The sequence below is a fragment of the Festucalex cinctus genome, chromosome 5, assembly GCF_051991245.1.
Source record: "Festucalex cinctus isolate MCC-2025b chromosome 5, RoL_Fcin_1.0, whole genome shotgun sequence".
NCBI classification, from domain to species: Eukaryota; Metazoa; Chordata; class Actinopteri; order Syngnathiformes; family Syngnathidae; genus Festucalex; species Festucalex cinctus.
Genome location: NC_135415.1, coordinates 2,515,225 through 2,572,296, shown reverse-complemented (window position 1 = coordinate 2,572,296; position 57,072 = coordinate 2,515,225). Strand labels below are relative to the sequence as shown.

Sequence of the window (57,072 nt, the reverse complement as noted above, 5' to 3'; positions counted from 1 at the left end):
ACCCTAACGTGCAAGTACCCCAACGTGCAAGGACCCCAACGTGGCCCGGGCTGCGAGGGTCCTTTATAGCTGCTCGCAGCTCTAGTTAGGGCCCGAGCAGCGACTGCTGCGAGGTCCCTATTGTTTTTCGTTCGAATTATTATTATTAGGGCCCGAGCAGCGACCGCTGCGAGGTCCCTATTGTTTTTGTAAAAATTATTATTATTATTATTAGGGCCCGAGCAGCGACCGCTGCGAGGTCCCTATTGTTTTTGTAAAAATTATTATTATTATTATTATTATTATTATTATTATTAGGGCCCGAGCAGCGACCGCTGCGAGGTCCCTATTGTTCCTGAAGGAATTCTTATTATTATTATTATTATTCTTTTTCTTTGTTATTATTCTTTTCCGCAAACAACCACATTTTTGAGGCACTAAACATGAACGAAAACTCACCAAACTTTACACGGAGATCGGGCCTGGCGAAAAATTTGATATTTTAAAGTCGCCATACGTGATAACAGAAAAATGGCTCTGTAGCGCCACCTACTTAGGTTTAACGGATCCCTGTCCCGCTACGATTGTCCTATGGCTACGAAAATTGTGTGGCACCTGTAGCACATCCAGATGAACAAAAACCTCTTTGATATGTGTACCCTAAAATAGACAGGAAGTGAGGTATGAGTATTTGAATGTCCAATTTTGGCCCATTTTTGCACATTTACAGGGGTCATACTTTTGCCCGCTTCTCCTACACGGTTAACCCGATTGACTTCAAACTTGGGCTGTACCTTCTCAAGACCTGGGACAACATCATGGTAAAAAATCTAAAGTTTTTGACATACTATATGACGGTGGCGGGGCATCAAATTTACAGTTTCAAAATTCTTACTTAACAAAGCATTGCCGTGGTACGTTTAATTGAGAGCCACGAAAATTGGTACACATATGTAACAGACTATGATCTACAAAAAACTCTTTTTGAACCATATGCTAAACCTAACAGGAAGTCCGCCAGAGGCGAGGCATCAAATTTTGTGTTTCAAAATTCTTATTTAATGAAGCATTCCCCGCTGTACATTTCACCTAGAGTTACCAACATTTGAAGACATATGTAACAGCCCTCAAGGTTCAAAAAACTCTTTTTGAACCATATGCTAAACCGAACAGGAAGTCCGCCAGTTTGATTTACTTTGGAACGTGTTGCCATTTTTTGGGCCATTTCATAGGGGTCTTATTTTAACGAACTCCTCCTACAGAGTTTATCCGATCATCTCCAAACTTGGTGTGATTCATCTTAAAATGTTGAAGATGAAAAGTTATTGAAAGCTTTTTATTTCGTCGCACGCTGTTGCCGTGGCATGCACAGTTTGCAAAGGAAAAAATTCCCTCTTAATGAAGCATTCAAAGTTGTACGAAGCAGCGAGAGCTACGAAAATTTGGAGACAAATTTAACAGCCCACAATGTACAAAAAAGTCTCTTGGTGCCATGTGCTAAACCCAACAGGAAGTCCCGTAAGGGCCGGTCATCACATTTTGAGGTAAAAAAACTCCTATTTAACGAAGCATTCCCGGTTGTACGTTTCACCTAGCGCTATGATAATTTAGAGGCATACATAAGAGCCCACGATGTACAAAATAGTCTCTTGGAACCATCTTCCAAAACAAACAGGAAGTCCGCCATTTTGATTTACGTTGGGATTTGTAGCCATTTTTTGTGGCCTTTTTTAGGGGTCATATTTTAACGAACTCCTCCTACAAAATTTATCCGACTGTCTTCAAACTTGGTGTGCTTCATCTTAAGATGTTTAAGATACAAAGTTATCGAAAGTTATTTATTTTGTCCCACGCCGTTTCATGGCGATGCATTGTTTGCCAAGTAAAATGCTGCTTTTTTTTTTTTTGGTCTAAACATGTGCAAAAACTCATGAAACTTTACACACACATCAGGCTTGTCATAAGCATGAATATTTTAGAGATTTCTTATTAAATTTGCAATAAATGCTTCAATAGCGCCCTCTAGACATTTTTATGAAGTCTTTCCGATTATATGATTCAGCTAGATGTGTGAATATTGGCAGGCATGCCTAATATATTCAAAAAGTATTCTATATAGCCATGTGCCAATCCATTTTGATTTTATTTTGTTAATTGTGCATCATTTTTGGCCTTTCCATGAAACTTTACAAACACAAAGCATGGCAAAAACGTTTAAAATTTAGATGGTTTCCTATTTGACAGTACCCCAACATGCCAGTACCCCGACGTGCAAATACCCCAACGTGGCCCGGGTTGCGAGGGCCCTTTATAGCTGCTCGCAGCTCTAGTTATTATTCTTCTTCTTCTTCTTCTTCTTTATTCTCCGCAAACGATCGCGATTTTGGGTACCTAAACATTCACGAAAACTCACCGAACTTTGCACACTCCTCAGGCCCGGCGAAAAATTTGATATTATTGAGTCGTCATAACAATGCGACTCGATAGCGCCCCCTAGCGTAGAAAAATAAAAACCAAGCCCGGCACGTTTGAGCTAGAGCAACAATAATTGGCAGGCACGTGTAGCACCCCGAGACGCACAAAAAAGTCTATTGGGACCATGTAGCTAAAATGTACAGGAAGTGAGCTATGAATTTTTTAATGTCCAATTTTGGCCTATTTTGGCACATTCACTGTGGTCATGCTTTTTCCCCCTTTGCAAACATTTTTCATCCAATTGACTTCAAACTTGGCATTTATCATCTCAAGACCTGAGAGAACAACTGGGCAAAACATCTTGCCTTTTTGAAATACTATATGACGGGGGCGGGGCATCAAATATTGCCTTTAAAATTTCATTTGTCCAAAAAGAGCAAATGCTTAATAACTCCCATGTTTAAGCTCCAAAAAATCTCAAACTTCTCAGGCAACGTAATAGTCACGGCCTGAGAACATCTATATGATAAAATTCAGTTATACATATAGCGCCACCTAGTGGTTACAATAAATGTCATACTTTACGTTTTTAGCTACTGTGCTGAGCTTGTTGAAGGGATCCATTTGAAAATTGGTCAGAAAAGCCTTAAGATGTTGATCATGCCCCACACCGAATATTGTAACTTTTCGCCAAAGGGCGTGGCCGCTACGGTGACGCAAAGTCTGAAGATTTTTCGTGACAATAAAAGCTGCATTAACTTGACCGAGATGATCCTATCTTCTCAAAATTTCACACATTTGATGAGAGTCCAGCCCTAAAGACATCTACTGACTTATATTTCATCTAACTGATAGCGCCACCTAGTGGCAATTTTTTTTTTAACGAATTTTCTTCTACGTTTTTCTCCAAACACGTTAACTGGACCTACCTCATAATTGCTCAGATGAGGGTTTCGGCCTTCATGATGTCACAACACGAAGTTTGTGAGTTTTCGCGAATTGCTGTAGGCGTGGCTAAGCGCTGTTCGCCAAGAAAACAACGCCAGTTTTGAGGGTCTAAACATGCACAGAAACTCCTGAAACTTGGCACACACATCTGGCCTGGTAAAATGAGCAATATTTTATTGTTGATTGTGCTATTTTTACAAAAATGACTCAATAGCGCCCCCTCGAGATTTTTAACGAAGCAGCCCCGGTTGTACGTTTAAGCAAGAACACCGAATATTTTTAGGTGTATGAAGGAGCCCAAGACCTACAAAAAAGTCTCTTGTACCCATATGCTAAAATGAACAGGAAGTGAGCTACGAATTTTTGATTGTCCCATTTTTGACGATTTTTGCACATTCACAGGGGGCAGACTTTTGCCCACTTCTCCTACACGTTTCATCCGACTGAGTTAAGACTTGGCCTGGACCATGTCAAGACCTGAGCCAACGACAGGGGGAAAAATTTTGACTTTTCGAAATACTATATGATGAGGGCGGGGCATCGAAATTTGTGTTTCGCAATGTAAAAGGATATGCTTGATAACTCCCCGGGACATGCTCCATAAAATCCCAAACTTGACATGTATGTTTATCGTCAAGGCCTGAAGTTATCTCTATGACAACATTCAGTTATATATGCAGCGCCACCTAGCCCTTGAGGCATGAAAAAAAAATACCCCACATACGGTATTTTGTACAAAAAATGTACACTCATTCTAAGTGTGATAACTAAGTCATTTATGAATATTCTTTTAGTTTCCACCACTCAAATTGTTCACTGGCTTCACACCGATCCAAACGTATGTACGTTTCCATTTTGTTTTATTCATTTTTGATTGCCCCTTTAGACAATAAAAGTAACATTGTGCAATGAGTACAACGAGCGATGATGTGTATATACACTTTTACAAAAAAATACCAATCAGGGCAACTCATTGCCTAAAAATAAAAAAGGACGCTGATTTTTGCAGGTCTTAACAATCACCAAAACCAGTTGAGCTTGACACACACACTGGCAAAAAAATATTCTACATGTAAACGTTTATTATGCCATTTTCAAAGACATTTTGCTTCCAATATGCCAGTACCCCAATGTGCCAGTACCCCAACGTGCAAGTACCCCAACGTGCAAGGACCCCAACGTGGCCCGGGCTGCGAGGGCCCTTTATAGCTGCTCGCAGCTCTAGTTAGGGCCCGAGCAGCGACCGCTGCGAGGTCCCTATTGTTTTTGTAAAAATTATTATTATTTATTAGGGCCCGAGCAGCGACCGCTGCGAGGTCCCTATTGTTTTTCGTTCGAATTATTATTATTATTATTATTATTATTATTATTCTTTTTCTCCGTAAACAATCGCATTTTTGAGTACCTAAACATTCACGAAAACTCACCAAACTTTGCACACTCCTCAGGCCCGGCGAAAAATTTGATATTATGAAGTCGTCATAACAACGCGACTCTATAGCGCCCCCTAGCGTAGAAAAATAAAAACCAAGCCTAGCACGTTTGAGCTAGAGCAACGAAAATTGGCAGGCACGTGTAGCACCCCGAGACGCACAAAAAAGTCTATTGGGACCATGTAGCTAAAATGTACAGGAAATGAGCTATGAATTTTTTTATGTCCAATTTTGGCCTATTTTGGCACATTCACTGTTGTCATGCTTTTTCCCCCTCTGCAAACATTTTTCATCCAATTCACATTAAACTTGGCATTTATCATCTCAAGACCTGAGAGAACAACTGGGCAAAAAGTCTTGCCTTTTCGAAATACTATATGATGGGGGCGGGGCATCAAATATTGTCTTTAAAATTTCATTTGTCCAGAAAGAGCAAATGCTTAATAACTCCCATGTTCAAGCTCCAAAAAATCTCAAACTTCTCAGGCAACGTAATAGTCACGGCCTGAAAACATCTATATGATAAAATTCAGTTATACATATAGCGCCACCTAGTGGTGACAATAAATGTCATACTTTACGTTTTTAGCTACTGCGCTGAGCTCGTTGAAGGGATCCAGTTGAAAGTTGGTCAGAAAAGCCTTAAGATGTTGATCATGCCCAACACCGAATATTGTAACTTTTCGCCAAAGGGTGTGGCCGCTACGGTGCCGCAAAGTCTGAAGATTTTTCGTGACAATAAAAGCTGCATGAACTTGACCGAGATGATCCTATCTTCTCAAAATTTCACACATTTGATGAGAGTCCAGCCCTAAAGACATCTTCGAACTTATATTTCATCTTACTGATAGCGCCACCTAGTGGCAATTTTTTTTCTTACGAATTTTCTTGTAAATTTTTTCTCCAAACACGTTAACTGGACCAACCTCATATTTTCTCAGATGAGGGTTTCGGCCTTCATGATGTCACAACACGAAGTTTGTGAGTTTTCGCGAATCGCTGTGGGCGTGGCTAAGCACTGTTCGCCAAGAAAACAACGCCAGTTTTGAGGGTCTAAACATGCGCAGAAACTCATGAAACTTGGCACACACATCTGGCCTGGTAAAATGAACAATATTTTATTTTTGATTGTGCTATTTTTACAAAAATGACTCAATAGCGCCCCCTAGAATTTTTTAACGAAGCAGCCCCGATTGTACGTTTAAGCAAGATCTACGAAAATTTTTACGTGTATGAGGGAGCCAAAGACCTACAAAAAAGTATCTTGGACCCATATGCTAAAATGAACAGGAAGTGAGCTACGAATTTTTGAATGTCCCATTTTTTACGATTTTTGCACATTTTCAGAGGGCATACTTTTGCCCACTTCTCCTACACGTTTTATCCGACTGACTTATGACTTGACCTGGACGATGCCAAGACCTGAGCCAACAACAGACGGAAAAATCTTTACTTTTGGAAATACTATATGATGAGGGCGGGGCATCAAAATTTGTGTTTCGCACTGAAAAAGGATATGCTTAATAACTCCCCGATACATGCTCCAAAAAATCCCAAACTTGACATGTATGTTTATCGTCAAGGCCTGAAGGTATCTCTATGACAACATGCAGTTATATATGCAGCGCCACCTAGCCCTTGAGGCATGAAAAAAAAATACCCCACTTACGGTATTTTGTACAAAAAATGTAAACTCATTCTAAGTTTGATAACTAAGTCATTTAGGAATATTCTTTTACCTTCCACCACTCAAAATATTCACTGGCATCAGACCTAACCAAACATACATATTTTTGTTATTTAGTTTTATGTATTTTTGATAGCCTCTATGGACATTAAAAGCAATATCGTGAATGAAGGCTATGCTTAATAACTCCCAGGTACATGCTCCAAAAAATCCCATATTTGAAATGTATATTTAGAGTCAAGGCCTGAAGGTATCTCTATGACAAAATTCAGTTATAAATACAGCGCCACCTAGTCCTTGAGGCATAAAAAAAATGCCTCACTTACGGTATTTTTGCAAAAATTGTAAACTCATTGTAAGTGTGATAACTAAGTCATTTATGAATATTCTTTTACTTTCCACCACTCAATATGTTCACTGGTATCAGACCGATCCAAACATACGTATTTTTTATTTAGTTTTATTTTATTTTTTTATCGCCTCTATGGACAATAAAAGCAACATTGTGCAATGAGTACGAGCGATGATGTGTGTATATATACTTTTACGAAAAATACCAATCAGAGCAACTCATTGCCTAAAAATAAAAAAAAGACGCTGATTTTTGCAGATCTTAACAATCACCAAAACCCATTGAGCTTGATACACTCATCACACCTGGCAAAAAAAAAAAAAAAGTCCACATGTTTATCATGCCATTTTCAAAGAAATTCTGCTTCCAATGTGCCAATACCCCAATGTGCAAGTTCCCCAACGTGCAAGTACCCCAACGTGGCCCGGGCTGCGAGGGCCCTTTATAGCTGCTCGCAGCTCTAGTTAGGGCCCGAGCAGCGACCGCTGCGAGGTCCCTATTGTTTTTGTAAAAATTATTAGGGCCCGAGCAGCGACCGCTGCGAGGTCCCTATTGTTCCTGAAGGAATTCTTATTAGGGCCCGAGCAGCGGCGGCGGCGGTGCCGCTGCGAGGCCCTATTGTTTTTGTAGGAATTCTTCTTATTATTATTCTTATTATTATTATTCTTATTATTATTCTTCTCCGCAAACAATCGCATTTTTGAGACGCTAAACGTGAACGAAAACTCACCAAACTTTACACGCACATCAGGCCTGGCGAAAAATTTGATATTTTAAAGTCGCCATACATGATAACAGAAAAATGGCTCCATAGCGCCACCTACATAGGTTAAACGGATCCCTGTCCCGCTACGATTGTCCTATGGCGACGAAAATTGTGTGGCACCCGTAGCACATCCAGATGAACAAAAACCTCTTTGATGTGTGTACCCTAAAATAGACAGAAAGTGAGGTATGATCATCTGACTGTCCAATTTTGGCCCAGTTTTGCACATTTACAGGGGTCATACTTTTGCCCGCTTCTCCTACACGGTTAACCCGATTAACTTCAAACTTGGGATGGACCATCTCAACACATGGGACAACATCATTGTAAAAAATCTAAAGTTTTTGATATACTATATGACGTCGGCGACGCATCAAATTTAGAGTTTAAAAATTCTTACTTCATGAAGCATTGCCGGTTGTACGTTTAATCTAGAGCTACGAAAATTTGTACACATATGTAACAGGCTATGACCTACAAAAAACTCTTTTTGAACCATATGCTAAACCTCACAGGAAGTCCGCCATTTTGATTTATTTTGGAACGTGTTGCCATTTTTTTGGCCATTTCATTGGGGTCTTATTTTAACGAACTCCTCCTACAGTGTTTATCCGATCATCTTCAAACTTGGTGTGATTCATCTTAAGATGTTGAAGATGAAAAGTTATTGAAAGCTTTGTATTTCGTCGCACGCTGTTGTCATGGCATGCACTGTTTGCAAAGGAAAAAAAATATCCTTAAAGAAGCATTGCCAGTTGTACGAAGCAGCTAGAGCTACGAAAATTTGTAGACATATGTAACAGCCCAAGATGTACAAAAAAGTCTCTTGGTGCCCTGTGCTAAACCCAACAGGAAGTCCCCCAGGGGCCGGGCATCACATTTTAAGCTAAAAAACTCCTCTTTAACAAAGCATACCCTGCTGTACGTTTCACCTAGAGTTACCAAAATTTGTAGAGGTATATAACAGCCCTCGAGGTACAAAAAACTCTTTTTGAACCATATGCTAAACCTAACAGGATGTCCGCCATTTTTATTTACTTTGGAATGTGTTGCCATTTTTTGGGCCATTTCATAGGGGTCATATTTTAACGAACTCCTCCTACAGAGTTTATCCGATCATCTTCAAACTTGGTGTGACTCATCTTAAGATGTTGAGGATGAAAAGTTATTGAAAGCTCTTTATTTCGTCGCACGCTGTTGTCGTGGCATGCACTTTTTGCAAAGGAAAAAAATCCCTCTTAATGAAGCATTCCCAGTTGTACGAAGTAGCTAGAGCTACAAAAAATTGTAGACATATGTAACAGCCCACAGTGTACAAAAAAGTCTCTTGGTGCCATGTGCTAAACCCAACAGGAAGTCCCCCAGGGGCCGGGCATCACATTTTGAGCTAGAAAACTCCTCTTTAACGAAGCATTCCCGGTTGTACGTTTCACCTAGCGCGATGATAATTTGCAGGCATACATAAGAGCCCACGATGTACAAAAAAGTCTCTTGGAACCATGTGATAAACCAAACAGGAAGTCTGCCATTTTGATTTACGATGGGATTTGTTGCCATTTTTTGTGGCCTTTTTCAGTTGTCATATTTTAACGAACTCCTCGTACAAAGTTCATCCGACCGTCTTCAAACTTGGTGTGTTTCATCTTAAGATGTTTAAGATGCAAAGTTATCAAAAGTTTTTTATTTTGTCGCACGCTGCTGCTATAGCGATGCAGTTTGCCAAGTGAAGTGCTGCTTTGTTTTTTTATCTATACATGTGTGAAAACTTATGAAACTTTGCAAACACATCAGACTTGTCATGAACATGAATTTTTAGAGATTTATTGTGCAATTTGCAATAAATAGCGCCCTCTAGACATTTTTATGAAGTATTTCCGATTGTATGATTCTGCTAGATTTGTGAAAATTAGGACAGACCCCTATCAGCCTAATACCTACAAAAAAGTATTATGTAGCCATTTGCCAAACCAAAGAGGAAGTCCGCTATTTTGATTTTATTTTGGGAATTATACATCATTTTTGGCCTCTTTCATTAAACTTTGCACAGACAAGGCATGGAAAAAACTAACATTTTAAATGGTCCTTGTTCCATGTAACAGTACCCCAACGTGCCAGTACCCTGACGTGCAAGTAACCCAACGTTGTGCTCAATAGCGCCCTCTATGCATTTTTATGGAGCATTTCCAATTGTATGATTCAAGCGATACACAACTAAAGATGACTTGACCTAGATTTGTGAAAACTGGGAGGCATACCTATTAGCTTAAGACCTACAAAAAGTATTCTGTAGCCGTATGCTAAACCTAAAAGGAAGTCCGCCATTTTGAATTTATTTTGGGAATTGCACACCATCTTTGGCCTTTTGCACTCACAAAGCTTGTCAAAAACATTTTAGATGGTCCTTGTCCGATTTGACAGTACCCCAACGTGCCAGTACCCCGACGTGCAAGTACCCCAACGTGGCCCAGGTTGCGAGGGCCCTTTATAGCTGCTCGCAGCTCTAGTTATTATTCTTCTTCTTCTTTTTCTTTGTTATTATTCTTTTCCGCAAACAACCACATTTTTGAGGCACTAAACATGAACGAAAACTCACCAAACTTTACACGGAGATCGGGCCTGGCGAAAAATTTGATATTTTAAAGTCGCCATACGTGATAACAGAAAAATGGCTCTGTAGCGCCACCTACATAGGTTTAACGGATCCCTGTCCCGCTACGATTGTCCTATGGCTACGAAAATTGTGTGGCACCTGTAGCACATCCAGATGAACAAAAACCTCTTTGATATGTGTACCCTAAAATAGACAGGAAGTGAGGTATGAGTATTTGAATGTCCAATTTTGGCCCATTTTTGCACATTTACAGGGGTCATACTTTTGCCCGCTTCTCCTACACGGTTAACCCGATTGACTTCAAACTTGGGCTGTACCATCTCAAGACCTGGGACAACATCATGGTAAAAAATCTAAAGTTTTTGACATACTATATGACGGTGGCGGGGCATCAAATTTACAGTTTCAAAATTCTTACTTAACAAAGCATTGCCGTGGTACGTTTAATTGAGAGCCACGAAAATTGGTACACATATGTAACAGACTATGATCTACAAAAAACTCTTTTTGAACCATATGCTAAACCTAACAGGAAGTCCGCCAGAGGCGAGGCATCAAATTTTGTGTTTCAAAATTCTTATTTAATGAAGCATTCCCGGCTGTACATTTCACCTAGAGTTACCAACATTTGAAGACATAGGTAACAGCCCTCAAGGTACAAAAAACTCTTTTTGAACCATATGCTAAACCGAACAGGAAGTCCGCCATTTTGATTTACTTTGGAACGTGTTGCCATTTTTTGGGCCATTTCATAGGGGTCTTATTTTAACGAACTCCTCCTACAGAGTTTATCCGATCATCTCCAAACTTGGTGTGATTCATCTTAAAATGTTGAAGATGAAAAGTTATTGAAAGCTTTTTATTTCGTCGCACGCTGTTGCCGTGGCATGCACAGTTTGCAAAGGAAAAAATTCCCTCTTAATGAAGCATTCACAGTTGTACGAAGCAGCGAGAGCTACGAAAATTTGGAGACAAATTTAACAGCCCACAATGTACAAAAAAGTCTCTTGGTGCCATGTGCTAAACCCAACAGGAAGTCCCGTAAGGGCCGGTCATCACATTTTGAGGTAAAAAACTCCTCTTTAACGAAGCATTCCCGGTTGTACGTTTCACCTAGCGCTATGATAATTTAGAGGCATACATAAGAGCCCACGATGTACAAAATAGTCTCTTGGAACCATCTTCCAAAACAAACAGGAAGTCCGCCATTTTGATTTACGTTGGGATTTGTAGCCATTTTTTGTGGCCTTTTTTAGGGGTCATATTTTAACGAACTCCTCCTACAAAATTTATCCGACTGTCTTCAAACTTGGTGTGCTTCATCTTAAGATGTTTAAGATACAAAGTTATCGAAAGTTATTTATTTTGTCCCACGCCGTTTCATGGCGATGCATTGTTTGCCAAGTAAAATGCTGCTTTTTTTTTTTTTTTGGTCTAAACATGTGCAAAAACTCATGAAACTTTACACACACATCAGGCTTGTCATAAGCATGAATATTTTAGAGATTTCTTATTAAATTTGCAATAAATGCTTCAATAGCGCCCTCTAGACATTTTTATGAAGTCTTTCCGATTATATGATTCAGCTAGATGTGTGAATATTGGCAGGCATGCCTAATATATTCAAAAAGTATTCTATATAGCCAATGTGCCAATCCATTTTGATTTTATTTTGTTAATTGTGCATCATTTTTGGCCTTTCCATGAAACTTTACAAACACAAAGCATGGCAAAAACGTTTAAAATTTAGATGGTTTCCTATTTGACAGTACCCCAACATGCCAGTACCCCGACGTGCAAATACCCCAACGTGGCCCGGGTTGCGAGGGCCCTTTATAGCTGCTCGCAGCTCTAGTTATTATTATTCTTCTTCTTCTTCTTCTTTATTCTCCGCAAACAATCGCGATTTTGGGTACCTAAACATTCACGAAAACTCACCAAACTTTGCACACTCCTCAGGCCCGGCGAAAAATTTGATATTATTAAGTCGTCATAACAATGCGACTCGATAGCGCCCCCTAGCGTAGAAAAATAAAAACCAAGCCCGGCACGTTTGAGCTAGAGCAACAAAAATTGGCAGGCACGTGTAGCACCCCGAGACGCACAAAAAAGTCTATTGGGACCATGTAGCTAAAATGTACAGGAAGTGAGCTATGAATTTTTTTATGTCCAATTTTGGCCTATTTTGGCACATTCACTGTGGTCATGCTTTTTCCCCCTTTGCAAACATTTTTCATCCAATTGACTTCAAACTTGGCATTTATCATCTCAAGACCTGAGAGAACAACTGGGCAAAACATCTTGCCTTTTTGAAATACTATATGACGGGGGCGGGGCATCAAATATTGCCTTTAAAATTTCATTTGTCCAGAAAGAGCAAATGCTTAATAACTCCCATGTTCAAGCTCCAAAAAATCTCAAACTTCTCAGGCAACGTAATAGTCACGGCCTGAAAACATCTATATGATAAAATTCAGTTATACATATAGCGCCACCTAGTGGTTACAATAAATGTCATACTTTACGTTTTTAGCTACTGTGCTGAGCTTGTTGAAGGGATCCATTTGAAAATTGGTCAGAAAAGCCTTAAGATGTTGATCATGCCCCACACCGAATATTGTAACTTTTCGCAAAAGGGCGTGGCCGCTACGGTGACGCAAAGTCTGAAGATTTTTCGTGAAAATAAAAGCTGCATTAACTTGACCGAGATGATCCTATCTTCTCAAAATTTCACACATTTGATGAGAGTCCAGCCCTAAAGACATCTACTGACTTATATTTCATCTAACTGATAGCGCCACCTAGTGGCAATTTTTTTTCTTACGAATTTTCTTCTACGTTTTTCTCCAAACACGTTAACTGGACCTACCTCATATTTGCTCAGATGAGGGTTTCGGCCTTCATGATGTCACAACACGAAGTTTGTGAGTTTTCGCGAATTGCTGTGGGTGTGGCTAAGCGCTGTTCGCCAAGAAAATAACGCCAGTTTTGAGGGTCTAAACATGCACAGAAACTCATGAAACTTGGCACACACATCTGGCCTGGTAAAATGAGCAATATTTTATTGTTGATTGTGCTATTTTTACAAAAATGACTCAATAGCGCCCCCTAGAAGTTTTTAACGAAGCAGCCCCGGTTGTACGTTTAAGCAAGAACGACGAATATTTTTAGGTGTATGAGGGAGCCCAAGACCTACAAAAAAGTCTCTTGTACCCATATGCTAAAATGAACAGGAAGTGAGCTACGAATTTTTGAATGTCCCATTTTTGACGATTTTTGCACATTCACAGGGGGCAGACTTTTGCCCACTTCTCCTACACATTTCATCCGACTGAGTTAAGACTTGGCCTGGACCATGTCAAATCCTGAGCCAACGACAGGGGGAAAATTTTTGACTTTTCGAAATACTATATGATGAGGGCGGGGCATCAAAATTTGTGTTAAGCAATGTAAAAGGATATGCTTGATAACTCCCCGGGACATGCTCCAAAAAATCCCAAACTTGACATGTATGTTTATCGTCAAGGCCTGAAGCTATCTCTATGACAACATTCAGTTATATATGCAGCGCTACCTAGCCCTTGAGGCATGAAAAAAAAATACCCCACATACGGTATTTTGTACAAAAAATGTAAACTCATTCTAAGTGTGATAACGAAGTCATTTATGAATATTCTTTTAGTTTCCACCACTCAAAATGTTCACTGGCATCAGACTTATCCAAACATATATATATTTTTATTTATTTTTGATAGCCTCTATGGACATTAAAAGCAATATCGTGAATGAAGGATATGCTTAATAACTCCACGGTACATGCTCCAAAAAAAATCCCACACTTGACATGTATGCTTATAATCAAGGCCTGAAGGTATCTCTATGACAACATTCAGTTATAAATACAGCGCCACCTAGCCCTTGAGGCTTATATATAAAAAAATAAAAATACCCCACATACGGTATTTTGTACAAAAAATGTACACTCATTCTAAGTGTGATAACTAAGTCATTTATGAATATTCTTTTAGTTTCCACCACCCAAATTGTTCACTGGCTTCACACCGATCCAAACATATGTACGTTTCCATTTTGTTTTATTCATTTTTGATTGCCCCTTTGGACAATAAAAGTAACATTGTGCAATGAGTACAACGAGCGATGATGTGTATATACACTTTTACAAAAAATACCAATCAGGGCAACTCATTGCCTAAAAATAAAAAAGGACGCTGATTTTTGCAGGTCTTAACAATGACTAAAACCCGTTGAGCTTGACACACACACTGGCAAAACAATATTCTACATGTAAACGTTTATTATGCCATTTTCAAAGAAATTTTGCTTCCAATATGCCAGTACCCCAACGTGCCAGTACCCCAACGTGCAAGTACCCCAACGTGGCCCGGGCTGCGAGGGCCCTTTATAGCTGCTCGCAGCTCTAGTTATTCTTCTTCTTCTTCTTCTTCTTCTTCTTCTTCTTCTTCTTCTTCTTCTTTATTCTCCGCAAACGATCGCGATTTTGGGTACCTAAACATTCACGAAAACTCACCGAACTTTGCACACTCCTCAGGCCCGGCGAAAAATTTGATATTATTAAGTCGTCATAACAATGCGACTCGATAGCGCCCCCTAGCGTAGAAAAATAAAAACCAAGCCCGGCACGTTTGAGCTAGAGCAACAAAAATTGGCAGGCACGTGTAGCACCCCGAGACGCACAAAAAAGTCTATTGGGACCATGTAGCTAAAATGTACAGGAAGTGAGCTATGAATTTTTTTATGTCCAATTTTGGCCTATTTTGGCACATTCACTGTGGTCATGCTTTTCCCCCCTTTGCAAACATTTTTCATCCAATTGACTTCAAACTTGGCATTTATCATCTCAAGACCTGAGAGAAAAACTGGGCAAAACATCTTGCCTTTTTGAAATACTATATGACGGGGGCGGGGCATCAAATATTGCCTTTAAAATTTAATTTGTCCAGAAAGAGCAAATGCTTAATAACTCCCATGTTCAAGCTCCAAAAAATCTCAAACTTCTCAGGCAACGTAATAGTCGCGGCCTGAAAACATCTATATGATAAAATTCAGTTATACATATAGCGCCACCTAGTGGTTACAATAAATGTCATACTTTACGTTTTTAGCTACTGTGCTGAGCTTGTTGAAGGGATCCATTTGAAAATTGGTCAGAAAAGGCTTAAGATGTTGATCATGCCCCACACCGAATATTGTAACTTTTCGACAAAGGGCGTGGCCGCTACGGTGACACAAAGTCTGAAGATTTTTCGTGAAAATAAAAGCTGCATTAACTTGACCGAGATGATCCTATCTTCTCAAAATTTCACACATTTGATGAGAGTCCAGCCCTAAAGACATCTACTGACTTATATTTCATCTAACTGATAGCGCCACCTAGTGGCAATTTTTTTTATTACGAATTTTCTTCTACGTTTTTCTCCAAACACGTTAACTGGACCTACCTCATATTTGCTCAGATGAGGGTTTCGGCCTTCATGATGTCACAACACGAAGTTTGTGAGTTTTCGCGAATTGCTGTGGGTGTGGCTAAGCGCTGTTCGCCAAGAAAACAACGCCAGTTTTGAGGGTCTAAACATGCACAGAAACTCATGAAACTTGGCACACACATCTGGCCTGGTAAAATGAGCAATATTTTATTGTTGATTGTGCTATTTTTACAAAAATGACTCAATAGCGCCCCCTAGAAGTTTTTAACGAAGCAGCCCCGGTTGTACGTTTAAGCAAGAACGACGAATATTTTTAGGTGTATGAGGGAGCCCAAGACCTACAAAAAAGTCTCTTGGACCCATATGCTAAAATGAACAGGAAGTGAGCTACGAATTTTTGAATGTCCCATTTTTGACAATTTTTGCACATTCACAGGGCGCAGACTTTTGCCCACTTCTCCTACACGTTTCATCTGACGGAGTTAAGACTTGACCTGGACCATGTCAAGACCTGAGCCAACGACAGGGGGAAAAATCTTGACCTTTCGAAATACTATATGATGAAGGCGGGGCATCAAAATTTGTGTTTCGCACTGAAAAAGGATATGCTTAATAACTCCCCGGTACATGCTCCAAAAAATCCCAAACTTGACATGTATGTTTATCGTCAAGGCCTGAAGCTATCTCTATGACAACATTCAGTTATATATGCAGCGCCACCTAGCCCTTGAGGCATAAAAAAAAAATACCCCACATACGGTATTTTGTACAAAAAATGTAAACTCATTCTAAGTGTGATAACTAAGTCATTTATGAATATTCTTTTAGTTTCCACCACTCAAAATGTTCACTGGCATCAGACTTATCCAAACATATATATATTTTTATTTATTTTTGATAGCCTCTGTGGACATTAAAAGCAATATCGTGAGTGAAGGATATGCTTAATAACTCCACGGTACATGCTCCAAAAAAAATCCCACACTTGACATGTATGCTTATAATCAAGGCCTGAAGGTATCTCGATGACAACATTCAGTTATAAATACAGCGCCACCTAGCCCTTGAGGCTTACATAAAAAAAAAAAACCCACATACGGTATTTTGTACAAAAAAATGTAAACTCATTCTAAGTGTTATGACTAAGTCATTTCTGAATATTCTTTTAGTTTCCACCACTCAAATTGTTCACTGGCTTCACACCGATCCAAACGTATGTACGTTTCCATTTTGTTTTATTCATTTTTGATTGCCCCTTTGGACAATAAAAGTAACATTGTGCAATGAGTACAACGAGCGATGATGTATATATACACTTTTACAAAAAATGCCAATCAGGGCAACTCATTGCCTAAAAATAAAAAAGGACGCTGATTTTTGCAGGTCTTAACAATCCCCAAAACCCGTTGAGCTTGACACACACTGGCAAAAAAAATATTCTACATGTAAACGTTTATTATGCCATTTTCAAAGAAATTTTGCTTCCAATATGCCAGTACCCCAACGTGCCAGTACCCTAACGTGCAAGTACCCCAACGTGCAAGGACTCCAACGTGGCCCGGGCTGCGAGGGCCCTTTATAGCTGCTCGCAGCTCTAGTTAGGGCCCGAGCAGCTACCGCTGCGAGGTCCCTATTGTTTTTCGATCGGATTATTATTAGGGCCCGAGCAGCTACCGCTGCGAGGTCCCTATTGTTTTTCGATCGGATTATTATTATTATTATTATTATTATTATTATTATTATTATTATTATTCTTCTCCGTAAACGATCACGATTTTGGGTACCTAAACATTTACGAAAACTCACCAAACTTTGCACACTCCTCAGGCCCGGCGAAAAATTTGATATTATGAAGTCGTCATAACAACGCGACTCTATAGCGCCCCCTAGCATAGAAAAATAAAAACCAAGCCCGGCATGTTTGAGCTAGAGCAACGAAAATTGGCAGGCACGTGTAGCACCCCGAGACGCACAAAAAAGTCTATTGGGACCATGTAGCTAAAATGTACAGGAAGTGAGCTATGAATTTTTTAATGTCCAATTTTGGCCTATTTTGGCACATTCACTGTGGTCATGCTTTTTCCCCCTTTGCAAACATTTTTCATCCAATTGACTTCAAACTTGGCATTTATCATCTCAAGACCTGAGAGAACAACTGGGGAAAAAATCTTGCCTTTTCGAAATACTATATGACGGGGGCGGGGCATCAAATATTGCCTTTAAAATTTCATTTGTCCAGAAAGAGCAAATGCTTAATAACTCCCATGTTCAAGCTCCAAAAAATCTCAAACTTATCAGGCAACTTAATAGTCACGGCCTGAAAACATCTATATGATAAAATTCAGTTATCCATGTAGCGCCACCTAGTGGTAACAATAATTGTCATACTTTACGTTTTTAGCTACTGTGCTGAGCTCGTTGAAGGGATCCAGTTGGAAATTGGTCAGAAAAGCCTTAAGATGTTGATCATGCCCCACACCGAATATTGTAACTTTTCGCCAAAGGGCGTGGCCGCTACGGTGCCGCAAAGTCTGAAGATTTCTCGTGACAACAAAAGCTGCATTAACTTGACCGAGATGATGCTATCTTCTCAAAATTGTACACAATTGATGAGAGTCCAGCCCTAAAGACATCTACAAACTTATATTTCATCTTACTGATAGCGCCACCTACTGGCAATTTTTTTTCTTACGATTTTTCTTCAATGTTTTTCTCCAACCATGTTAACTGGACCCACCTCATATTTGCTCAGATGAGGGTGTCGGCCTTCATGCTGTCACAACACGAAGTTTGTGAGTTTTCGCGAGTCGCTGTGGGCGTGGCCAAGCGCTGTTCGCCAAGAAAACAACGCCAATTTTGAGGGCCTAAACTGGCACAGAAACACACGAAACTTGGCACACACAGCTGGCCTGGCAAAATGAGCAATTTTTTATCGGCGATTGTGCTATTTTTACAAAAATGACTCAATAGCGCCCCCTAGAAATCTTTAACGAAACAGCCCCAGTTGTACGTTTAAGCAAGAACGACGAATATTTTTAGGTGTATGAGGGAGCCCAAGACCTACAAAAAAGTCTCTTGTACCCATATGCTAAAATGAACAGGAAGTGAGCTACGAATTTTTGAATGTCCCATTTTTGACGATTTTTGCACATTCACAGGGGGCAGACTTTTGCCCACTTCTCCTACACGTTTCATCCGACTGAGTTAAGACTTGGCCTGGACCATGTCAAGACCTGAGCCAACGACAGGGGGAAATTTTTTGACTTTTCAAAATACTATATGATGAGGGCGGGGCATCAAAATTTGTGTTTCGCAATGAAAAAGGATATGCTTGATAACTCCCCGGTACATGCTCCAAAAAATCCCAAACTTGACATGTATGTTTATAGTCAAAGCCTGAAGGTATCTCTATGACAAAATTCAGTTATATATGCAGCGCCACCTAGCCCTTCAGGCGTGAAAAAAAAATACCCCACATACGGTATTTTGTACAAAAAATGTCAACTCATTCTAAGTGTGATAACTCCCATGTTCAAGCTCCAAAAAATCTCAAACTTCTCAGGCAACGTAATAGTCACGGCCTGAAAGCATCTATATGATAAAATTCAGTTATACATATAGCGCCACCTAGTGGTAACAATAAATGTCATACTTTACGTTTTTAGCTACTGTGCCGAGCTCGTTGAAGGGATCCAGTTGAAAATTGGTCAGAAAAGCCTTAAGATGTTGATCATGCCCCACACCGAATATTGTAACTTTTCGCCAAAGGGCGTGGCCGCTACGGTGACGCAAAGTCCGAAAATTTTTCGTGACAATAAAAGCTGCATGAACTTGACCCAGATGATCCTATCTTCTCAAAATTTCACACATTTGATGAGAGTCCAGCCCTTAAGACATCTACGAACTTATATTTCATCTTACTGATAGCGCCACCTAGTGGCAATTTTTTTTCTTACGAATTTTCTTGTACATTTTTCTCCAAACACGTTAACTGGACCAACCTCATATTTGCTCAGATGAGGGTTTCGGCCTTCATGATGTCACAACACGAAGTTTGTGAGTTTTCGCGAATCGCTGTGGCCGTGGCTAAGCACTGTTCGCCAAGAAAACAACGCCAGTTTTGAGGGTCTAAACATGCGCAGAAACTCATGAAACTTGGCACACACATCTGGCCTGGTAAAATGAACAATATTTTATTGCTGATTGTACTATTTTTACAAAAATGACTCAATAGCGCCCCCTAGAAATTTTTAACGAAGCAGCCCCGATTCTACGTTTAAGCAAGATCTATGAAAATTTTTACGTGTATGAGGGAGCCAAAGACCTACAAAAAAGTCTCTTGGACCCATATGCTAAAATGAACAGGAAGTGAGGTACGAATTTTTGAATGTCCCATTTTTGACGATTTTTGCACATTTTCAGGGGGCATACTTTTGCCCACTTCTCCTACATGTTTTATCCGACTGACTTATGACTTGACCTGGACCATGCCAAGACCTGAGCCAACAACAGACGGAAAAATCTTGACTTTTGGAAATACTATATGATGAGCGCGGGGCATCAAAATTTGTGTTTCGCACTGAAAAAGGATATGCTTAATAACTCCCCGATACATGCTCCAAAAAATCCCAAACTTGACATGTATGTTTATCGTCAAGGCCTGAAGGTATCTCTATGACAACATTCAGTTATATATGCAGCGCCACCTCGCCCTTGAGGCACAACAAAAAAATACCCCACATACGGTATTTTGTACAAAAAATGTAAACTCATTCTAAGTGTGATAACTAAGTCATTTATGAATATTCTTTTACTTTCCACCACTCAAAATGTTCACTGGCATTAGACTTATCCAAACATGTACTTTTTTATTTATTTTTGATAGCCTCTATGGACATTAAAAGCAATATCGTGAATGAAGGATATGCTTAATAACTCCACGGTACATGCTCCAAAAAAATCCCACACTTGACATGTATGTTTAGAGTCAAGGCTTGAAGGTATCCCTATGACAACATTCCATTATATATACAGCGCCACCTAGCCCTAGAGGCATAAAAAAAAATACACCAACTTAACGGTATTTTTACAAAAAAAAAAAAAATCCACATGTCAAGGTTTATCATGCCATTTTCAAAGAAATTCTGCTTCCAATGTGCCGTACCTAAACTTGCCAGTACCCCAACGTGCCAGTACCCCAACGTGCAAGTACCCCAACGTCGCCCGGGCTGCGAGGGCCCTTTATAGCTGCTCGCAGCTCTAGTTATTATTATTCTTCTTCTTCTTTTTCTCCGTAAACAATCGCATTTTTGAGTACCTAAACATTCACGAAAACTCACCAAACTTTGCACACTCCTCAGGCCCGGCGAAAAATTTGATATTATGAAGTCGTCATAACAACGCGACTCTATAGCGCCCCCTAGCGTAGAAAAATAAAAACCAAGCCTGGCACGTTTGAGCTAGAGCAACGAAAATTGGCAGGCACGTGTAGCACCCCGAGACGCACAAAAAAGTCTATTGGGACCATGTAGCTAAAATGTACAGGAAATGAGCTATGAATTTTTTTATGTCCAATTTTGGCCTATTTTGGCACATTCACTGTGGTCATGCTTTTTCCCCCTCTGCAAACATTTTTCATCCAATTCACATCAAACTTGGCATTTATCATCTCAAGACCTGAGAGAACAACTGGGCAAAAAGTCTTGCCTTTTCGAAATACTATATGATGGGGGCGGGGCATCAAATATTGTCTTTAAAATTTCATTTGTCCAGAAAGAGCAAATGCTTAATAACTCCCATGTTCAAGCTCCAAAAAATCTCAAACTTCTCAGGCAACGTAATAGTCACGGCCTGAAAACATCTATATGATAAAATTCAGTTATACATATAGCGCCACCTAGTGGTGACAATAAATGTCATACTTTACGTTTTTAGCTACTGCGCTGAGCTCGTTGAAGGGATCCAGTTAAAAGTTGGTCAGAAAAGCCTTAAGATGTTGATCATGCCCAACACCGAATATTGTAACTTTTCGCCAAAGGGCGTGGCCGCTACGGTGCCGCAAAGTCTGAAGATTTTTCGTGACAATAAAAGCTGCATGAACTTGACCGAGATGATCCTATCTTCTCAAAATTTCACACATTTGATGAGAGTCCAGCCCTAAAGACATCTTCGAACTTATATTTCATCTTACTGATAGCGCCACCTAGTGGCAATTTTTTTTCTTACGAATTTTCTTGTAAATTTTTTCTCCAAACACGTTAACTGGACCAACCTCATATTTGCTCAGATGAGGGTTTCGGCCTTCATGATGTCACAACACGAAGTTTGTGAGTTTTCGCGAATCGCTGTGGGCGTGGCTAAGCACTGTTCGCCAAGAAAACAACGCCAGTTTTGAGGGTCTAAACATGCGCAGAAACTCATGAAACTTGGCACACACATCTGGCCTGGTAAAATGAACAATATTTTATTGTTGATTGTGCTATTTTTACAAAAATGACTCAATAGCGCCCCCTAGAATTTTTTAACGAAGCAGCCCCGATTGTACGTTTAAGCAAGATCTACGAAAATTTTTACGTGTATGAGGGAGCCCAAGACCTACAAAAAAGTCTCTTGGACCCATATGCTAAAATGAACAGGAAGTGAGCTACGAATTTTTGAATGTCTCATTTTTTACGATTTTTGCACATTTTCAGAGGGCATACTTTTGCCCACTTCTCCTACACGTTTTATCCGACTGACTTATGACTTGACCTGGACGATGCCAAGACCTGAGCCAACAACAGACGGAAAAATCTTTACTTTTGGAAATACTATATGATGAGGGCGGGGCATCAAAATTTGTGTTTCGCACTGAAAAAGGATATGCTTAATAACTCCCCGATACATGCTCCAAAAAATCCCAAACTTGACATGTATGTTTATCGTCAAGGCCTGAAGGTATCTCTATGACAACATGCAGTTATATATGCAGCGCCACCTAGCCCTTGAGGCATGAAAAAAAAATACCCCACATACGGTATTTTGTACAAAAAATGTACACTCATTCTAAGTGTGATAACTAAGTCATTTATGAATATTTTTTTAGTTTCCACCACTCAAAATGTTCACTGGCATCAGACTTATCCAAACATATATATATTTTTATTTATTTTTGATAGCCTCTATGGACATTAAAAGCAATATCGTGAATGAAGGATATGCTTAATAACTCCACGGTACATGCTCCAAAAAAAAATCCCACACTTGACATGTATGCTTATAATCAAGGCCTGAAGGTATCTCTATGACAACATTCAGTTATAAATACAGCGCCACCTAGCCCTTGAGGCTTATATAAAAAATAAAAAAAATACCCCACATACGGTATTTTGTACAAAAAATGTACACTCATTCTAAGTGTGATAACTAAGTCATTTATGAATATTCTTTTAGTTTCCACCACTCAAATTGTTCACTGGCTTCACACCGATCCAAACGTATGTACGTTTCCATTTTGTTTTATTCATTTTTGATTGCCCCTTTGGACAATAAAAGTAACATTGTGCAATGAGTACAACGAGCGATGATGTGTATATACACTTTTACAAAAAAATACCAATCAGGGCAACTCATTGCCTAAAAATAAAAAAGGATGCTGATTTTTGCAGGTCTTAACAATCACCAAAACCCGTTGAGCTTGACACACACACTGGCAAAAAAATATTCTACATGTAAACGTTTATTATGCCATTTTCAAAGAAATTTTGCTTCCAATATGCCAGTACCCCAACGTGCCAGTACCCCAACGTGCAAGGACCCCAACGTGGCCCGGGCTGCGAGGGCCCTTTATAGCTGCTCGCAGCTCTAGTTATTATTATTCTTCTTCTTCTTCTTCTTCTTTATTCTCCGCAAACGATCGCGATTTTGGGTACCTAAACATTCACGAAAACTCACCGAACTTTGCACACTCCTCAGGCCCGGCGAAAAATTTGATATTATTAAGTCGTCATAACAATGCGACTCGATAGCGCCCCCTAGCGTAGAAAAATAAAAACCAAGCCCGGCACGTTTGAGCTAGAGCAACAAAAAGTGGCAGGGACGTGTAGCACCCCGAGACGCACAAAAAAGTCTATTGGGACCATGTAGCTAAAATGTACAGGAAGTGAGCTATGAATTTTTTAATGTCCAATTTTGGCCTATTTTGGCACATTCACTGTGGTCATGCTTTTTCCCCCTTTGCAAACATTTTTCATCCAATTGACTTCAAACTTGGCATTTATCATCTCAAGACCTGAGAGAACAACTGGGCAAAACATCTTGCCTTTTTGAAATACTATATGACGGGGGCAGGGCATCAAATATTGCCTTTAAAATTTCATTTGTCCAGAAAGAGCAAATGCTTAATAACTCCCATGTTCAAGCTCCAAAAAATCTCAAACTTCTCAGGCAATGTAATAGTCACGGCCTGAAAACATCTATATGATAAAATTCAGTTATACATATAGCGCCACCTAGTGGTAACAATAAATGTCATACTTTACGTTTTTAGCTACTGCGCTGAGCTCGTTGAAGGGATCCAGTTGAAAATTGGTCAGAAAAGCCTTAAGATGTTGATCATGCCCCACACCGAATATTGTAACTTTTCGCCAAAGGGCGTGGCCGCTACGGTGCCGCAAAGTCTAAAGATTTTTCGTGACAATAAAAGCTGCATGAACTTGACCGAGATGATCCTATCTTCTCAAAATTTCACACATTTGATGAGAGTCCAGCCCTAAAGACATCTATGAACTTATATTTCATCTTACTGATAGCGCCAACTAGTGGCAATTTTTTTTCTTACGAATTTTCTTCTACGTTTTTTCTCCAAACACGTGAACTGGACCTACCTCATATTTGCTCAGATGAGGGATTCGGCTTTCATGATGTCACAACACGAAGTTTGTGAGTTTTCGCGAATCGCTGTGGGCGTGGCTAAGCACTGTTCGCCAAGAAAACAACGCCAGTTTTGAGGGTCTAAACATGCGCAGAAACTCATGAAACTTGGCACACATATCTGGCCTGGCAAAATGAGCAATATTTTATCATGTATTGTCCTATTTTTACAAAAATGACTCAATAGCGCCCCCTAGAAATTTTTAACGAAGTAGCCCCGATTGTACGTTTAAGCAAGATCTACGAAAATTTTTAGGTGTATGAGGGAGCCAAAGACCTACAAAAAAGTCTCTTGGACCCATATGCTAAAATGAACAGGAAGTGAGCTACGAATTTTTGAATGTCCCATTTTTGACGATTTTTGCACATTCACAGGGGGCAGACTTTTGCCCACTTCTCCTACACGTTTCATCTGACTGAGTTAAGACTTGACCTGGACCATGTCAAGACCTGAGCCAACGACAGGGGGAAAAATCTTGACTTTTCGAAATACTATATGATGAAGGCGGGGCATCAAATTTTGTGTTTCGCACTGAAAAAGGATATGCTTCATAACTCCCCGGTACATGCTCCAAAAAATCCCAAACTTGACATGTATGTTTATCGTCAAGGCCTGAAGCTATCTCAATGACAACATTCAGTTATATGTGCAGCGTCACCTAGCCCTTGAGGCATAAAAAAAAAATACCCCACATACGGTATTTTGTACAAAAAATGTAAACTCATTCTAAGTGTGATAACTAAGTCATTTATGAATATTCTTTTAGTTTCCACCACTCAAAATGTTCACTGGCATCAGACTTATCCAAACATATATATATTTTTATTTATTTTTGATAGCCTCTGTGGACATTAAAAGCAATATCGTGAATGAAGGATATGCTTAATAACTCCACGGTACATGCTCCAAAAAAAATCCCACACTTTACATGTATGCTTATAATCAAGGCCTGAAGGTATCTCGATGACAACATTCAGTTATAAATACAGCGCCACCTAGCCCTTGAGGCTTATATAAAAAAAAAACCCACATACGGTATTTTGTACAAAAAAATGTAAACTCATTCTAAGTGTGATGACTAAGTCATTTCTGAATATTCTTTTAGTTTCCACCACTCAAATTGTTCACTGGCTTCACACCGATCCAAACGTATGTACGTTTCCATTTTGTTTTATTCATTTTTGATTGCCCCATTGGACAATAAAGGTAACATTGTGCAATGAGTACAACGAGCGATGATGTGTATATACACTTTTACAAAAAATACCAATCAGGGCAACTCATTGCCTAAAAATAAAAAAGGACGCTGATTTTTGCAGGTCTTAACAATCACCAAAACCCGTTGAGCTTGACACACACACTGGCAAAAAAATATTCTACATGTAAACGTTTATTATGCCATTTTCAAAGAAATTTTGCTTCCAATATGCCAGTACCCCAACGTGCCAGTACCCCAACGTGCAAGTACCCCAACGTGCAAGGACCCCAACGTGGCCCGGGCTGCGAGGGCCCTTTATAGCTGCTCGCAGCTCTAGTTATTCTTCTTCTTCTTCTTCTTCTTCTTCTTCTTCTTCTTCTTCTTCTTCTTCTTTATTCTCCGCAAACAATCGCGATTTTGGGTACCTAAATATTCACGAAAACTCACCGAACTTTGCACACTCCTCAGGTCCGGCGAAAAATTTGATATTATGAAGTCGTTATAACAACGCGACTCTATAGCGCCCCCTAGCATAGAAAAATAAAAACCAAGCCCGGCACGTTTGAGCTAGAGCAACGTAAATTGGCAGGCACGTGTAGCACCCCGAGACGCACAAAAAAGTCTATTGGGACCATGTAGCTAAAATGTACAGGAAGTGAGATATGAATTTTTTAATGTCCAATTTTGGCCTATTTTGGCACATTCACTGTGGTCATGCTTTTTCCCCCTATGCAAACATTTTTCATCCCATTGACTTCAAACTTGGTATTTATCATCTCAAGACCTAAGAGAACAGCTGGGCAAAAAGTCTTGCCTTTTCGAAATACTATATGACGGGGGCGGGGCATCAAATATTGCCTTTAAAATTTCATTTGTCCAGAAAGAGCAAATGCTGAATAACTCCCATGTACAAGCTCCAAAAAATCTCAAACTTCTCAGGCAACGTAATAGTCACGGCCTGAAAACATCTATATGACAAAATTCAGTTATACATATAGCGCCACCTAGTGGTTACAATAAATGTCATACTTTACGTTTTTAGCTACTGTGCTGAGCTCGTTGAAGGGATCCAGTTGAAAATTGGTCAGAAAAGCCTTAAGATGTTGATGATGCCCCACACCGAATATTGTAACTTTTCGCCAAAGGGCGTGGCCGCTACGGTGACGCAAAGTCTGAAGATTTTTCGTGACAATAAAAGCTGCATTAACTTGACCGAGATGATCCTATCTTCTCAAAATTTTACACATTTGATGAGAGTCCAGCTCTAAAGACATCTACTAACTTACATTTCATCTAACTGATAGCGCCACCTAGTGGCAATTTTTTTTCTTACGAATTTTCTTCTACGTTTTTCTCCAAACACGTTAACTGGACCTCCCTCATATTTGCTCAGAAGAGGGTTTCGGCCTTCATGATGTCACAACACGAAGTTTGTGAGTTTTCGCGAATTGCTGTGGGCGTGGCTAAGCGCTGTTCGCCAAGAAAACAACGCCAGTTTTGAGGGTCTAAACATGCACAGAAACTCATGAAACTTGGCACACACATCTGGCCTGGTAAAATGAGCAATATTTTATTGTTGATTGTGCTATTTTTACAAAAATGACTCAATAGCGCCCCCTCGAAATTTTTAACGAAGCAGCCCCGGTTGTACGTTTAAGCAAGAACGACGAATATTTTCAGGTGTATGAGGGAGCCCAAGACCTACAAAAAAGTCTCTTGTACCCATATGCTAAAATGAACAGGAAGTGAGCTATGAATTTTTGAATGTCCCATTTTTGACGATTTTTGCACATTCACAGGGGGCAGACTTTTGCCCACCTCTCCTACACGTTTTATCCGACTGAGTTAAGACTTGGCCTGGACCATGTCAAGACCTGAGCCAACGACAGGGGGAAAAATTTTGACTTTTCGAAATACTATATGATGAGGGCGGGGCATCAAAATTTGTGTTTCGCAATGAAAAAGGATATGCTTGATAACTCCCCGGTACATGCTCCAAAAAATCCCAAACTTGACATGTATGTTTATCGTCAAGGCCTGAAGTTATCTCTATGACAACATTCAGTTATATATGCAGCGCCACCTAGCCCTTGAGGCATGAAAAAAAAATACCCCACATACGGTATTTTGTACAAAAAATGTAAACTCATTCTAAGTGTGATAACGAAGTCATTTATGAGTATTCTTTTAGTTTCCACCACTCAAAATGTTCACTGGCATCAGACTTATCCAAACATATATATATTTTTATTTATTTTTGATAGCCTCTATGGACATTAAAAGCAATATCGTGAATGAAGGATATGCTTAATAACTCCACGGTACATGCTCAAAAAAAAAATCCCACACTTGACATGTATGCTTATAATCAAGGCCTGAAGGTATCTCTATGACAACATTCAGTTATAAATACAGCGCCACCTAGCCCTTGAGGCTTATATAAAAAATAAAAAAAATACCCCACATACGGTATTTTGTACAAAAAATGTACACTCATTCTAAGTGTGATAACTAAGTCATTTATGAATATTCTTTTAGTTTCCACCACTCAAATTGTTCACTGGCTTCACACCGATCCAAACGTATGTACGTTTCCATTTTGTTTTATTCATTTTTGATTGCCCCTTTGGACAATAAAAGTAACATTGTGCAATGAGTACAACGAGCGATGATGTGTATATACACTTTTACAAAAAAATACCAATCAGGGCAACTCATTGCCTAAAAATAAAAAAGGATGCTGATTTTTGCAGGTCTTAACAATCACCAAAACCCGTTGAGCTTGACACACACACTGGCAAAAAAATATTCTACATGTAAACGTTTATTATGCCATTTTCAAAGAAATTTTGCTTCCAATATGCCAGTACCCCAACGTGCCAGTACCCCAACGTGCAAGGACCCCAACGTGGCCCGGGCTGCGAGGGCCCTTTATAGCTGCTCGCAGCTCTAGTTATTATTATTATTCTTCTTCTTCTTCTTCTTTATTCTCCGCAAACGATCGCGATTTTGGGTACCTAAACATTCACGAAAACTCACCGAACTTTGCACACTCCTCAGGCCCGGCGAAAAATTTGATATTATTAAGTCGTCATAACAATGCGACTCGATAGCGCCCCCTAGCGTAGAAAAATAAAAACCAAGCCCGGCACGTTTGAGCTAGAGCAACAAAAAGTGGCAGGGACGTGTAGCACCCCGAGACGCACAAAAAAGTCTATTGGGACCATGTAGCTAAAATGTACAGGAAGTGAGCTATGAATTTTTTAATGTCCAATTTTGGCCTATTTTGGCACATTCACTGTGGTCATGCTTTTTCCCCCTTTGCAAACATTTTTCATCCAATTGACTTCAGACTTGGCATTTATCATCTCAAGACCTGAGAGAACAACTGGGCAAAACATCTTGCCTTTTTGAAATACTATATGACGGGGGCAGGGCATCAAATATTGCCTTTAAAATTTCATTTGTCCAGAAAGAGCAAATGCTTAATAACTCCCATGTTCAAGCTCCAAAAAATCTCAAACTTCTCAGGCAATGTAATAGTCACGGCCTGAAAACATCTATATGATAAAATTCAGTTATACATATAGCGCCACCTAGTGGTAACAATAAATGTCATACTTTACGTTTTTAGCTACTGCGCTGAGCTCGTTGAAGGGATCCAGTTGAAAATTGGTCAGAAAAGCCTTAAGATGTTGATCATGCCCCACACCGAATATTGTAACTTTTCGCCAAAGGGCGTGGCCGCTACGGTGCCGCAAAGTCTAAAGATTTTTCGTGACAATAAAAGCTGCATGAACTTGACCGAGATGATCCTATCTTCTCAAAATTTCACACATTTGATGAGAGTCCAGCCCTAAAGACATCTATGAACTTATATTTCATCTTACTGATAGCGCCAACTAGTGGCAATTTTTTTTCTTACGAATTTTCTTCTACGTTTTTTCTCCAAACACGTGAACTGGACCTACCTCATATTTGCTCAGATGAGGGATTCGGCTTTCATGATGTCACAACACGAAGTTTGTGAGTTTTCGCGAATCGCTGTGGGCGTGGCTAAGCACTGTTCGCCAAGAAAACAACGCCAGTTTTGAGGGTCTAAACATGCGCAGAAACTCATGAAACTTGGCACACATATCTGGCCTGGCAAAATGAGCAATATTTTATCATGTATTGTCCTATTTTTACAAAAATGACTCAATAGCGCCCCCTAGAAATTTTTAACGAAGTAGCCCCGATTGTACGTTTAAGCAAGATCTACGAAAATTTTTAGGTGTATGAGGGAGCCAAAGACCTACAAAAAAGTCTCTTGGACCCATATGCTAAAATGAACAGGAAGTGAGCTACGAATTTTTGAATGTCCCATTTTTGACGATTTTTGCACATTCACAGGGGGCAGACTTTTGCCCACTTCTCCTACACGTTTCATCTGACTGAGTTAAGACTTGACCTGGACCATGTCAAGACCTGAGCCAACGACAGGGGGAAAAATCTTGACTTTTCGAAATACTATATGATGAAGGCGGGGCATCAAATTTTGTGTTTCGCACTGAAAAAGGATATGCTTCATAACTCCCCGGTACATGCTCCAAAAAATCCCAAACTTGACATGTATGTTTATCGTCAAGGCCTGAAGCTATCTCAATGACAACATTCAGTTATATGTGCAGCGTCACCTAGCCCTTGAGGCATAAAAAAAAAATACCCCACATACGGTATTTTGTACAAAAAATGTAAACTCATTCTAAGTGTGATAACTAAGTCATTTATGAATATTCTTTTAGTTTCCACCACTCAAAATGTTCACTGGCATCAGACTTATCCAAACATATATATATTTTTATTTATTTTTGATAGCCTCTGTGGACATTAAAAGCAATATCGTGAATGAAGGATATGCTTAATAACTCCACGGTACATGCTCCAAAAAAAATCCCACACTTTACATGTATGCTTATAATCAAGGCCTGAAGGTATCTCGATGACAACATTCAGTTATAAATACAGCGCCACCTAGCCCTTGAGGCTTATATAAAAAAAAACCCACATACGGTATTTTGTACAAAAAAATGTAAACTCATTCTAAGTGTGATGACTAAGTCATTTCTGAATATTCTTTTAGTTTCCACCACTCAAATTGTTCACTGGCTTCACACCGATCCAAACGTATGTACGTTTCCATTTTGTTTTATTCATTTTTGATTGCCCCATTGGACAATAAAGGTAACATTGTGCAATGAGTACAACGAGCGATGATGTGTATATACACTTTTACAAAAAATACCAATCAGGGCAACTCATTGCCTAAAAATAAAAAAGGACGCTGATTTTTGCAGGTCTTAACAATCACCAAAACCCGTTGAGCTTGACACACACACTGGCAAAAAAATATTCTACATGTAAACGTTTATTATGCCATTTTCAAAGAAATTTTGCTTCCAATATGCCAGTACCCCAACGTGCCAGTACCCCAACGTGCAAGTACCCCAACGTGCAAGGACCCCAACGTGGCCCGGGCTGCGAGGGCCCTTTATAGCTGCTCGCAGCTCTAGTTATTCTTCTTCTTCTTCTTCTTCTTCTTCTTCTTCTTCTTCTTCTTCTTCTTTATTCTCCGCAAACAATCGCGATTTTGGGTACCTAAATATTCACGAAAACTCACCGAACTTTGCACACTCCTCAGGTCCGGCGAAAAATTTGATATTATGAAGTCGTTATAACAACGCGACTCTATAGCGCCCCCTAGCATAGAAAAATAAAAACCAAGCCCGGCACGTTTGAGCTAGAGCAACGTAAATTGGCAGGCACGTGTAGCACCCCGAGACGCACAAAAAAGTCTATTGGGACCATGTAGCTAAAATGTACAGGAAGTGAGATATGAATTTTTTAATGTCCAATTTTGGCCTATTTTGGCACATTCACTGTGGTCATGCTTTTTCCCCCTATGCAAACATTTTTCATCCCATTGACTTCAAACTTGGTATTTATCATCTCAAGACCTAAGAGAACAGCTGGGCAAAAAGTCTTGCCTTTTCGAAATACTATATGACGGGGGCGGGGCATCAAATATTGCCTTTAAAATTTCATTTGTCCAGAAAGAGCAAATGCTGAATAACTCCCATGTACAAGCTCCAAAAAATCTCAAACTTCTCAGGCAACGTAATAGTCACGGCCTGAAAACATCTATATGACAAAATTCAGTTATACATATAGCGCCACCTAGTGGTTACAATAAATGTCATACTTTACGTTTTTAGCTACTGTGCTGAGCTCGTTGAAGGGATCCAGTTGAAAATTGGTCAGAAAAGCCTTAAGATGTTGATGATGCCCCACACCGAATATTGTAACTTTTCGCCAAAGGGCGTGGCCGCTACGGTGACGCAAAGTCTGAAGATTTTTCGTGACAATAAAAGCTGCATTAACTTGACCGAGATGATCCTATCTTCTCAAAATTTTACACATTTGATGAGAGTCCAGCTCTAAAGACATCTACTAACTTACATTTCATCTAACTGATAGCGCCACCTAGTGGCAATTTTTTTTCTTACGAATTTTCTTCTACGTTTTTCTCCAAACACGTTAACTGGACCTCCCTCATATTTGCTCAGATGAGGGTTTCGGCCTTCATGATGTCACAACACGAAGTTTGTGAGTTTTCGCGAATTGCTGTGGGCGTGGCTAAGCGCTGTTCGCCAAGAAAACAACGCCAGTTTTGAGGGTCTAAACATGCACAGAAACTCATGAAACTTGGCACACACATCTGGCCTGGTAAAATGAGCAATATTTTATTGTTGATTGTGCTATTTTTACAAAAATGACTCAATAGCGCCCCCTCGAAATTTTTAACGAAGCAGCCCCGGTTGTACGTTTAAGCAAGAACGACGAATATTTTCAGGTGTATGAGGGAGCCCAAGACCTACAAAAAAGTCTCTTGTACCCATATGCTAAAATGAACAGGAAGTGAGCTATGAATTTTTGAATGTCCCATTTTTGACGATTTTTGCACATTCACAGGGGGCAGACTTTTGCCCACCTCTCCTACACGTTTTATCCGACTGAGTTAAGACTTGGCCTGGACCATGTCAAGACCTGAGCCAACGACAGGGGGAAAAATTTTGACTTTTCGAAATACTATATGATGAGGGCGGGGCATCAAAATTTGTGTTTCGCAATGAAAAAGGATATGCTTGATAACTCCCCGGTACATGCTCCAAAAAATCCCAAACTTGACATGTATGTTTATCGTCAAGGCCTGAAGTTATCTCTATGACAACATTCAGTTATATATGCAGCGCCACCTAGCCCTTGAGGCATGAAAAAAAAATACCCCACATACGGTATTTTGTACAAAAAATGTAAACTCATTCTAAGTGTGATAACGAAGTCATTTATGAGTATTCTTTTAGTTTCCACCACTCAAAATGTTCACTGGCATCAGACTTATCCAAACATATATATATTTTTATTTATTTTTGATAGCCTCTATGGACATTAAAAGCAATATCGTGAATGAAGGATATGCTTAATAACTCCACGGTACATGCTCAAAAAAAAAATCCCACACTTGACATGTATGCTTATAATCAAGGCCTGAAGGTATCTCTATGACAACATTCAGTTATAAATACAGCGCCACCTAGCCCTTGAGGCTTATATAAAAAATAAAATAAAATACCCCACATACGGTATTTTGTACAAAAAATGTACACTCATTCTAAGTGTGATAACTAAGTAATTTATGAATATTCTTTTAGTTTCCACCACTCAAATTGTTCACTGGCTTCACACCGATCCAAACGTATGTACGTTTCCATTTTGTTTTATTCATTTTTGATTGCCCCTTTGGACAATAAAAGTAACATTGTGCAATGAGTACAACGAGCGATGATGTGTATATACACTTTTACAAAAAATACCAATCAGGGCAACTCATTGCCTAAAAATAAAAAAGGACGCTGATTTTTGCAGGTCTTAACAATCACCAAAACCCGTTGAGCTTGACACACACACTGGAAAAAAAAATATTCTACATGTAAACGTTTATTATGCCATTTTCAAATAAATTTTGCTTCCAATATGCCAGTACCCCAACGTGCCAGTACCCTAACGTGCAAGTACCCCAACGTGCAAGGACCCCAACGTGGCCCGGGCTGCGAGGGCCCTTTATAGCTGCTCGCAGCTCTAGTTATTCTTCTTCTTCTTCTTCTTCTTCTTCTTCTTCTTCTTCTTCTTCTTCTTCTTTATTCTCCGCAAGCGATCACAATTTTGGGTACCTAAACATTCACGAAAACTCACCGAACTTTGCACACTCCTCAGGCCCGGCGAAAAATTTTATATTATTAAGTCGTCATAACAATGCGACTCGATAGCGCCCCCTAGCGTAGAAAAATAAAAACCAAGCCCGGCACGTTTGAGCTAGAGCAACAAAAATTGGCAGGCACGTGTAGCACCCCGAGACGCACAAAAAAATCTATTGGGACCATGTAGCTAAAATGTACAGGAAATGAGCTATGAATTTTTTAATGTCCAATTTTGGCCTATTTTGGCACATTCACTGTGGTCATGCTTTTTCCCCCTTTGCAAACATTTTTCATCCAATTGACTTCAAACTTGGCATTTATCATCTCAAGACCTGAGAGAACAACTGGGCAAAACATCTTGCCTTTTTGAAATACTATATGACGGGGGCGGGGCATCAAATATTGCCTTTAAAATTTCAATTGTCCAGAAAGAGCAAATGCTTAATAACTCCCATGTTCAAGCTCCAAAAAATCTCAAACTTCTCAGGCAACGTAATAGTCACGGCCTGAAAACATCTATATGATAAAATTCAGTTATACATATAGCGCCACCTAGTGGTTACAATAAATGTCATACTTTACGTTTTTAGCTACTGTGCTGAGCTGGTTGAAGGGATCCATTTGAAAATTGGTCAGAAAAGCCTTAAGATGTTGATCATGCCCCACACCGAATATTGTAACTTTTTGCCAAAGGGCGTGGCCGCTACGGTGACGCAAAGTCTGAAGATTTTTCGTGAAAATAAAAGCTGCATTAACTTGACCGAGATGATCCTATCTTCTCAAAATTTCACACATTTGATGAGAGTCCAGCCCTAAAGACATCTACTGACTTATATTTCATCTAACTGATAGCGCCACCTAGTGGCAATTTTTTTTCTTACGAATTTTCTTCTACATTTTTCTCCAAACACGTTAACTGGACCTACCTCATATTTGCTCAGATGAGGGTTTCGGCCTTCATGATGTCACAACACGAAGTTTGTGAGTTTTCGCGAATTGCTGTGGGTGTGGCTAAGCGCTGTTCGCCAAGAAAACAACGCCAGTTTTGAGGGTCTAAACATGCACAGAAACTCATGAAACTTGGCACACACATCTGGCCTGGTAAAATGAGCAATATTTTATTGTTGATTGTGCTATTTTTACAAAAATGACTCAATAGCGCCCCCTAGAAGTTTTTAACGAAGCAGCCCCGGTTGTACGTTTAAGCAAGAACGACGAATATTTTTAGGTGTATGAGGGAGCCCAAGACCTACAAAAAAGTCTCTTGGACCCATATGCTAAAATGAACAGGAAGTGAGCTACGAATTTTTGAATGTCCCATTTTTGACAATTTTTGCACATTCACAGGGGGCAGACTTTTGCCCACTTCTCCTACACGTTTCATCTGACTGAGTTAAGACTTGACCTGGACCATGTCAAGACCTGAACCAACGACAGGGGGAAAAATCTTGACCTTTCGAAATACTATATGATGAAGGCGGGGCATCAAAATTTGTGTTTCGCACTGAAAAAGGATATGCTTAATAACTCCCCGGTACATGCTCCAAAAAATCCCAAACTTGACATGTATGATTATCGTCAAGGCCTGAAGCTATCTCTATGACAACATTCAGTTATATATGCAGCGCCACCTAGCCCTTGAGGCATAAAAAAAAATACCCCACATACGGTATTTTGTACAAAAAATGTAAACTCATTCTAAGTGTGATAACGAAGTCATTTATGAATATTCTTTTAGTTTCCACCACTCAAAATGTTCACTGGCATCAGACTTATCCAAACATATATATATTTTTATTTATTTTTGATAGCCTCTATGGACATTAAAAGCAATATCGTGAATGAAGGATATGCTTAATAACTCCACGGTACATGCTCCAAAAAAAAATCCCACACTTGACATGTATGCTTATAATCAAGGCCTGAAGGTATCTCTATGACAACATTCAGTTATAAATACAGCGCCACCTAGCCCTTGAGGCTTATATATAAAAAAAAATAAAAAATACCCCACATACGGTATTTTGTACAAAAAATGTACACTCATTCTAAGTGTGATAACTAAGTCATTTATGAATATTCTTTTAGTTTCCACCACTCAAATTGTTCACTGGCTTCACACCGATCCAAACGTATGTACGTTTCCATTTTGTTTTATTCATTTTTGATTGCCCCTTTGGACAATAAAAGTAACATTGTGCAATGAGTACAACGAGCGATGATGTGTATATACACTTTTACAAAAAAATACCAATCAGGGCAACTCATTGCCTAAAAATAAAAAAGGACGCTGATTTTTGCAGGTCTTAACAATCACCAAAACCCGTTGAGCTTGACACACACACTGGCAAAAAAATATTCTACATGTAAACGTTTATTATGCCATTTTCAAAGAAATTTTGCTTCCAATATGCCAGTACCCCAACGTGCCAGTACCCCAACGTGCAAGTACCCCAACGTGCAAGGACCCCAACTTGGCCCGGGCTGCGAGGGCCCTTTATAGCTGCTCGCAGCTCTAGTTCTTCTTCTTCTTCTTCTTCTTCTTCTTCTTCTTCTTCTTCTTCTTCTTCTTCTTCTTCTTTATTCTCCGCAAACGATCGCGATTTTGGGTACCTAAACATTCACGAAAACTCACCGAACTTTGCACACTCCTCAGGCCCGGCGAAAAATTTGATATTATTAAGTCGTCATAACAATGCGACTCGATAGCGCCCCCTAGCGTAGAAAAATAAAAACCAAGCCCGGCACGTTTGAGCTAGAGCAACAAAAATTGGCAGGCACGTGTAGCACCCCGAGACGCACAAAAAAATCTATTGGGACCATGTAGCTAAAATGTACAGGAAATGAGCTATGAATTTTTTAATGTCCAATTTTGGCCTATTTTGGCACATTCACTGTGGTCATGCTTTTTCCCCCTTTGCAAACATTTTTCATCCAATTGACTTCAAACTTGGCATTTATCATCTCAAGACCTGAGAGAACAACTGGGCAAAACATCTTGCCTTTTTGAAATACTATATGACGGGGGCGGGGCATCAAATATTGCCTTTAAAATTTCAATTGTCCAGAAAGAGCAAATGCTTAATAACTCCCATGTTCAAGCTCCAAAAAATCTCAAACTTCTCAGGCAACGTAATAGTCACGGCCTGAAAACATCTATATGATAAAATTCAGTTATACATATAGCGCCACCTAGTGGTTACAATAAATGTCATACTTTACGTTTTTAGCTACTGTGCTGAGCTGGTTGAAGGGATCCATTTGAAAATTGGTCAGAAAAGCCTTAAGATGTTGATCATGCCCCACACCGAATATTGTAACTTTTTGCCAAAGGGCGTGGCCGCTACGGTGACGCAAAGTCTGAAGATTTTTCGTGAAAATAAAAGCTGCATTAACTTGACCGAGATGATCCTATCTTCTCAAAATTTCACACATTTGATGAGAGTCCAGCCCTAAAGACATCTACTGACTTATATTTCATCTAACTGATAGCGCCACCTAGTGGCAATTTTTTTTCTTACGAATTTTCTTCTACATTTTTCTCCAAACACGTTAACTGGACCTACCTCATATTTGCTCAGATGAGGGTTTCGGCCTTCATGATGTCACAACACGAAGTTTGTGAGTTTTCGCGAATTGCTGTGGGTGTGGCTAAGCGCTGTTCGCCAAGAAAACAACGCCAGTTTTGAGGGTCTAAACATGCACAGAAACTCATGAAACTTGGCACACACATCTGGCCTGGTAAAATGAGCAATATTTTATTGTTGATTGTGCTATTTTTACAAAAATGACTCAATAGCGCCCCCTAGAAGTTTTTAACGAAGCAGCCCCGGTTGTACGTTTAAGCAAGAACGACGAATATTTTTAGGTGTATGAGGGAGCCCAAGACCTACAAAAAAGTCTCTTGGACCCATATGCTAAAATGAACAGGAAGTGAGCTACGAATTTTTGAATGTCCCATTTTTGACAATTTTTGCACATTCACAGGGGGCAGACTTTTGCCCACTTCTCCTACACGTTTCATCTGACTGAGTTAAGACTTGACCTGGACCATGTCAAGACCTGAACCAACGACAGGGGGAAAAATCTTGACCTTTCGAAATACTATATGATGAAGGCGGGGCATCAAAATTTGTGTTTCGCACTGAAAAAGGATATGCTTAATAACTCCCCGGTACATGCTCCAAAAAATCCCAAACTTGACATGTATGATTATCGTCAAGGCCTGAAGCTATCTCTATGACAACATTCAGTTATATATGCAGCGCCACCTAGCCCTTGAGGCATAAAAAAAAATACCCCACATACGGTATTTTGTACAAAAAATGTAAACTCATTCTAAGTGTGATAACGAAGTCATTTATGAATATTCTTTTAGTTTCCACCACTCAAAATGTTCACTGGCATCAGACTTATCCAAACATATATATATTTTTATTTATTTTTGATAGCCTCTATGGACATTAAAAGCAATATCGTGAATGAAGGATATGCTTAATAACTCCACGGTACATGCTCCAAAAAAAAATCCCACACTTGACATGTATGCTTATAATCAAGGCCTGAAGGTATCTCTATGACAACATTCAGTTATAAATACAGCGCCACCTAGCCCTTGAGGCTTATATATAAAAAAAAATAAAAAATACCCCACATACGGTATTTTGTACAAAAAATGTACACTCATTCTAAGTGTGATAACTAAGTCATTTATGAATATTCTTTTAGTTTCCACCACTCAAATTGTTCACTGGCTTCACACCGATCCAAACGTATGTACGTTTCCATTTTGTTTTATTCATTTTTGATTGCCCCTTTGGACAATAAAAGTAACATTGTGCAATGAGTACAACGAGCGATGATGTGTATATACACTTTTACAAAAAAATACCAATCAGGGCAACTCATTGCCTAAAAATAAAAAAGGACGCTGATTTTTGCAGGTCTTAACAATCACCAAAACCCGTTGAGCTTGACACACACACTGGCAAAAAAATATTCTACATGTAAACGTTTATTATGCCATTTTCAAAGAAATTTTGCTTCCAATATGCCAGTACCCCAACGTGCCAGTACCCCAACGTGCAAGTACCCCAACGTGCAAGGACCCCAACTTGGCCCGGGCTGCGAGGGCCCTTTATAGCTGCTCGCAGCTCTAGTTCTTCTTCTTCTTCTTCTTCTTCTTCTTCTTCTTCTTCTTCTTCTTCTTCTTCTTCTTCTTTATTCTCCGCAAACGATCGCGATTTTGGGTACCTAAACATTCACGAAAACTCACCGAACTTTGCACACTCCTCAGGCCCGGCGAAAAATTTGATATTATTAAGTCGTCATAACAATGCGACTCGATAGCGCCCCCTAGCGTAGAAAAATAAAAACCAAGCCCGGCACGTTTGAGCTAGAGCAACAAAAATTGGCAGGCACGTGTAGCACCCCGAGACGCACAAAAAAATCTATTGGGACCATGTAGCTAAAATGTACAGGAAGTGAGCTATGAATTTTTTAATGTCCAATTTTGGCCTATTTTGGCACATTCACTGTGGTCATGCTTTTTCCCCCTTTGCAAACATTTTTCATCCAATTGACTTCAAACTTGGCATTTATCATCTCAAGACCTGAGAGAACAACTGGGCAAAACATCTTGCCTTTTTGAAATACTATATGACGGGGGCGGGGCATCAAATATTGCCTTTAAAATTTCATTTGTCCAGAAAGAGCAAATGCTTAATAACTCCCATGTTCAAGCTCCAAAAAATCTCAAACTTCTCAGGCAACTTAATAGTCACGGCCTGAAAACATCTATATGATAAAATTCAGTTATACATATAGCGCCACCTAGTGGTTACAATAAATGTCATACTTTACGTTTTTAGCTACTGTGCTGAGCTTGTTGAAGGGATCCATTTGAAAATTGGTCAGAAAAGCCTTAAGATGTTGATCATGCCCCACACCGAATATTGTAACTTTTCGCCAAAGGGCGTGGCCGCTACGGTGACGCAAAGTCTGAAGATTTTTCGTGAAAATAAAAGCTGCATTAACTTGACCGAGATGATCCTATCTTCTCAAAATTTCACACATTTGATGAGAGTCCAGCCCTAAAGACATCTACTGACTTATATTTCATCTAACTGATAGCGCCACCTAGTGGCAATTTTTTTTCTTACGAATTTTCTTCTACGTTTTTCTCCAAACACGTTAACTGGACCTACCTCATATTTGCTCAGATGAGGGTTTCGGCCTTCATGATGTCACAGCACGAAGTTTGTGAGTTTTCGCAAATTGCTGTGGGTGTGGCTAAGCGCTGTTCGCCAAGAAAATAACGCCAGTTTTGAGGGTCTAAACATGCACAGAAACTCATGAAACTTGGCACACACGTCTGGCCTGGTAAAATGAGCAATATTTTATTGTTGATTGTGCTATTTTTACAAAAATGACTCAATAGCGCCCCCTAGAAGTTTTTAACGAAGCAGCCCCGGTTGTACGTTTAAGCAAGAACGACGAATATTTTTAGGTGTATGAGGGAGCCCAAGACCTACAAAAAAGTCTCTTGGACCCATATGCTAAAATGAACAGGAAGTGAGCTACGAATTTTTGAATGTCCCATTTTTGACTATTTTTGCACATTCACAGGGGGCAGACTTTTGCCCACTTCTCCTACACGTTTCATCTGACTGAGTTAAGACTTGACCTGGACCATGTCAAGACCTGAGCCAACGACAGGGGGAAAAATCTTGACCTTTTGAAATACTATATGATGAAGGCGGGGCATCAAAATTTGTGTTTCGCACTGAAAAAGGATATGCATAATAACTCCCCGGTACATGCTCCAAAAAATCCCAAACTTGACATGTATGTTTATCGTCAAGGCCTGAAGCTATCTCTATGACAACATTCAGTTATATATGCAGCGCCACCTAGCCCTTGAGGCATAAAAAAAAAATACCCCACATACGGTATTTTGTACAAAAAATGTAAACTCATTCTAAGTGTGATAACTAAGTCATTTATGAATATTCTTTTAGTTTCCACCACTCAAAATGTTCACTGGCATCAGACTTATCCAAACATATATATATTTTTATTTATTTTTGATAGCCTCTGTGGACATTAAAAGCAATATCGTGAATGAAGGATATGCTTAATAACTCCACGGTACATGCTCCAAAAAAAATCCCACACTTGACATGTATGCTTATAATCAAGGCCTGAAGGTATCTCGATGACAACATTCAGTTATAAATACAGCGCCACCTAGCCCTTGAGGCTTATATAAAAAAATAAAACCACATACGGTATTTTGTACAAAAAAATGTAAACTCATTCTAAGTGTGATGACTAAGTCATTTATGAATATTCTTTTAGTTTCCACCACTCAAATTGTTCACTGGCTTCACACCGATCCAAACGTATGTATGTTTCCATTTTGTTTTATTCATTTTTGATTGCCCCTTTGGACAATAAAAGTAACATTGTGCAATGAGTACAACGAGCGATGATGTATATATACACTTTTACAAAAAATACCAATCAGGGCAACTCATTGCCTAAAAATAAATGAGGACGCTGATTTTTGCAGGTCTTAACAATCACCAAAGCCCGTTGAGCTTGACACACACTGGCAAAAAAAATATTCTACATTGTAAACGTTTCTTATGCCATTTTCAAAGAAATTTTGCTTCCAATGTGCCAGTATCCCAACGTGCCAGTACCCTAACGTGCAAGTACCCCAACGTGCAAGGACCCCAACGTGGCCCGGGCTGCGAGGGCCCTTTATAGCTGCTCGCAGCTCTAGTTTAATTTGTGTTTTTTATCGTTGCCAGGTACTGAGGGCACCTTGCGGCAGCGATCCCCCTGGTGGTGGTCCCGTTTTTTCCCACTTATTTGGTTTGCTGTGTCACAGGTGCTGTGTAGTGTTTGGAGTTCCCCCTTTTTTTGGTACCGCTGTCGTGGTAAGTCCCCCAGTCCTGTGGTGTTTTTAGCAGTCCCACACCACTTTCTTTTGTTGTCAGGTTGTTGTTGTTTTTTTTAAGCTTTTAATTTGTTAATAAACTCAGAATATTTTGGAGTCACATCTTGTCCTGTGGATGTTTAAACTGCGTGCCTTTTAGTTGTGAAGCGTGTTTTAGACTCCTGGGGTGCAAGTCCCCAGGTGGCGTTGTCCCCCACTAATTAAGCCACTTTGCCACAATCTGGCGTTGTCGGCAGGATCCACTATTAAAGGACAGATGTGATTTTTTATTTTGTGTGTGTTGAGTATTTTATTAGCATAAGCCAAGACAGCAGCCATAATCAGAATTATTTTTTTTAGAAAATATATATATTTTTTCTCTTTCATCCTAGTGGAAACCTGGGTGAGGGCCTCGGTATGGAGGAGGAGGTACAGCAGCTTCGGGAGCTTGTTCTGCAATTGAAGGCAGACAATGAGCGTCTGCTTCGGGAGCGTGGCGTGCCTCATTCGGGCCCCAGTGGGGCAGTCTCTGGGTCTCCTGGTCCAGCCGTTGGTGCTCCACCTGTTGTAACTGAGCGGTTGGTGGTTATACCTAGAGAGCGCAGATTTCCCATGTTTAATGGCAAGTCGAGCATTAGTGTGTCTGAGTGGGTTGAGGAGATAGAGGCATGCATGCGGGCCCGGCACCTCTCGGCTGCGGACCAGGCCCTCTTTATTATTGACAATTTGGAAGGAGAGGCACGAGAAGAAATTAGATTCAGAACAGCTACAGAACGAGATGACCCAGTTTGCATTCTTGCAATTTTGCGAGAGTTGTATGGTCAAACTCATTCCTACATCACTCTGCAACAGGCCTTTTTTTGCTAGACAGCAGCAGGAAGGTGAGTCGCTGCAGGAGTTCTCTTTGGCCTTGTTATCTCTTATGCAACCTATACAGCAGAGTGCACCCAATGGGATGCCAAATGCTGATGTTTTGCTTCGTGACCAGTTTGTAGAGCATGTGCTTGACAGTTCCCTGCGTCGTGAGCTGAAGCAAATGGTCCGGCGTCAGCCTGCAGCTTCCTTGTTGGAGGTGCGAAGTGAGGCCATAAGGTGGGAGAGGGAGGGACGTCCGGGAGGTTCTCGGGGGCGTAGCTACTCTCTTCCATCTGGTCACGGTCTTCAGTTTCGTGTTCAGGGCAGTTCCGTTCCAGCCCCTGTTGCTGCTCCCCATGGGCCCAGTCTTACGGAGCTGATGGACCTTTTGAAGCGCCAACAAGGGCAGCTGGATGAGCTAACACGCTCGGTTGCCGCCTTGCAGGCTCCCCAAACTCTGAGTCGGGTGTCACAAAACAATATGATTTGTCGTAGGTGTCAACAACCTGGACACCTGGACGCCAGTGTGATGGCGAGCGCGTCCCCTTTCGTGCCCGTGCTCATTCTGTTGCAGGTTTAGCTATCAATCCTCCTAGACCTTTGCCTGCTTAGCAGTCGGAAAACTGACGCCTGCTGAGTTGTTGAGCCAAAGCTCAGTAGGGGAATCTCCAGGCTCCATAGACTGCAAACCGACTAGCCTAATGTCATCTTGTCCAAGTGTTGATGTTCTTATGGGTGATGTCTCAGTGTTGTGCTTGGTGGATACTGGGTCCATGGTATCCACTATAACTGAGAGCTTTTTCCAGCTGCATTTTGCCCCATGGGGTTATGATCGCTTGCGGTCTTGTCACTGGCTACAGCTGCGTGCAGCTAACGGCCTAGCCATCCCATATGTTGGCTATTTGGAGCTTGATGTGACTCTTTGTGAGAAGGTAATACCACGTTGTGGTGTCTTGGTAGTCAAGGACCCACCTGGAGGGGCCTCCTCACCCCCGGGAGTCCTGGGGATGAATGTGATCCGACGCTGCTATCGACATCTTTTTGGGGCATATGGTCGGTCTTTGTTTGAGTCACCCTCTGTGTGTTGGCCCCTGATCAAATCGTTGAGGCCCTTCAGAAGTGCCACCAGGTTGCTGTACAGGCTCAGGAAGACCCTACCGGTTCAGTTAGGGTGCAAGGTAAACGAGCTATTCGTATCCCTGCTGGCTTCATGAAAATGGTGGCTAGTACCTGCTCCTCACATTTTGAGAACCAGACTGTGCTCTTTGAGCCCCCTGATTCTGGCTTGCCAGCGGGGTTGCTGGCATCTCCATGTTTGGTCCAGGTTGTCCAGGGTATGGTTCAGGTTCCAGTGGTAAACGTGGGAACCATGGCTATACTTCTATACCCACGGACTTCTCTTGGTGTTCTCAGAGGGGCTCAGGTTGTTAGCCTACCCACGGGGGTAAGCGAAGTGCAGCCTTTCACGGCTACAGTCTCTTTGCAAGAATCCACCATTTCAACACCTAAAGAGGCCCCTCAAGTGGATCTGTCAATGCTGACGGGAGAGGAGCAGGTTGAAGTAAGATCAGTGTTGCAAAAGTATAGCTCTGTCTTTTCAGTTCATGATGGAGATTTGGGCTGTACTAATCTCATTTCCCACAATATTCCACTCCTTGATGACGTTCCAGTTAGACAAAGATACCGTCGCATTCCTCCCTCAGAATATGAGGACGTGAAGGCCCACATTAACCAGCTGTTGGAGGCTCAAGTCATTAAGGAAAGTAGTAGTCCTTATGCCTCACCTATTGTCTTGGTCCGGAAGAAGGATGGAAGCCTGCGCTTGTGTGTTGATTACCGCCTCCTTAACAGCAAAACCCGTAAGGATGCTTTCCCACTGCCACGCATTGAGGAAAGCTTGGATGCGCTTTGTGGAGCTCGTTGGTTTTCAACGATTGACCTCGCAAGCGGGTACAACCAGGTGCCAGTTTCTGAACCGGATCAACACAAGACTGCCTTCTGTACCCCTTTCGGACTTTTTGAGTTCAATCGGATGCCCTTTGGGCTGTGTAATGCCCCAAGTACGTTCCAGCGGCTGATGCAAAGGATGTTTGGAGATCAGCAAGGGCAGTCACTCTTACTGTACCTTGATGATATTGTGGTCTTCTCCTCCTCAGTTGCACAACATCTACAGCGGCTGGAACTGGTGCTTGGTCGGCTTCAAAAGGAAGGCCTGAAAGCTAAGTTGGAGAAGTGTAACTTCTTCCAGAAAGAAGTGAAGTATTTGGGCCATGTCATTTCAAGCGAGGGAGTTTCTACTGATCCTGACAAGATTGATGCAGTTTCCAAGTGGAGACAACCAAGTCGTGTCTCGGAGCTACGCTCATTCTTAGGATTTGCAAGCTATTATCGGCGCTTTGTTCAGGGCTTTGCACAATTGGCTGCCCCTTTGCATAGATTAGTGGCTGAGCTTACAAGTAAAAAGACCAGGAGAGGTTCAGAGCAGGCCCTTGGTGCTGCTTGGACAGCACAGTGTGAGGCCAGTTTCGAGGCCTTGAAAGCAAGGTTGGTTTCGGCACCAGTGTTGACCTATGCTGATTTTTCTCGCCCTTTTATCCTGGAGGTTGACGCTAGTTGCAGCGGTCTGGGGGCAGTGCTTTCACAAGAAACTGACAGGGGAGTTCAGCCGGTGGCATATGCAAGTCGTGGCCTTAGACCTACTGAGCGTAATATGGATAATTACAGCTCCATGAAATTGGAATTCCTGGCGCTGAAATGGGCCATGACTGAAAAGTTTCGGGAATATCTGCTGGGGCACAAGTGCCTGGTCTTCACAGATAACAACCCACTGAGCTATTTGCAGACTGCCAAGCTGGGTGCCACAGAACATCGCTGGGCTGCGCAGCTGGCGGCATTTGATTTTGATATCAAGTACCGAACAGGTCGCAGTAATCGTAATGCTGATGCCTTGTCGAGGCAATACTCGTCCAGCTCTGGCTGGGTGGAAAGTATTGTAAGCACTGCCGTCCCTAGTGGCGTCCAGCATGCGGTGTACCCAGGGGAGAGGGTGGTGGCAACTCAGGGGGTAGTATCTGCTTGCCCATTTTCTTCGTCAGCAGATATTCGAACCCTGCAGGAGGCTGACCCTCTCATAAAGGAGTTTTTGGTGTTCTGGCGGAGGCAGGCTCAACCAACAGCAGTGGAGAGACCTCAGGTTTCCAAGGCAGTGATGGCACTGGTGCGCCAGTGGGACCGGTTGGTGGAAAGAGAGGGGGTGCTGTATCGGCAAATTTTCCAGCCTGATGGTGGTATTCAATTGCTCCAGCTGGTTTTGCCTGCAGTCCTTAAGCAGGAGACAATGACTTGTTTGCATCAGGACCATGGCCACCAGGGCATTGATCGAACCACTGACCTGGTGAGACAGCGTTGTTACTGGCCAGGAATGGCCTCAGACATCAAGCAATGGGTTCAACAGTGTGACCGCTGTCAGGTGGCTAAAGACTCTGGTTCAGTGCCACACAGCTTTATGGGTCATTTGTTCGCTTCCGAGCCAAATGAGATCTTGGCTATTGATTTTACCCTGTTGGAACCGTCCCGTGGTGGTTTTGAAAATGTCCTTGTTATGACTGATGTTTTCAGTAAATACACAATTGCTGTTCCTACCCGGGATCAAAGGGCTTCTACCGTAGCCCATGTTCTTCTGACGGAGTGGTTTTACAAGTTTGGCGTTCCAAGCCGACTCCACTCAGACCAGGGTAGGAGCTTTGAAAGTGCCTTGCTTCATCAGCTCTGCTGCTTATACGAGGTTGCCAAGTCCCGCACCACCCCTTATCATCCAGCAGGCAATGGGCAGTGCGAGCGCTTTAATAGAACACTTCACAACCTTCTACGTGCTCTGCCAATTTCCAGAAAACGGGATTGGGTCTCGTGTCTACCTCAGGTATTATTTGCTTATAATACCACACCACATCAGAGTACCGGAGAGTCACCCTTTTATCTGATGTTTGGCAGAGAGCCTCGTCTCCCTATAGATTTCCTTCTAGGGCGAGTTCAGGACCCTGTACGTAGGGAAGTACAGGATTGGGTTGTCGAGCATCAAGCTAGACTCCATGTAGCTTTTGAAGGTGCTAAAGAGAGATTATTTGCCGCCGCTGCCCGTAGGAAGGTACGCCATGACCAACATGTTCGTGATGCACCTTTGCGCGTAGGTCAATTGGTGTATTTGAGAGATCATAGTGTTAGGGGTCGTCACAAAATTCAGGATGTGTGGAGTCCTGTTGTCCATCAGGTCCTAAAAGCCCCAACGGATCAAGGAGCAGTGTACACTGTAGCGCCAGTGCAAGATTTGCATCGGGTGCGTACAGTCCATCGAGACATGGTGAAAGCTGTCCTCAGGCCTGAAAATCAGGGACCCGATCCAAGGCCCCTCTCGCCACGTGGCCAAAGACGTGGGGAGAGTGATTCCCTTGGTGATGGTGATTTGTGGCTTTTGGTACCTGAAACATCTTTACCCTCTGACTCTGCAGGGCCGAGGAGTTGTCCTGTTGCAACACCTTTGGTGGGTCAGGCTAGATCCAGTCCACCTTTAGCTGGCATGAAACCAGTAGGTCCGCCCTTGTCTACAGCAGAACAACCGTGCACTAGCCAGCAGGCATTGCGTCGGACACTTCGTTCAAACGCTGGCCACCACTCTAATGTGCACCATCTTCCGTTGCCTGCAGGCCAGCATGAACGCCATACACAGCAAGCATATCCGGTGTCCAATGTTCAGATGGCTGTTTTTAGACCTTGGTGTTAGTGTCAATCGTCGGGGCGACGATTCAAAACCTGGGGGTAGATGTGGCAGAATAGATGCACCTTACCACAAGGGGGCAGAGTGCCCCTAATTAAGCAGGTGCCTATAAATAGGTCAGCGCAGCGCCAGTCTGTCTCTCTTCCACTTCCTTTTCCTCCTTGACGGAGTTGACAGACGTGCGCTGATGTGGTCTGTGTGCGGGTGGTGTCGGACCCAAGTGAAGGTATGCGTGCTTTTGTTGACTTGGCCCATTCATGATTTTAGAAACTTAATCTAGTACTGCTTGGTTACAGCAACGTGGCATATGTTGGAGCGTGACTGTTCCCTGGTGTCCGGGTGGGTGCGCGGCGCTTCCTGCAGGTAGGCCGTTGGCTGTCGGCCTTGTGCAAGGGCGGGGCAGGGGAACAAGCTTTAATTGCTTTTACCGTGTTGTCCAGCCATTAAATTGTGGAGCCGCGCTGGGTATCTCCTCCCCACGCCGTGACCTTGCTATTGTGCGCTCCGGTAAGGAATATGAATTCCTTTTTTTTTTGTATTAGTTGGGAAGACCTTTTTTTTTTATTTCTAATTGATTAATTTGTCTTCCAGTTTGGCACTACTCCGGGTTATACTGTTGTCTTGGCTTTTTAACATCTTAAAACTGGATTTTAAACACGTTACCTTCCTGACAACTTCCCCTCCTGTCTGGGCGGCGACCTGGGTCAGCTGAACTGTTAGGACCGACCCAGGCGAAGTGTTGCCGCCGCGGAGCCCTTCTATTCCTTTAACATTTTTATCTGTTTGGATTCTTTGTTTTATATTAATAGTTTTTTTTGTTCGTTTCTTTTAACAGTATGGGTATTTTATATGTTTACGATTGTTTTTATTTTTGCTCTGCCAGATGACTTTGGGTGAAGCGGTGTGGGTTGTTTGCTTTTTTTAATTTGTGTTTTTTATCGTTGCCAGGTACTGAGGGCACCTTGCGGCAGCGGTCCCCCTGGTGGTGGTCCCGTTTTTTCCCACTTATTTGGTTTGCTGTGTCACGGGTGCTGTGTAGTGTTTGGAGTTCCCCCTTTTTTTGGTACCGCTGTCGTGGTAAGTCCCCCAGTCCTGTGGTGTTTTTAGCAGTCCCACACCACTTTCTTTTGTTGTCAGGTTGTTGTTTTTTTAAGCTTTTAATTTGTTAATAAACTCAGAATATTTTGGAGTCACATCTTGTCCTGTGGATGTTTAAACTGCGTGCCTTTTAGTTGTGAAGCGTGTTTTAGACTCCTGGGGTGCAAGTCCCCAGGTGGCGTTGTCCCCCACTAATTAAGCCACTTTGCCACAAGTGCATTTAAAAAGTGTCATTTTGAATTGCAAAATGTGTGTAAAGTAGATCATGTGTTTAGAGTTTTGGAGACATGAGAAGAGGTCTTGCTCTCTGTGTGCCAGTTTAAATAATTGTGCTATGCAAGTCATTTCAGTGTTTTAGCAATTGGGAAAAAAACTGTAAACAGAAGAAGAAAGACAGTGTCTGAGACAGAATCCAGAGAAAGCTGATGAGCCGGTGAAATGTCGTTCATACGCAATTGTCCATTTCTCCAATAGCATATCAATCAATCAAATCTGTATTTGTATAGCATCTTTCATACTTTTAAAAGCAACACAAAAAGTGTGGTGGATGTGAGCGCTCCTGCTCTGGTGGTCGCTGACAGAACAAAGGATGTTTGGAGAAACGACGTGGGCACACCACGTCTTTTGCAAGTTTTTGGAGGATGAGGTGCAAGAACGGGAGAGAGTCCAGAACAGAAGACAAGTCCGTAACGGGGGAGAGAAGAGAGCGAGGGGGGCTCGCTTCGGCTGTTTTAAAGTCTTTGGGCGTGGTTGTAGGCACAATCCCTTCTTTTCGCTCAACGCAGACTTTAAACTACAAATTACTAAAGGATTAATAATTAAGCATGAAATTTGGTCAGGCTGGCAAGTCAGTTTTCCCACAAAAGGCAAGGTGAGTTTATTTGTATATTTTTGTTAATAATAATAATAATAATAATAATAATAATTGTTTTTAAGCTGGATTTAAAAGCATTTACACTCGGGGCTGATTTCACTTCTGTTGGCAGGCTATTGTGTGCAGCATAACAGCTAAATGCAGCTTCACCTTGTTTGCTTCGAACTCTGGGTTCCACTAGTTGGCCCAAGTCTGTAGATCTCAGAGCCCTGCTGGGTTTGAACTCAATCAGCATTTCCTAAATATATTCAGGACCCAAACCATTCAGTGATTTATAGACCAGTAGAAGAATTTTGAAATCTATTCTACAGCTGACTGGGAGCCAGTGGAAAGCCTTAAAGGGATACTTGACTCCTTGAACAATTTTCAGCAGTGAAAGGTTAATATTTTGTCCAGAATCAATTTAATAACTTCATTATTTTTCATGTACAATTAATACCTTTAAAAAGTATTTTTTCTACTTGCTGTCGACTGTCGACATCACCTGTATTGAGGAAGTAGGTATCAGCCAATCATGGCTCACCTGTTTTCTGGGATTGATCCATTTGGAACGACCTACCACTAAATATTAGGCAGTCCCCCTCGTTATCCTCTTTTAAAAGACATCTTGAAACACATCTGTATTCTTTGGCTTTTGGCGCAACATGAGACTTGTTCTTGGTGTTTTGTGGTGTGTATGAGTTTGATGTTTAGTCTACTTATTTATGTATTTATTTATCTCTTTATTCACTACTTCTTATTTGTTCACTAATGTATAATGTATTTACTTGTAAAAAAAACAAACAAACCCTGTATTCACACTTCAAAATGTTTGCTTTGTTCTTGTTTACTGCAAAACTGATGTTTATGTCCAGCACTTTGTATACAGCAACGCCTGTTCTTAAAGCCATGATTGGTCGTTAACTACTTCCTCAAGCACAGGTGATGTCATCATCAATCAACAGTAAGTAGAAAAAATAGTTTTTAAAGGTATTAATTGTATGTGAAAAATAATGAAGTTACCATATTAATGTCACGCCGCCACCGGAGTGGCGGGTCATGCTTTTATTTTTGCACTCATGTTTCCTGTTTATTTTGAAATCACCAACTCCCATCTCACCTCAGGTCACTTACCCTTCCTTCTGCTCAGCTCATCACCGGTCCACGCCCATGATTGTTTCCACCTGCCACCAATTACCCCGCCAATAAAAGCCATCAGCCACCACCTGCAGTTTGCCGAAGTGTCACAACCCGTGCATGGAAGCGCCCATCTTTTCCTCCCTAGCGGAGCGCCTTTTTTGAGTGCCCTGTTTTCATCTCCAGTTTGGAGCTCTTTATGTTCAGCGTTTTTTCCCTCTTTAAGAGGCGTCTTGAGTTTCCTGTCATTAAACTGCAGCCTTGTTGGCCAACTTATCATCTGCGCCTGAGTCCTCCCTTCTTACGTCGTGACAGTACACTTCGGCTAGAATGGACTCAGCAGAGAAGTTGGAGGCTGCACTGCGGAGGCAGGCCACTCGCTTGTCGCACCAGGAGGAGGTCCAGCAAGCCATGGCCACCCGGATAGGGGAACTTGCGGGACAAGTTCAGGACCTGGTGAGCCACCTGCAAAGCGTCATGCCATCCTCCACGAGACAGGAAACAACAGCTGAACCGCCATCTTCAACCCCAGCATTTACCGGAGTAGGCCTGAGACTGGCTTCCCCGGAACGATACTCGGGAGAACCAGGACACTGCCAGGCCTTCCTGAGGGACTGCGACATTCACTTTGAACTTTTGCCACAGGCCTTTCCCACAGACCGTTCCTGCGTGGCCTTCATGATCTCTCACCTGACTGGACGAGCCAGAGACTGGGCCACCGCTGAATGGGCACGGAACTCCCCGACCTGCTCAACCGCAGCCGGGTTTTGCACAGCTCTCCGCCAAGTTTTTGATCCGGTCAGTATGGATCGAGAGAAGGCTCGAGAACTCAGTTATCTTCGACAAGGCAGAGAATCGGTCAACGATTATGCCATCCGATTCCGAACCTTAGCAGCCAAGAGTGGCTGGAACGCCACAGCATTCTATGATCACTTTTTAAAGGGGCTCACAACACCCATGCAAGAACTCTTGCTTCCCAGTGACTTACCCGGCGACCTGGACTCGTTGATTTCGCTTGCCATCCTCACTGATCATCGGAGGCGGGAGCTCAAGCAGAGCAGCGGACTCCAAGGGATACCTGGTTCCGGACCCCTCCAGCATGCACTGGCAAGTGAGTCTCCACGATATGCATTTCCCCAGTCATCCAACGTGAGGGAGGTCAGTGGGAATGACGAGGAACCCATGCAGCTTGACTGCGCCCGACTGACACAGCAGGAACGCCAGCGACGTCGCCAGGAGGGCCGGTGCTACTACTGTGGTGAACAAGGTCATTTGGTGGTAGCCTGTCCCATCAAGAGAGGTTCCCTGGTCAGTTCCGACTCTCCCACGCAAATCAAAGCCCGAAAACTCATTCACCTCAGGATCGTTAGCCTAGCGACCGCCACAGATTTGCCTGCACTCATTGACTCAGGGGCTGACGAAAACCTCATGGATTGGGGCCTAGTGAAAAAGTTGCAGGCTAACACAGAGCCGCTCACCACCAATATGAGAGCCAGGGCACTAAATGGCAAGGACTTATTTGTTATCACTCACATCACAGAGCCTCTCGAGGTCTATATGGGACAGCACAAGGAACACATTCGCTTCCATGTCTTTCGATCTCCGTCACACACTCGGGTCTTGGGACATCCCTGGTTGCGCTTGCACAACCCACGCATTGACTGGCGATCCGGGCAAATCTTGGAGTGGGGAATAGACTGTGAGAACCATGGGCTGGAGCAGCCAGCAGCAGATGCACCCTCAGCTGCCGTCCACTAGGTGACCCTCACGACCGACAATGACTACCCGGACCTGAACACAGTTTCCTCCTGTTATCATCATCTCCGAGAAGTGTTCAGCAAATCCAAGTCTGCCACGCCACGCCAAGTCCGTCAAATCTGCCACGCCACGCCTGCCAAGTCTGTCAAGTCTGCCACGCCACGCCAAGTCTGTCAAATCTGCCACGCCAATGCCTGCCAAGTCTGCCACGCCTGCCGAGTCTGCCACGCCTGCCGAGTCTGCCAAGTCTGCCACGCCAAGTCTGCCACGCCAAGTCCGCCACGCCACGCCTGCCACCGTGCGCCTTCGCCTGCCTCGGTCCCTCCGCGCCCACCCCACATTCCTCGTGAGCCAGGTCAAGCTGGTCCAGGACAGTCCCCTGGTCCCGTCCGAGCCTGTACCGCCACCTCCGGAGATGGTGGAGGGGGTCCGGTATACGAGGTCAGGAAATTGTTGGAGGTCAGAAAGCGGGGCCGGGGATGCCAGTGCTTGGTGGACTGGGAGGGATAAGGTCCAGAGGAGAGGCAGTGGGTGCCCTTCCATTTCATCGTGGACCCCTCCCTCATCAACGAATTCCATAGGGAGCATCCTGACTTGCCTGGGCCGTCAGGAGCCGGCCGTTGAGGGGGGGGTACTGTCACGCCGCCACCGGAGTGGCGGGTCATGCTTTTATTTTTGCACTCATGTTTCCTGTTTATTTTGAAATCACCAACTCCCTTCTCACCTCAGGTCACTTACCCTTCCTTCTGCTCAGCTCATCACCGGTCCACGCCCATGATTGTTTCCACCTGCCACCAATTACCCCGCCAATAAAAGCCATCAGCCACCACCTGCATTTGCCGAAGTGTCACAACCCGTGCATGGAAGCGCCTCCACAGTCCTTGTATTTGCCTTGCCTTGTCTTGCGTCCTGAGTTTGCCCCTCTTTTCCTCCCTAGCGGAGAGCCTTTTGTTGTCCCCTTTTTTGAGTGCCCTGTTTTCATCTCCAGTTTTGAGCTCTTTATGTTCAGCGTTTTTTCCCTCTTTAAGAGGCGTCTTGAGTTTCCTGTCATTAAACTGCAGCCTTGTTGGCCAACTTATCATCTGCGCCTGAGTCCTCCCTTCTTACGTCGTGACAATTAATTATAGACTTCGACTTAGACTTAAACTTAGACTTGACTTTATTGATCCCTTTGGGATGGCTCCCTCTGGGAAATTTACATGTCCAGCAGCAATGAGAACAGATAATAAAATAAAAAATAATTCAATCAATCAATAAATAAATAAGGTTATTACACCAGAGATTGAATTACTACGACTACTACTACTACTACTACTACTACTAATAATAATAATAATAATAATAAATAAAAATTCAATCAATCAATCAATAAATAAGGTTATTACACCAGATATTGAATTAATAATAATAGAAATAAAATAAAAAAATAAAAATTCAATCAATCAATAAATAAGGTTATTACACTGGAGGTTGAATTACATAAAGTACAGTAAGTGCCATATTTGTGAAGTGAAGTGCACGCTACACCCTCCTCCCCCCACCAGTGAGGAGTTGTAGAGTACAATGGCACGGTGGACATCACCTGTATTGAGGAAGTAACACATTGTTTAGCACACATCACGAGTAACGCATCATGGGATTGGGTGACCAACCGCACAGTTAATCGAAATGAGGGTTTTTTTCTCCAGCCGTGGAATGTGGAAAAACTGCAGAGAGGTTACTTTGGAAAAGAAAAAAATGAGGGTGAATTGGGCAATAACCGTTACAGAGGAAACACTGAAACGTAAAAACAAAAAACAATGGTGTGTGCATCCTGGATTAGTCACTAGTCAATCACAAGGAATGTAGGGACAAACAATCATTTTGACCCACTTTTGGTTATATATATATATATATATATATATATATATATATATATATACCCTATTTTCCGCATTATAAGGCGTACCTTCAGGGAATGACATATTTTAAAACTTTTTCCATATATAAGGCTGTAGTTACGGTTAGTAAGTAGAGGCTGGGGTTACGTTATGCATCCATTAGATGGTGCTGCGCTAAAGGGAATGTCAACAAAACAGTCAGATAGGTCAGTCAAACTTTATTAATAGATTACAAACCAGCTTTCTGACAACTCCATTCACTCCCAAAATGAATACACAGCTGTTTTGTTATTTTCTCTGAGGTAATGTATTAGTATTAGCTAGTGATCCAAGGTGGTGGGATCTTCTGCGCATGTGCGTCACCAATCTTGCAGGGTCACCGATAGCGTCTTGACAGCGAGACCTGTTGCAGCTCAATATTGATCCATATATAAGGCACACTGGATTATAAGGCGCATGGTCAGCTTTTGAAAAAATTGAAGTCTCTTAGGTGCGCCTCATAGTGTGGAAAATACTGTAATATATATATATATATATATATATATATATATATATATATATATATATATATATATATATATATATATATATATATATATATATATATTTATGTACACATATTTTCTTGACCGCTTATTCCTCACAAGGGTCGCGGGGGATGCTGGAGCCAATCTCAGCTGGCTTTCGGCAGTAGGTGGGGTACACCCTGGACTGGTTGCCAGCCAATCGCAGGGCACACAGAGATGAGCAACCACCCACACGCACAAGCACACCTAGGGACAATTCGGAGCACCCAATTAACCTGCCATGCATGTCTTTGGAATGTGGGAGGAGACCGGAGTACCCAGAGAAGACCCACGTAGGCACAGGGAGAAGATGCAAACTCCACCCAGGAAGGCCAGAGCCTGGACTTGAACCCGAGTCCTCAGAACTGGGAGGCAGACGTGCAAAGCAGCCGCCATACATATATGTATATATATATAAAAAAATTCCACTAAACTTTGCATTTTTCTCACCCCTACTTAGCGTAGTTGTCAGTGTTAGGGTTAGGACTTACGTTTTATTTTATTCTCTTTATCTGTGTTTTTGGCCCACAAATTTCCCATTCATTTCCAATGACACATTCAACAATTCCTTCCCATTCAATGTTCAAAATGTTAAGCTCATTCAATTCACCTTAGAAATATTTTTCAGCATTTCAACACTTCTCGTTCAAATATTTTACACTTTCACCAATATCATTTCACCTAATTAAATATCATTTAATATCATTTCACATCATTCACTGCATTGCATGCACTGCATGCACTGTGGGCTCTCCTATCTCTGGGGTCGAAGTCACTGGGGTGGTTGGAAAGCTCCTCGGTGGCAGGGCCCCGGGGGTGGATGAGATCCGCCCGGAGTTCCTAAAGACTCTGGATGTTGTGGGGCTGTCGTGGTTGACACGCCTCTACAACATCGCGTGGACATCGGGGACAGTGCCTCTGGATTGGCAGACCGGGGTGGTGGTCCCCCTTTTTAAGAAGGGGGACCGGAGGGTGTGCTCCAACTACAGAGGGATCACACTCCTCAGCCTCCCTGGTAAGGTCTATTCGGGGGTGCTGGAGAGGAGGGTCCGTCGGGAGGTCGAATCTCGGATTCAGGAGGAGCAGTGTGGTTTTCGTCCTGGCCGTGGAACAGTGGACCAGCTCTACACCTTCAGCAGGATCCTTGAGGGGGCGTGGGAGTTCGCTCAACCAGTCCACATGTGTTTTGTGGATTTGGAGAAGGCGTTCGACCGTGTCCCTCGGGGAGTCCTGTGGGGGGTGCTTCGGGAGTACGGGGTACCGGGCCTCCTGATACGGGCTGTTCGGTCCCTGTACGACCGTTGCCAGAGTTTGGTCCGCATTGCCGGCAGTAAGTCGGATTAATTTCCGGTGAGGGTTGGACTCCGCCAAGGTTGCCCTTTGTCTCCGATTCTGTTCATAACTTTTATGGACAGAATTTCTAGGCGCAGCCGAGGCGTTGAGGGGTTCCGGTTTGGTGGCCTCAGCATTGCATCTCTGCTCTTTGCAGATGATGTGGTGCTGTTGGCTTCATCAGGCCGGGGCCTCCAACTCTCACTGGAGCGGTTCGCAGCCGAGTGTGAAGCGGTTGGGATGAGGATCAGCACCTCCAAATCCGAGACCATGGTCCTCAGTCGGAAAAGGGTGGAGTGTCGTCTTCGGGTCGGGGATGAGATCCTGCCCCAAGTGGAGGAGTCCAAGTATCTTGGGGTCTTGTTCACGAGTGAGGGTAGGATGGAGCGGGAGATCGACAGGCGGATCGGTGCAGCATCTGCAGTGATGCGGACTCTGTATCGGTCTGTCGTGGTGAAGAAAGAGCTGAGCCAAAAGGCAAAGCTCTCGATTTACCGGTCGATCTACGTTCCGACCCTCACCTATGGTCACGAGCTGTGGGTCGTGACCGAAAGAACGAGATCCCGGATACAAGTGGCCGAAATGAGTTTCCTCCGCAGGGTTTCCGGGCTCTCCCTTAGAGATAGGGTGAGAAGCTCGGTCATCCGGGAGGGACTCAGAGTCGAGCCGCTGCTCCTCCGCGTTGAGAGGAGCCAGCTGAGGTGGCTCGGGCATCTGGTTCGGATGCCTCCTGGACTCCTCCCTGGGGAGGTGTTCCGGGCATGTCCCACCGGTAGGAGGCCCCGGGGACGACCCAGGACACGCTGGAGAGACTA

General features: G+C 42.0%; 1 protein-coding gene across 1 annotated transcript; it reads left to right on the top strand.

Moving 5' to 3' along the window:
- The first annotated feature begins 42,424 nt into the window (after window positions 1–42,424).
- On the top strand, window positions 42,425–52,479 carry LOC144019084 (uncharacterized). The gene is made up of 9 exons (XM_077521886.1): window positions 42,425–42,585; window positions 42,860–43,436; window positions 43,795–43,875; window positions 43,980–47,006; window positions 47,130–47,316; window positions 47,368–47,444; window positions 48,582–48,710; window positions 51,037–51,382; window positions 51,482–52,479. The coding sequence occupies exons 1-9, from the start codon at window positions 42,425–42,427 to the stop codon at window positions 52,477–52,479; spliced, it is 5,583 nt and encodes a 1,860-aa protein (XP_077378012.1).
- The last annotated feature ends 4,593 nt before the right edge of the window (window positions 52,480–57,072 follow it).

What these genes read in the sequence shown, in the direction of transcription:
- LOC144019084 (XM_077521886.1), top strand. Translation starts at nt 42,425, where the DNA reads ATGGAGGAGGAGGTACAGCAGCTTCGGGAGCTTGTTCTGCAATTGAAG. An exon ending in TTTTTGGTACCGCTGTCGTG is followed by an intron (nt 48,711 to 51,036) that starts GTAAGTCCCCCA and finishes ACGTCGTGACAG; the next exon opens with TACACTTCGGCTAGAATGGA. An exon ending in ACAGGCCTTTCCCACAGACC is followed by an intron (nt 51,383 to 51,481) that starts GTTCCTGCGTGG and finishes GCTCAACCGCAG; the next exon opens with CCGGGTTTTGCACAGCTCTC.